Source organism: Chenopodium album, chromosome 4, assembly GCF_948465745.1.
Source record: "Chenopodium album chromosome 4, dcCheAlbu1.1, whole genome shotgun sequence".
Lineage (NCBI taxonomy): Eukaryota > Viridiplantae > Streptophyta > Magnoliopsida > Caryophyllales > Amaranthaceae > Chenopodium > Chenopodium album.
The window spans coordinates 70,037,093-70,107,560 of record NC_137837.1 but is presented as its reverse complement, the minus strand read 5'-3'; the positions used below and the strand labels follow the sequence as shown (position 1 = coordinate 70,107,560).

At 35.3% G+C, this 70,468-nt stretch overlaps 9 protein-coding genes and 1 long non-coding RNA gene across 12 annotated transcripts in view; 3 read left to right on the top strand and 7 right to left on the bottom strand.

Moving 5' to 3' along the window:
• Positions 1-12,575: 12,575 nt before the first annotated feature.
• LOC145627183 (L10-interacting MYB domain-containing protein-like) lies at positions 12,576-16,981 on the top strand. Of its 2 annotated transcripts, XM_081679577.1 has the most exons (4): positions 12,576-12,731; positions 14,569-14,769; positions 15,688-16,014; positions 16,118-16,981. In XM_081679577.1, exons 3-4 carry the CDS (start codon positions 15,688-15,690, stop codon positions 16,772-16,774), a joined length of 984 nt encoding a protein of 327 aa, XP_081535703.1. In that variant the 5' UTR covers positions 12,576-12,731; positions 14,569-14,769; the 3' UTR covers positions 16,775-16,981. The 2 variants fall into 2 exon arrangements, with proteins under 2 accessions (XP_081535703.1, XP_081535702.1); XM_081679576.1 differs by lacking the exon at positions 14,569-14,769 and having other exon boundaries at positions 12,584-12,731; positions 16,118-16,980.
• Positions 16,982-17,574: 593 nt separating this feature from the next.
• LOC145627182 (putative diphthine methyl ester synthase) lies at positions 17,575-20,828 on the bottom strand. Its single transcript, XM_081679575.1, has 7 exons — positions 20,667-20,828; positions 20,374-20,563; positions 20,135-20,259; positions 19,770-19,999; positions 18,497-18,536; positions 18,308-18,399; positions 17,575-18,129 (listed from the first exon to the last, which is right to left on the bottom strand). Exons 2-7 carry the CDS (start codon positions 20,521-20,523, stop codon positions 17,942-17,944), a joined length of 825 nt encoding a protein of 274 aa, XP_081535701.1. The 5' UTR covers positions 20,524-20,563; positions 20,667-20,828; the 3' UTR covers positions 17,575-17,941.
• A 3,141-nt stretch (positions 20,829-23,969) lies between these two features.
• On the top strand, positions 23,970-30,579 carry LOC145627181 (uncharacterized). Its single transcript, XM_081679574.1, has 7 exons — positions 23,970-24,292; positions 25,170-25,253; positions 26,029-26,166; positions 26,930-26,995; positions 27,271-27,438; positions 28,501-28,824; positions 30,122-30,579. The coding sequence occupies exons 1-7, from the start codon at positions 24,020-24,022 to the stop codon at positions 30,224-30,226; spliced, it is 1,158 nt and encodes a 385-aa protein (XP_081535700.1). The 5' UTR covers positions 23,970-24,019; the 3' UTR covers positions 30,227-30,579.
• Positions 30,580-30,729: 150 nt separating this feature from the next.
• On the bottom strand, positions 30,730-33,693 carry LOC145628080 (uncharacterized). Its single transcript, XM_081680406.1, has 2 exons — positions 33,679-33,693; positions 30,730-32,929 (listed from the first exon to the last, which is right to left on the bottom strand). The coding sequence occupies exons 1-2, from the start codon at positions 33,691-33,693 to the stop codon at positions 30,791-30,793; spliced, it is 2,154 nt and encodes a 717-aa protein (XP_081536532.1). The 3' UTR covers positions 30,730-30,790.
• A 278-nt stretch (positions 33,694-33,971) lies between these two features.
• On the bottom strand, positions 33,972-38,655 carry LOC145629255 (disease resistance protein RGA2-like). Its single transcript, XM_081681800.1, has one exon. The coding sequence runs from the start codon at positions 37,712-37,714 to the stop codon at positions 34,226-34,228; it is 3,489 nt and encodes a 1,162-aa protein (XP_081537926.1). The 5' UTR covers positions 37,715-38,655; the 3' UTR covers positions 33,972-34,225.
• Positions 38,656-38,783: 128 nt separating this feature from the next.
• Positions 38,784-41,011, bottom strand: LOC145629256 (uncharacterized). Its single transcript, XM_081681801.1, has 2 exons — positions 40,534-41,011; positions 38,784-39,054 (listed from the first exon to the last, which is right to left on the bottom strand). Exons 1-2 carry the CDS (start codon positions 40,834-40,836, stop codon positions 38,908-38,910), a joined length of 450 nt encoding a protein of 149 aa, XP_081537927.1. The 5' UTR covers positions 40,837-41,011; the 3' UTR covers positions 38,784-38,907.
• Positions 41,012-42,935: 1,924 nt separating this feature from the next.
• On the bottom strand, positions 42,936-45,581 carry LOC145627180 (protein PLANT CADMIUM RESISTANCE 2-like). Its single transcript, XM_081679573.1, has 4 exons — positions 45,274-45,581; positions 44,007-44,078; positions 43,558-43,770; positions 42,936-43,215 (listed from the first exon to the last, which is right to left on the bottom strand). Exons 1-4 carry the CDS (start codon positions 45,410-45,412, stop codon positions 43,136-43,138), a joined length of 504 nt encoding a protein of 167 aa, XP_081535699.1. The 5' UTR covers positions 45,413-45,581; the 3' UTR covers positions 42,936-43,135.
• Positions 45,582-55,034: 9,453 nt separating this feature from the next.
• On the bottom strand, positions 55,035-58,144 carry LOC145629254 (uncharacterized). The gene is made up of 3 exons (XM_081681799.1): positions 57,845-58,144; positions 55,653-57,548; positions 55,035-55,494 (listed from the first exon to the last, which is right to left on the bottom strand). The coding sequence occupies exons 1-3, from the start codon at positions 57,890-57,892 to the stop codon at positions 55,429-55,431; spliced, it is 2,010 nt and encodes a 669-aa protein (XP_081537925.1). The 5' UTR covers positions 57,893-58,144; the 3' UTR covers positions 55,035-55,428.
• Positions 58,145-62,991: 4,847 nt separating this feature from the next.
• On the bottom strand, positions 62,992-64,349 carry LOC145627179 (uncharacterized). Its single transcript, XR_014111341.1, has 3 exons — positions 64,230-64,349; positions 63,943-64,039; positions 62,992-63,095 (listed from the first exon to the last, which is right to left on the bottom strand). It is a non-coding gene; the product is annotated as an uncharacterized LOC145627179 (long non-coding RNA).
• A 3,979-nt stretch (positions 64,350-68,328) lies between these two features.
• The window catches only part of LOC145627178 (protein yippee-like At5g53940), a 4,053-nt gene continuing 1,913 nt past the window's right edge, over positions 68,329-70,468 (top strand). Inside the window, exons 1-2 of one of the 2 annotated variants that reach the window (XM_081679572.1) lie at positions 68,329-68,650; positions 69,502-69,545. In XM_081679572.1, the coding sequence (XP_081535698.1) occupies positions 68,555-68,650; positions 69,502-69,545 (140 nt within the window). In that variant the 5' untranslated portion in view covers positions 68,329-68,554. The remainder of the gene's footprint in view (positions 68,651-69,501; positions 69,546-70,468) is intronic. The other variant, XM_081679571.1, reaches the window with a different exon arrangement.

Here is a 70,468-nt window from a genome sequence, read left to right as displayed (position 1 = left end):
CGTAAATCGATGAAAAAGTTAAATCGAGCTGCAATTTACAATTTATAACGACTTTTATGCCGCAATTTGCAATTTTTTAAATGGCTAATATTTGCAAAATATAAACTTGGGAAATTCTCTTTGGTAGACCTGTATTATTCAAAATTCTCAGTGGTAAAATTAAAAAAACGTAAATATCCTTGGTAGACTATGTTTTAAAAAGTTAAGTCAACGGTAACCTTAATCCATGTAATAAGCCATTTTAAGCTTAACTGTGGTTAACTAAGCATCTAATGACTAACTTAACTCTAATGGCAGACCTGATTTCCCTCCAAATCGATTTCCCCCCTTTTTATATAAATGAAAATCGATTTCCCCCTTTTTGTAAGAACCCTAGAAATCGATTTCCCCAATTCAAATTCTGTCTAAGAGGCAATGAAGAACAGTCGTTCTTCTTCTTCCTTGAAGCCAATCACCATGGACGATAGGATTGCTTGGGTTAAGCATATGCGCTGCGACTGTTCTCCCCCTCAAGTGGCTGCTGTGAAGATTTCAGGAACCGTGAAGAACCCTAAAAGACTCTTTTTCAAGTGCAGAGGGTGCGATTATTTTGCGTGGTTGAAGGAGGAGGATATAATAAGGGTTGGTGATGAATTGGAAGTTGAACAAGATGGTGTTGCTGGTGTTACTTCAAGGTTGGATGATTTGATGAATTTCATCAAACTAATCGTGAAGATTGCTTTGATAATGTATTTTATTATGTTATTTGTTGTTTGTAAGTGATGACTTTGGTGTATTAGTATGAAGTAGAATTTTGATGTTGGATGTTATGTATTAGTTATGGAACTGATGTAATTTGGTTTGTTAAATGCATGATGATGAATGAAATTGGTACTACTTTTGTCAATTTTTGCAAGCATTTTTTACACATTTTTTACACAATTTTTGCAAGCATTTTTGACACATGAAATTGGTACTGCATTAAGAGTCAATAATGCTGATATTACATCAACCCATAATCTAAATGTCTTGTCAAAAAAAAAAACAGAATTTGACATCATGAACAGATCATCTTCAAGTTTGACACATACAGTCAACTAAGAAGCAAAAAAATAAGCACTTTTCTCATCTATCTACTCCTAGACAAACATCATGCAGGCTGTGAAGCTAAGACCCCTCCTTTAGCTCTCTTAGACCTAGGTGAGACTCTTAATGGCTGTGATGCTGAGATAGGACCCTTTGCTCTATGTTTCCTTGGTGAAACTCTTAATGGTTGTGATGCCACTGTTGTTGGTTCAGGTTGGCTCATAGATGCCCCTTTTCCCTTCCTGTTTGTTTGCTTTTTGTTGGTCTGACCTGCAGAGCTTTCACCTAGGGCCACCTTTTGTTTACCAGTCAAGCCACCTTGGCAGGTTTGTGCATTATGGCCAAACTGTTGGCATTTGCTGCACTTGACAGTTCTGGACCTCTTCCCTTTGGCTTGCTCACCCTCTTCCCTCCTCCTATTCCTTGCAGGTCTCCCTATTCCTCTTTTCATAGTTGGTGGGCCAATCTCTGGATAAGGACTGTCAGGCCACTGATCCACATCTGGTATGGCCTTGATAGAGTTGGCATAAGCCAACTTATACCTTGTGACAGAATACCACTCACTTATGTAGAACCTAGGGTCTTCATTTGAGTGCAAAATGGCTCTCATGGCATGTTTACAAGGCAATCCAGTAAGTTGCCAAGCATTACATACACATGTCTTCTCTCTTAGGTTCACTGGAAGCACAGATCTTCCATCAAGTATTTCAAATTCACCATCTCCAGACTTCAAACTCTTGCATGTCCTTGATTCATGGCTAATAACATGCATCCTTATCATGATATTAGGACACACATCATCCCTCCAATTCTCACATGCCTCCCTTCTGGTGGCCATTCTCACCATTGTCACTCTTCTAATACCTCAAACAGCAACAAGGATGAACAGATAAGCAATTATTGATATTGAATTCACTAAACATCAAATAAGTAAGGTAAGGTGAGAATACCTTCTAGCAGAGTCAGGACTGGTCTACATCTATCAATGCCTAGGGTAGAATTAAAGCTTTCTACAAAGTTTGACTTGTTTGTATCACACTTGACTTCTGGATTGAAAGCATGCTTTGACCATCTTGATTGTGGTCCAAGCTCTGCCAGCCAAACAAGTGCTAATGGATTTGCCTTCTGCAATGCTTTCATTGCCTTCTTAAAGGTGAATGGATTGAATGCTCCAGCAGCCTTCCAAAATAATTGGAACATCAGCAAACCAGGAAATTTCTTCTTGAAGTTCTTGACCAAGTGCTTGCAGCAGTATCTTCTGCCTACTTTTGGCCATATGTCACTAATGGCAGGATCAATACCCTTTAAAGACAAACAAAGTAATTAGTGTTCACATTATATACCAAGTATAGAGCAATTACAGCCAAACAAGGGGATTAGGATGAAAACCTTTTGTCTGTCACTGATTATGCACCAATTATCACCTCTGCCACTTGGTTCCAGAGCACTCTTCAAGTGATATAGAAAGAACTTCCAGCTGTCAGCATCTTCAGCTCCCACTATTGCCCATGCTACAGGAAATAACTCATTATTTCCATCAATGGCAATTGCAGACAATAACACCCCACCATAATTGCCCTTGAGATGAGCTCCATCCACTCCAATTAAGCTTCTACAGCCAGCATTCAACCTATCTATTGAAGCCTTAAAGGCAATGAATATACTACTGAACACCATTGGCCTATCAGGACCTACACTCTTCCATGCACAGTTTGCTAAAGAACCTTGATTAAGCTGCTTGATCACATCACAGTACATAGGCAGTGCCTTGTAAGAGACATCATGCCCACCATGAATTTCAACTAAGGCCTTTGTCCTCACCCTATATAGTGTGCTTTGTGCCATTGTCACTCCATACCTTTTCCACAGCAACTCATTCAAAGCCTTGGCAGGAACATCATTGTTTGCCCTTATATCTTCAAGTAAAACTCTCATAGCCCACTTGACATTCACCATACCGTTCCTTGTCTCCAGTCCTGCACATGTATGTTCTGGGTTTTGTATACTCTTGATTGCCCAAGTGCACCCATCTGGAAGGACAGAAGCAGCTAATCTCCAGCCACAGTTCACATCAGAGCATCTACAACAATATCTCTTGTTGCTAGCCCACTCAACAACAACTGCAAATCCACACTGGATGCAGTAATCCCTCACAACATCCCTTAGGTGTTGCTTGTCCATGAACAGCTGCCATTCCTTGAGAACTATTTTCCCAAATCCCTCATCCTTATACACCTCTCCATTATTATATAGCTTTGTTAAATAGTTGTCCTGTTCATTCTCACACTCAAATTCTTCATCCTCAAAGGGATCATAACTGTCTTCAATCATTGGCCCATATTCATCCCTAGGCAAGTCATCTTCATCATCTAGGCTAACATTCTCTAAGTCATCACTCATGTCTTCACCAGAATCCCCTCTACTAGGATTGTACCCATCATCTTCACTGTCACCCTCCTCACCAACTAAAGCCAGACTAGTAGTATCATTGTCTTCACCTAAGCTAACAGTAACCTCCCTACTCCTATTATGATCCCCATTTTGTTGTTCACTATCCCCCCCACTTGTACTTGTGCTAATCACAATACCTTTTCTCTTAGCAGTTGTTCTAGGAACTCTTTTTTGAAAAAAGGCAGACACTCTAGATGAATTTGATGATTGATTCTCACCTGAGTTACCCCTAGGTCCAAACTCACCAATGTTTTGCAAAGGAGCTATCAGGGGCTGTGTAGATGGTTGGGATTGGGTATTTTGTGTGATGATATCATGAGGCAGTTGGTATTGATCTTCATTTGGTTCATAAGTTTGGTCATTTTGTTGGGGTTGAATTTCTTGCTCAGTTGGCCATGGTGTAGGGGAAATATTGAACCAATCCTCAATGGCATTACCTCTCCCTCTCCCTCTACTCCTCCCTCTGCCTCTCCCTCTCTCAGATGCTCTCCCTCTCCCTCTGTCATTCCCTTTCCCCCTCCCTCTACCCTTAGGTTTAGGGTTTGCTTCCAATTCAGCTTCTAACTCAGGCCAAGTTTGATCTGGGTCATAATTTAAAGTCACAGGTTCACTCACAAGTTTACTCACAGGTTCACTCACCTTCTTTGACTGTCCTAGAATCTTTACATGTCTATCAAAGTCATCCTTGCTTACTACTACAGCTTCCACAGTCTCAGGTTGCTTATTCTTACTAGGTTTGAGTTTTTTCCTAGGATCAGCTACTACTTTAGCTACTGGATCAACTACTAGGTTATCTTTAGGTTCAACTACTGGATTAGCAACAGGTTCACTCACTTTTTGCTTTCCACTCATTAAAGCTCTTGCAGCTGCAACAACTTTACAGTCTTTAGCACCACACCCAACCCATATGTATATCTCAGTTTTTTCAGGTAAATTACTAAACATCTTCATCAAATCAGCATCACTAAGTAGAGATACATGCTTCATTTTGAACACATACTGAAAGGTGGGGTGGTCTGGTGTTTCTATATTTTTCTCCTTAGCAATTTCCCAGTACTCTACAATGAGGTCTATCAAATTAACCTTATCTACATCATCAACCACAACAGACACATCAATACCTCTGTACTGAAATTGTAGTACAATTTTATCAACCATTCTGCATCATCAAACCAAACAACATCCAAAAAACAATTGTATAAGAATCTGACCTAAATCACATACCAATACAACATATTACCACATAATTTAACCCTAAACGAACAAAAAAGTTCACTTTAACCCTAGGCAAACAAATTAAACCAATACCATCAACCACATTTCATATATAACCCCATTAACCAAAAAAATAGAGCATGAACAAACCTTATATGCAAAAAAAAAACACATACCTTGCTTCAATTAAGGACAAATGGTGAGATTCTCTGAAAAAATTCGAACTTTGATGCAGATCGTCTTGCACAAACCAAATTTCACTCCACGTAATTCACGAACAAAAACCCTCAAACCTTCCTCAATTTTCCCTCAAAATGTGTTTAATCCCAACAACTAATTACATAAAATACCCAGAACAATTGTTTTATAAAGCCTAAACTTTTAAAGCTCGAAAAAATTGAGACTCAACCTTCGATTTTCTTCAGAACGTTCATCAATGTCGCGCAAGTAATGAAGAATGAAGGCTGATCGTTTCAAGTCAAGGAAACAAAATGATTTGACATTTGTGGTTGGGGGTAATTAAATGGGGGTATTTTAGGAACTTCCAGGTTTTTTTTATTAGAATGATTAACCATGGTTAACCAATGGCTTATTACATGGATTAAGGTTACCATTGACTTAACTTTTTAAAACATAGTCTACCAAGGATATTTACATTTTTTTAATTTTACCACTGAGAAATTTGAATAATACAAGTCTACCAAAGAGAATTTCCCTATAAACTTTAAATGGCTGCAATTTGCAAGTTTTCCTTTCTTAGATAAATTGAATAATTTTAAATTGCTAAACAAATCCAAATGATTGATAGTTTTCTCCATATTTGAAAACGATTTAGCGCTAATTGCTACTCCATATATAGTTCTAAAAGTTTGAGCTACAAATATTGCAATTATTATAGAAGTGTTAAATATGGAAGAGAAAATATAGAGAGATGAGGGAAGATTGTTACGTTATATTTCATATTCCATCTAGTACGGGATATATATACATGTACATTACCTAGGATTCCATCAACTGATAAGACCAAATACCCAACTCTAGAGTATTCTAGATAGCACATGGGATAATAGTCATCCATATTTAGATATCTTCATAACACTCCCCCTTAGATGACTATATATTGAATAAAACAATAACTAACATTTACTATAAAACCCGTACAAAATAATACACTATAATGCGCATATGATGCTGCCTCGTTAAAAACCTTACCAGGAAAACCCAATAGGAAAAAACCATGGTTAAGAAAAAAAAGTGCAGCGCGCATTAACTCCCCCTTATGACTACATCACTTGTGATCTTTAAGACGACGCAATCCAATGCCGTAAGCTAACGTTTTGAATGTTTCTGTCGGAAGAGCCTTAGTAAATAAGTTTGCTAAATTCTCACTTGAACGAATCTGCAATACATTTATGTCTCCATTCTTCTGAAGATCATGAGTGAAGAAAATTTTGAGTAAGATGTGCTTTATTCTGTCGCCTTTGATGTATCCTTCCTTAAGTTGAGCAATATAATCTGCGTTATCCTCATATAAAGTTGTTGGTGCCTCTTTCCCAGATGATAAACCACAAACTTCTTTTATATGTAGAACTACCGACCTTAACCATACACATTCACGACTAACCTCGTGAATTGCTAAAATCTCAGTTGGAAGAAGTAGCTGCAATGGTTTGTTTCATGGAATGCCAAGAAATGGCGGTACCACCATATGTGAACACATATCCAGTTTGTGACCGACCATTATGAGGATCAGATAAATAACTTGCATCTGCAAAACCAATCAAATTTTCTTTGGGCAACTTTGGGAAAAATAAATCCATATCCTTTGTACCTTGAAGGTAACGAAGTAAATGTTTAATCCCATTCCAATGCCTTCGGGTTGGACATGAACTAAACCTTGCTAATAAATTAACTGAAAATGATATGTTGGGTCGTGTATGGCTTGCAAGGTACATTAGTGCTCCAATTGCACTAAGATATGGTACTTCAAAACCAAGAATTTCTTCATCAATTTCCCGAGGTCGGAATGGATCTTTCTCCACTTCAAGTGATCTTACAACCATAGGGCTGCTCAATGGATGTGTTGTATCCATAGAAAATCTTGTAAGAACCTTTTCTATGTATGTTGATTGATGCACAAGGATTCCATTCTCTAGGTGCTCTATTTATAACCCCAAGCATAATTTTATCTTTCCTAGATCTTTCATTTCGAACTCTTTCTTAAAATAATTGACAGTCACTAAAATCTCTTCAGGAGTTCCAATGATATTCAAATCATCAACATACACTGCAATTATAACAAATCCCGATCCAAATATCTTTATAAAAATACATGGGTGTAGACACCCATTTGTGTCTCCCCAAAACCAAACCCGGTGATGAGTGCCTTTCACGTCGAATCATAATCGAATGAAACGAAAGTGTGGAAAGGTCTAGTGTTGCGGAAAGTTTTATTTCTTTTCTCTTCTCCCTGATTTTGAAAACTTTATTTTAATAAAACAGACAATCCAGTTTGGTTGGTCCATGATATGGGTCCAATAGTGGTGTAGTTGGATGGGGCTTGCAAGACCTTTCCAACGATATATTATAAGCCCAATTCCGATGAATATTGAGGAAGTTATGGCCAATTTACTAAACTGGGCCCGGTTTGAGCTTTAAGTACGGCCTAATGATCTAGGGGAGGGCCTAATATAATTTATCATTCCTAATGTAATTAGGAATGGTTTTAGTCTTCTAGAACATTCTAGAAGGTCTTTATCATTCCTAATTTAATTGGGACTCTTCAGAGTTTTAATCAAGATCAAATAGCATTTTCGATGGAAATTATATTATTTTATCTTCTAGTACGGTAAATTTATCAGATTTTCGAAAACGCGTTGAAAACCGCTTTGGCGTCCAACCCCAGGCCTTGGCGCCTGGAACCAGGATTGGCGCCAGACGCTAGCCACTGGTGCTGGCGCCAACTAGTCAGGGCTGGCGCCAAGGTTGTTTTTCGATCTTTAAACTCTGTTTTGTTAAATTATCTTTTTTGGATGATTTTCTCTATAAATATCGTATCAAAAAATCCGTTTTCATTCATCATCTACATCTATTAATCACCAATTCTCTTTATTCTTAAGTTTTAATAAAACTCTCTTCATTCACCAATTATCAATATTCATTCATCAACCGTCACCAAGATTCATCAACTCTCTTCATTCATTCATCATTCATTCTCTTCGTCTACAATTTATTCATTCATCATTCTTTCATTAATTCTCAATAATATTAATTCATTGGTATTCTTTTCTTTTCTAAACTTTGCTTTTTAATAAATAATTCCGCATTCGCAAGATCTAGATACACCTAGCCATATTCGAAGTTGTCTTCGCCCTAGACGTGAAAGGTTTAATTTCTGAGGGTTTGGTCCCAAATCTCTTTTTCAATTATTTAATTTAATTGTTTTGATTATTATTTTCCTTGAAGTTACTAACGTGTGTATTTTGTTATTAGAAAGAGGTACGAGGCATCCAAGTAAGTACTTTAATTGATTAATTGATTTACGATGTAGATATCATGTTTACATTGTTATTATGATATTCCTAGTATCATGTCTAGGTTAACTTTAATATTAAATATGATTGCTATGATGCCTTTTATTCTCTTCCTAATATTTACTCGTGTTAGTATCATGTTAGGGTTAAAGCTTTGATTTTTATTGCTTAGTGACATGCTAGGGTTTGTTATTAATCTTGTTAGTATCATGCCTAGGATCTTGCTATTATTATTATGCTTTAATATTAACATGAACATGATTATGATTATAATTGTTATAATTTATGATGATTATGAATATTATTATTATTATTATTTTGATAACGATTGTAATTATTGTTATGATTATTTATTATGTTGCTTGATATGCATATTATTTTATTCTTTATTGCTTGATCACCTTTATTGTATGTTAAAGGGAATTTGTACTTGCAATCACGCTTAATAAGATAATTAATAATCTTGTTAGGGTTAACTTTGATTATAATTCAAGTGATCGCCAATAATAGTTTATTTGTGCATTAATATTCAACCAACATAGATTAAACAGGTTTAGGGTTAATCCTATTGATTGCATGTTAATCAGAAACCGCACATGAATACGAGCAGAATAAAGTAGAGGCCTATTATTAGGGCAGGTTCAATCTCTTTTAGGTTGGATTTGTACCATCATCCCCGAACCCTTATTTGGTTCATGACCTTATGGAGTTGACGATCTCTTGGATCGTTAAGGGGTGTAACCTTCACCTCGTGAACGGTTTACAAGTTCCTTAAAAACTTGTTGGCGACTCTTTTGCTCTATCTTCTTCCCTTTTGGACGCCACCGTACTTTAGTGTATGATCACAGTGGGGTTCAAGCTAGTGGGATTTTAAAGGCTTGAAACTATTCCCTACAGTTTTTGGCGACTCCACTGGGGAGGATTTCTATTTTAATTCCTGAATTTGTTTCGGCAATGATTTAGAATGAGTGGATGAGACTCGAAAAGTTCTAAGTATTTCATGTGCGTAATTTTGATTAACATTATTGTCATATGCATAAAAAGGTTCTCATTGGAAAGACCATCCGTAATGAGTCAAAAATATAGGATTTTACACGTAGGAAATTTGAGAAATGTCTTTCACAACTAGGACTGAAATAACACCGCACGAAACAGGATGATTTTATTGAGCACAGAAAGCTGCTGAGGCATGTGGGAAGTAGCGTCAGGGGCCAGAGCTTGGCTCCAAACTTTTAGCCGTAGCGCCAGACGCCAGTATTGGCGCCAGGCGCTACAGTTAAAAGTTGGCGCCAGTCTCTGTTTGCTGGCGCCAATTTCCCCCAATACCGAGCCAGAAATATGCGTTCTAATTTTGACCGGTTTTTCGTATTGTTTGCTCGATCCTACTTCCTGATTGAATTTTTTCTCACTTTTCTGAAACCCATATGTGTTCTACATATGGACATAGCCCTCTGGGAATTCATGCTCTATCTACCCGATTGAACGCTCCGAGCAACAAAGGGTACATCTGAGAGGTTGAATTCACCAAACCATGGAAGTGAGTTTTTTTCTAAAAACTCGCGGTGTCCTATCCACACGCGTTAACCCTTCACGGTTAGGCTTCTACGCGGTGCATCTGGACAATTAACCATGGACCCTATTTGACTAAACCATATCCCGAACTTTAGAGAACTAGAGCCATGGTTAGGTTGCGAACTCATTGCATCATATTGTGCCTACTTGACTAATTGTGCATTATTTGTTGTGCATATATATTCTCGAGAACTAGATTTTGCTGCTTCTGGCAGTTTGAATCCTTCTGGGAGCTTCATGTAAATGTCATTATCCAGTGGGCCATATAAATAAGCTGTGACTACATCCATCAAACGTAAGTCAAGTCCTTCTCTTATTGTCAGACTAATAAAAAATCTAAAAGTAGTTGCATCCACCACAAGAGAATATGTCTCCTCATAATCAATACCAGGTCTTTGTGAGAATCCTTGTGTAACTAAGCGTGCCTTATATCTTACAACTTCACCCTTTTCATTTCTCTTTCGCACAAAGACCCATTTATATCCCACTGGCTTTACACCTTCAGGTGTACGGACTACAGGTCCGAATACTTCTGTTTTTCCATGAGATTTTAATTCTGCTTCAATTGCTTCTTTCCATTTTGGCCAATCATTTCTTTGTCTACATTCTTCAATGGATTTTGGTTCATGATCCTCATTATTATCTATAACATCTAATGCTACATTGCATGCAAAAACATCATCGACGTCGATTTGATTTCGGTTCCATGTAATTCCAGACATGATATAATTTGTTGAAATTTCTTTATTATCAGGTACCTGAATTTCTTCTTGTATCATATCTAAAGTCTCTTCTGGAGATCCTTCGGAAATTGTTTCTTCAATTTGACCATCATCAATCAATGCTCCTTTTCTTTTCCAAGGATTCTTATCTTTGGAACTTATTGGTCTTCCACGTTTCTGACGTGGTTTAGACTCATTAGCAAATTTATTTTGTCCTTCCGGGACATCTATTTTAAATGGAGCATTTACAGCTGGAATATGTGACTTGGTCACTCTTTTTGGGTCAGCAAACGAGTCTGGCAATTGATTCGCTAAACTTTGTAAATGAATTATCTTTTGAACTTCCAGTTCACATTGTTTAGTTCGAGGATAAAGATAGGATAATGATAATCCATTCCATTTAATTTCCTTTTCCAGCTCTCTCTTTTCTCCCCCTAATGTTGGGAAAAGTGACTCGTTAAAATGACAATCTGCAAAACGAGCCGTAAATAAATCCCCTGTTATAGGTTTAAGATATTTAATTATTGACGGGGATCAAACCCAACATAAATCCCCAACTTCCTTTGAGGACCCATCTTAGAGCGTTGTGGTGGAGCTATTAGAACATAAACCGCACATCCAAAAATTCTTAGATGGGAAATATTTGGTTCCTGACCATAAACCAATTGTAATGGGGAGAACTTGTGATAACTTGTTAGCCTAATGCGAATTAGTGCTTCTGCATGTAATATAGCATGTCCCCAAGCAGAAATTGGGAGACCAAAAGAAAGTTGCTAAGTTTAGATACTCAACTTCTTTTGATAAAAAATGTGGGTCCCTTGTCAATATTCTAATATATTTTGTAATTTATTTAAGTTTTTACCTTTTTTCACATTTTTTAATCTTATAATATTTGATATTAAAAAAGAAATGGATTTGGTGGGCCATAAATTGAAAGTAATATTTGTATACTTTAAAGAGTCTCATTATTGGAAAATTAGACTTTACATAAGTTGCTAAATTGAGAAGTGGGTATAGTATCACCATTGGAGGTAAAAGACAACTCATTTTGTATTCAATACCTAAATGAGTTTCACCATTGGAGGTGGTCGTAATCTCAACTTTGGAGTATTTATTTATTAATCCAAACTTTATATCCCTTTCGCCAAAAACACTCCCAACTAATCATCCAACCTAATATTACAGGGTTCAAGACACGTGTCAACATATAATTGGAGTAAAATAAATAAATAAAAGAAAAAAAAAACCAACACAACCACCTACGCCCAGCGCCCAGCCACCAACGGCCAACCCAACCATCTTCAACCTAAGCGTCACCCGCTGCCCTTCTCCTCTTCCGCGGCGCTGCTTAACCACCCTCCCCTTTCCCTTTAGCCGTTCACTTGACATATGCGTACCTCACGATCAATCGCAGCGACCGGCTCCCTAGGTCTCAATAACGCGACCCCTCTAGATTTATTGCCAACTAACCGTTCAATTGACATGATTTTCAACAGATTACTCAACTTCCTTTTGGTTTAGTAAGTGCTCCTTAATCGATGTTTGCTTCGCGATAAATTCTGTTAAGCAATTCTCTCTCTAAAGCAACTCCAATGGTTGGGAAAAGGGACTAGCTTGCAAATATTAAAAAGCTTAAGCTAGTAGCTACACCATTGTTTCACATCTTGTTGATTAGCTTTGGCAAGCAAATTAGCTTTGTAGAGCTAATTAGCTTGGCAAATATTTATTAGATTAAAATTATTATTAATTTAAAAATAAATTAATTTACAATTAGCTTAACCATTGGAGCAACACATAGCTTGAATTGTTGTAGCTTAAGAAGATGATTTAATTAGAGCGGGTGGAGCGGATTACAGTTGCTCAATAATCTTAGAGTTTCGTTTAGCTTCCTTCTTGAACACCGTAAGTTAAACTTTTGACTCGCGTCCAATGGTTGGTTACTGCAAAATATTAAAATATTGTAAATGACAATTATAACCCCCGAGATAAACAAAATCCGTTTCTCAACAAGATCAACTTGTATTTACTCTTCTTTTTCCTACCTTCGTAAAACAAAGTATCAGTTTTCCCTCCTTCCTAATCTAATAAGAAGATCAGACCCCAATTCGCCGCCGTTCGTCGGAGCTTCTGTCGGAGGTTGAAAGCGCAAGTTTCTGTCGGAGTTTTCCTTCAGGTATATATTTCAGTTGTTCATTGGTATGTTTTCAAAAATTAAGATTTTATTTGCAGAATTAATTGTGATTATATATTAAAAAAAAAATTACACACTTGTTTAACTACTTTTTTTATTATTTAGAAATTTTATGCATTTCTCTTGTTCAAATACCATTTATCTCAATTAATTTCATCTGCATTTGTTTGATCAATATATTTCTGGTGTAATTTTGGAAAGAGGGATTATCTTTGCTCACTTTACCGTATTTTTGAATTTAGGTCAATTGATATTCATAAAAGTGATTACGTTTAGTTTATAAATAATTTTACGGTTTGTTTGGTATGCCGTAATAAACGAAAAATATAAATTTCAATGTCCATGGTTATGAAATTTCAATGTAAATTGTGTTAAGTTTCCACTGCTATTAGTTGTACATGAATGTGTTGTTGCATTGGTTGTTTTTATTGTTTCCTAAATCAATATAAAATTTCGCCGGAATTTTATCATGATTGTCAATATTGCATTGGTAATATAATGAGACAGGCATTATGTAAAGGGTATAATGCATAATAATATGAATGGTGGAATTTGTTTACTAATTATTTTCAATTCTACTTTGAGTTTTAGTACAAAAACGATCGTGTCATGGAAATGTAGTTAATATTCAGCATATATCTTTTGTTTATACGCATGGTATGTATGCTCCTAAGACAGTGAAGCTAGAGTGCTTGTATGAGTTACCTTATCCTAGTCTGCAAGCCTTAGACTTCATGTTTGTTTGTGTAATATATTGATTTAGTGTGTTTATTAGATGTGGTATATCTTGATTTTCTTAGTTGCCAATCTGGATGTCTTTTGGCAAATGATGTTTCAGTATTTTGATCAATACATGATTGAGGAAGTCTGTTCTAGATTGCAACTTATAAGTTTGAGGAATGGATGTCTGGATCAGGATTAATCAACCATCTAAAGTATGATTAGCAGTCAAAAGTCGTTGAGAACGATTGTTTGAAATATGAAGGTATAAAATAGTCCAGCCGTTGAGAAATTTATGTTTTTTCATTGGAAATTTGAGTGATTCCTTTCTGTACATCTAATATTCAACAGCTACTTAGGATGTACTTGGCTAGTGACCGTAATGTCATTATCCCTCTCAACCAATTGCCATTATAAAATATAATTTTTCATTGTTGCGTGATATAGGCACTTTTCCGTCCATCAATTAAAGGTATATGGGTTTAAGCCTGATCATGCACAATCAAAATATTGTACCCCTGAGAAGGCCAACTGAATTCCCTCTTTTTGTTTAGGGTGGACTAGCAGCAAAGTAATTACTGCACTCTATAGCTGTTGAATAGCAGAGTTTTGCAAACTTATTTAGTGATTTTACATAGTCCACAACAGGATATAAAAAACTATGGTTGAAAAGGTTTGGTGAGTTTTCCAGTAATACCTTTTGGTTCACGCCTTATTCTAGCGGATCTTATGGGGAGGGAGTGGTTCTTGTTAGCCACTTACCGTGTCCATCTGAATAGCATCATGGTTGACTTTAGTACAGGTTCTAAAAGTAGAAATAGAATGTGTATGAGATAATGGATGGAGAGAGGAAAAAACAAGCGCAAGAAGTGCTGTGAAAGAGGGAGAATTGTTGATGTGATGGACAGAGAAAATGACATAATAACTTTCAACTCGTGTCTTAAGCTGGAAGGAAAGGAGGATTTTTCTTTCTGGAGCATCTAAATGTTGTAAGATTTTTGTTTCTTTGAAGGGAATAGTTGTTACCTGTTTTCTACTACCCAGGAGGGAGAATGAGCTAGATATATGAAATGCTGATATAATTTTTTGTGGAAAGCAGGTCATAGATGGAAGAAAGAAAGCTTGAACCCATCCATAAAAGTTGTTTCTCAGGCTCACAATGATGCTTGTATCTCCATCGGCCACCTACAAATGATACATTAATAGAAAGAACTTTTTCTTAGAACTATCCAGTACTACTGTGTATTACAACTTTGCAAGTGCTTTTGACCTTCTCCAAATCAGTCTTAAAATATTAAAGGTATAGGTATTTTTATATAAATAAGCATATTGCATGGCTTACAGTAAATGAAATAAAAGCTGTATTTCTTGTGAACAAGCTTTGATTACCTGATCTGAATCGACTGAATGTTGTGTAAGCATAGGCTGTCTTCTACACAAGATCTTTCCTGGTTGTTTGCCTGTGGAGCCATAGCAAATGTCTGATAAAAAACTAGGAACCACATTTGTATGATCTTCAGCTTACACCTCTATGCTGGAGTCAATCACATCCATGTCAAAGGTTATCTAGTTAGCAGGTTCTTTTTAATGAAAATCATTATCGACGCCTTCTCTGATTACTGTTCACGGGTCCGTACACTCGTGCAATAGGGTCACTATCTTACAAGTTATCCACTTTATAGTTGAAGTCAATGTTTTAATGCTTTGAGTTACTCTTTCTTAAATTGTCACTTGTATAACATAAAAGAATATAAAAAGCATGGCACACTATAACTGTTATTGTGCACCAGATACACGAATGTGCAGGGCACATATCAGTTCCCATTTAATTTGTAACTTCTACTGGTCTTGGTACGGTATTACTCATAGTAGTGTTCTTTTTGTGGACTCTTTGGCAGAGCTTTCACAGACACTTAAAGTTTTTGACCATTGGAAATGATATGCTCCTATATCAGTTAAGCTGCATATTTTGGGATGTGTGTTGACCCTTTGAAGGTTTTGAGCATAGATCAATTCATGTGCAGTTATGGCTTTGCTGCAATTATATACTTCAATAGTTAGACATACAAGTCCAAGATAATCTTTTCTATATATTTTTATGTTTGTAGAGGATCATTGTTATATTCTAGGTGATTTTTTGTCATCAGTAGTTTACATTGAGCAGCTCTCCCTTAAGCACAAGGTATTAGCTTACAAAGGTGGTGATGTGAACTTGCAGATGGACAGGGAAGTGTCAGAACGTCAAGTAAAAGAACGTTCGAGGACAAGGTGGACAGCTGCCCTTGATAAAATCTTTGCAGACTTGGTTGTGGAGCAGATACAATTGGGAAATAGGCCAAATAACGTTTTTGACAAGAAGGCGTGGGGCTACATACGTGATGAATTTAATAAGCGAACGGCTCTAAACTTCAATAACAACCAATTGAGAAAACACCTAGATGTTCTTCGTGCTCGGTATAACCAGGTTAAGTCTGCTTTAGTTCAAAATGATCTCATCATGGAAGATTCATGCTGTGGTGGATTTGATTTATGGGAAGGCATAGAGGTATATCCTCCCTAGTTGTTTCTGCGTTCTTTCTCATCTTTGAGGTTGCTATTTCCATTGTTGTTGAATCGGCAGTAATCTGCTTATGCTACTGGACTTTCAGGTTAATCCTAAACCAGAGCCAGCTAAAATCAGGGACTGCCCCATTTATGAGCAATTGTGCACTATATTCGCTGACAATGGTGCTGATGGGAGATATGCCCAGTCAAGCCATTATGAAGAAGTGGAGCATAAATCTAGTGCTAATAATGCTAATCCTCTAGGCTCAACCTGTGGTATAAAAATTGAGCCACCAACTCCTGAAGCTCCGTTGTTAATGAAATCCATGGATGTCAATACTACTTCCTTTTTGAAGGGAGGTAAGACTGATTGTGAGAAAAAGAGAAAGCATACATCGGATGTGGATCAAAATGATCAACAACGTAGGAACCATAAGATACTTGATTCTATGGCAGAAGCAATGCTAGGTATGATTGACTCCTTTAAGCTGAGGACAATTACAAAGACGGAAAGTAAGGAGAGGTTTTCTATCACAAATTGCATCAAGGCATTGGATGAAATTGAAAACATGGGAGAGTCGTTATACTTTGCGGCTTTGGATCTGTTTGATGACCCTAACATCAGAGAAACCTTCATATCTCTTAAAGGTGTTGACAGAAGATTGAGTTGGTTACAGGTGAAGTGCAGTACTATTAATTGCTTTGAAGTACAAGGGCAAACCAGAGATCATTTTTGGACACATTCGGTACAGATAAACTAATATTGGAGTGAATTTGTTTGTAAGTATCAAGACAAACTAGGGGTAATTCAATGGAAGTAGATAAAGTGATAACAAACATATGTACTATTTTACTGCATCAGCATTACTAAATGAATGGAGTAATGTAAATAGTGCACCTCATTCTTGCACCATGCTATTGTTTCAATAAGGTTAATTAAGGTTGCGTAGAGAAAGTAGAAATATTATGTCGATAATAATGTGATTAATGTCCATGTTTAGCTCAGGAAAACATTTCATGCAGCTCATTACTGCTGATGGTGCTGATTAGTGATCATCATCACAAGTCACAACCATGCATCCCCAGTTGACAATGTATCAATCTTTGCTATAGGTTGTCATACTATTTGTTGACTAAAGTGTCCTCTAGCTCTAAGCTGAATAGCTGATGGTAATTCTTATGAACCTATAGCAAAGATGACATTCTACTGCAAGATTTGTTGCATATGGCAGATTAGCAACAATGTGAGTGCAGTTATAAACGTTTATTAGGTCTATGAAACTCTTCTCGTTTTTTCTAAGCATGTTCCAAGATAGTCTTTCCATTTAATTTCATCACATCAGATACATTTTCTGGCTGATTCCTGAAAGGCAGAGACAGAAGTTATGGTTATATAGGAACTAGGATCAAAGTTTGGATGTAAACACAAGTATGTCTTGTTTTTCTTCGCGAATCTTTCGGAAAAGATAGATTTAGAGCCCCTTGTGTTCTTATAGGGTTTCTTAAAATTGTTTCTCTGGATGAGGGGAAAAAAAAAAAAAAAAAAAAAAAAAACACGAGATTCAAAATCTAAAATATCTGCTGAATTCATCAGCACGCTGCATTTGACAAATAATGTTACTTTACAAGAGAGAGAAAAAAACTAGCAATGACTATTGCAGCACGCTACAATTGACTAATGTTTAACAAAATTGTTACAATTAAACAAGCTAGTAAAAAACGTAAGTATAACAAAATTATGGCTTGGTGCCACTCAATCGTCCGCCGATGGTTTAAGAAGATTCTCAACCCTCAAAGGAAAACTATGGGCTATGGAGCATCATTTAGCAACATACAGTGCTGCTAGGAGTTTGTAGGACCTTTGACATGTCAACAAAACAGTACTGGGTTCTTTAATCCCCATTGAAGATGAATATTCGAATACTCTTTTATTCGTTGACTGCGTAAAATTGCAACATTTCTGCCTCCACGGGGTGAGTTTCGCCAACAATGACAAGGCAATGCAGTGGATCTCCAAAATCAACAGTTTGCAGTTTCTTCATTGTACCCGCAACAATGATTTGATCCTCACTTCCTAACCGGGCAAAACCCACACAAAGAGTGTCTTCACTGTAAGCTGCAATCCACATGATATACACTCAATCGCAGGTCATCAAAGTAGTAAAATTACATACTAACAAAATAAAATGTTCCAGTTAAGAATAAAACATCAGTTAAGAATAAACATAAAAAAGAATATATTCTTCTGAAGCACAACAAAGGGGTAGATAATCGTGTGAGGAGAAACAACCTACCTGATTGACCACACTTCTGCTCAACCTCAAGGAGCTGTTCTATTGCAGTTCCAATGGACATGAACCTTGGAGGTTCATAAATCTTTTTTCCCCTGAAAGTAGTTGTAAGTACTGGCATGTTATAATGCAAGTTTAAGAAAGCAACAAATAAAAAGACAAGATTACATTCAATTGAAACCAGATGTTAACCTGCAGAGAGATTCCAGTGAGGGTTCCTTCACTTTTATATCTGCAATTAACAGAAGACAACTATCTCAGGCGTGAATGCAGTAGATCCAAAGAGACGTATATATGGTCTATATATCAGGTATAGATCCAAGAACATGGCCTGAAGATTATTAATCTAAAGATACAATCATGGTTAAATAGTGTCCATATATAGAACATGGACTCCGGCACAGGGAGAAGTTATGCTAAATGCCTTTATGATACTTAGTAATAATCAATCTAACCATAATAATTGACAATAATTTTATTAGAAAGACATTAAAGGGGGTGCTGCCGGCTTAAAAAGTATGAGCCGGGGACAAGAACAAGCCTCAACTTTAAAGGGGAAGCAAAAAATACAAGTAATAATAATGCTTTCAAGCTATAGGGCGATCTTTTACACAACATCAAATTAAGTTGAACAATGCTCCAAATGTGTCTGGCCCTAATAACACAAAAAATATGTCACTAAGGCTCAACATTTCAACACAAGCATTTGTGTAGGGTTCTTAACAAGTCGACATACAAAGGAGCAACTTACATACACATCAAAAGGAGCAACTACATACACATCAAAAGGAGCAACTACATGCACACCTAAAGGAGAAAATTACATACAAAGTCTCCTAAAGACCAATGCCCAAGGGACAAATACAACAAACCGGAGTTATACAGATTAGTAATCACAAGGAGAAGCCACAAGTTGAATAAATCCACGGTGTTTGTGCAACTCTTTCTTGGTTCAATAGAGGGTCAAGGTCCATCTATACACCTATAATAATCACTTAGCAGCCTTATTCGTTCAATGCTCCCCCATAACCATAGAAGGTCAGGCTCATAGGACCACATACATATTGACACGATGGACTATATGGTTAAAGCATTTTTACTGTGACATGAGACACTTGAACAGCATTCATGACGCTAGAAGCCATTATTAACCACTCTTGTATTCTACATCACACGCAAAACCAAAAATCCATTGCAAGCTATGGCTTTGGACCCACTATGTTTCTAGAAATACAAGAGTGCTAGAAATGTAGAATATGGATCAACAACATATGCACTATGCATGGAGCAGATGGTCTGGTAAAAAAAAATTCATGAATAGAAACACAATTCCAATTCACAGTACATTATTCCAAAGTTCAACATACAATTCATAATTGCAATAAGAACAGCAACTCCAAGGGCAAGGGAAGTTCAAGGTTGAACAATGACAAGCTTAAGCGAAAGGGAAGAGTGAAAACCACACCTAACAAACACAGAGTATGCAGACCAAGATCACGGTTTCTTTTAATCTTTTCATAGAAGCTATCAGGTCTCCATGTCTCGGTAAAGAAAGGAATTGAAATTGTCTCTCCATAACGATACAATTGCAATCCACATACTCCAATGGCATTCATCACTGATGCATTGTGCACCACCTTGACCTCAACTCCAATTTCCTTTGCCCGAACAACAAGGTCCGTGTGCGTAGTTGCTCTACATTCCAAATATGATTTAGACAATAGCAATAATCACATATATACATACCCAAAAGCAAATACAACCATCACAATACTTTAAAAGACCAATGCCATTATTCATAGTAGTAGTTAAAACAAGTAACATACACACCCAAAAGGATCCCCAACAACAAGGAAAGCAACATCAGAATCACGAGCTTGCGAAAGCATAGAATCCGCCTTTTCCTCCACCATTTCTCTATCAGCCACAATCACAGGTTTCCCATACAATTTTTCCTACAAAAACCAACTCCAAATTACAAATTACAAATTACAAAATTTAAATACTTAATGAAGGGTTTTAAGAAATACCCACAAAATTAAACTGAAATTTAAAGGGGTTATTCTTACCAAATTAGAGAGACCATCAGAAGAAATACCAAAAGAAAGGAGTGAAGTATAAGCTTCAATGTAAACATTTTCACATTTCTTGACAGCTTCTAAACCTCTCAATGTTATGTCTTTCTCATCTCCCAACCCCAATCCTATAATGTATAGCATCTTTACTTTGCTCTATTAAAAAATCTTAACACTGCAAAATCTGGAAAAATGCAGGTCGAATAATTCAGGGTTTAATTAAAAATTTGAAATTTGTTCGAAAGAGTTAAGCAAGGGAAGAGATTGAAAAAACCCAGTTGATTTACCTGAGAGCAGAATTCGAATTCTGGGAATTATCAATCACAAGGCTTTAGTTTGAATGTGATTGCTGCTGATCTGGGTTCTAAGATTTTGCGGCTAGTAGTTTGTAAGAATAGGCCGAGCCACCGAGGAGAAACACTACTGGGAACTTAAAGTCCAAAACTAAATACGAAGTACCTCCTTGCTTTCTCAACAAACACTCAATAATTTTTTTGGAAAAATATATTTTAATAATCTTAATTATTACTGTTTTATTTTTAATAAGTTTATTTTTTAATAATACTAAGGTGTTGTTTGATTCACCTTAATTTTTACTGAACTAAACTTAATTTTACTGAATTGAACTTAATTTTACTAAACTGAAATTATTTTTACTAAACTTAAATTATTTTTACTGAACTGAAATTATTTTTACTGATTTTCTATTATAATTCTTCTTTAAGAAAACTGAATTTTACTGAACTGAACTTATTTTTACTGAACTGAAATTATTTTTACTGAACTGAAATTAATTTTATTGAACTAAACTTATTTTTACTGAACTGAAATTATTTTTACTTAATATTATTTTTTTAAGGTGAAAAGAACCGGGCCTAAGTGCCTTTTCTCATACGTTTATTTTCAGTTCAGTTCAGCTATGTTCAGTTCAATTCAGTTCAGCTCCTAATTTCCTTCTCTTATAAAATTTTCATTTCAGTTCAATTCAGCTCAGCTCAGATCATTTCAGTTCAGTCTATCAGAACATGCCCTAACTATACCATAACTTTGCCAAATCTCCAATAGACCCAACCGGTCAACATCAAGTTGTAATAGGTAACTAATACATGTGTCAGCACGTGATTGGTCTATAATTCAAAAAAAAAAAATACTCCATCCATTTTTAAATACTTGCTCCATTTCTCTATGCATGGAGTTTTAGGAAAAATTGGAGAAAATAATAAAATATAGAGGTAGTAGACTAGTAGGGTAGGTAGAAGAATAAAAAATTGTAAAAAGAAAAAGTAGTGGAGAAAATTGAAAGAGAGAAAACATGAAATTAATAAAATATGATTAAAGGTGGGTACACTAAGGGCCTGTTCTCATTGACTGAACTCAGCTGAACTGAACTAAATTGAACTTAACTAAACTGAATTGAGCTGAACTGAACTGAACTGAGCTGAGCTAAGCTGAACTGAACTGAACTGAAATGAATATTTTATAAGAGAAGGAAATTAGGAGCTGAGCTGAACTGAACTGAACTTAGCTGAGCTGAGCTGAACTTAACTGAACTGAACTGAATTTCAACGTAAGAGAACAGACCCTAAGTGAGAGAAATTAATTAAATATTGTTAAAAAGAATTCTAAATTAGGAAATGGAGCAAGTACTTCCTCCGTTTCTTTTTAGTTGACAAGTTTCTTTAGTCACATTTGCGAATGCACTTATTCAATCATTGATATCTTTAATTATTGATAAGTAACAATTACGAATAGTTGATATTTTGAAATTATATAAAGTGACGAATCTAACAAGATCCCTTATGAATATATTTTTCATTACGTATAAAGCACAAAACACGGTCAAAGGAAGGTGTGTGAATAATGCTAAAGTCAAAACATGTCAACTAAATAAAAATGTAGGTAGTATTTAAAAACGGCCGGAAAAAGAAAGTAGAGCATGTATTTAAAAATGGAAGGAGTAAAAAAGTAAAATAAAACTAAAAACCCTAACAGCCACCACCTCCTCCCTTCCAACCACCGCAAAACGCCACGCCCAACCCCAATCTCGTCGGAAACAATCGATCGTCCCATCCCAACCCCAAAAACACCCTAACCGGCCTAAACCCACCCCCAAACCACCCATCCTTCCTCGAAAACAACAGCAACCACCGTTATGGGGGCAACCAAAGCAGCGGCAGCCACCACAATGGGGCAACTATAGCAGCAGCCGCCACTGCAATGGCGCAACCTAAGCAACGGCAGCCACAAGCGATTCCAGCGATAGCTGCAACCCCTACTAATGATTTCATTGTGTTTGCAATTGAGACCCCAGTTCGCACCAAATTCGCAACAGTTTCAGCCTCAATTCGCACTAATTTGCACAACAACCACCGTAAATTAAAACCCATAATTGTTCCGGCCATTTTCGGGGGGCTAGGGAGGTGGCCGGTGGTTTTCGGTTGGCTGTGGGTGGCTGAAATTTTCATGGTGGGGTTGACTGGGATAAGGTTCTTTTTTAAAAAATTTTATTTTTTATACTATTAGGCCAATCATGTGCTGACATGTGACATTTAAAAAAAAAAAAGTTTACCATTTCAACAGGTAATCGATTTTTAGGTCTATTGGAGGCAAAGTTAGGTCATTGTTAGGATTATTAAAAAATAAACCTCATTTGGGATTATTAGAAGTAAATCAGTAATAGTTGGGATTATTAAAAGTAAATCGGCAACAATTAGGGTTATTAAAGTGTATTTCCTAAATAATGTTTGTTCAACATAAATTATTTTTATGGTATACTCTCTCAATTTTTAAATATCTATTTTTCAGTTTCGGTCCTTTTTGAATAATACCGTGAAAAAAAACAAACAAGAAATATATTATGGGACAGAAGAAGTATTTCTTAAATGCCGTAAAAAACACAAAAAGGAACTATTTTATGGGACAGATGAAGTATTTTATTAATTTCTGATTCTCTCTCCACCAATTCTCTCAAATACTTTTTTTTTTTTTTTTGTACAATTTTTCATTCTTCTACCTACTGCACTACTTCTATATTAAAACTCCGCATATGGAGAAATTGAGCAAGTATTTAAAAACATAGGAAGCAGAAAACAAAGAAATTTGGTGGTTGAATATAATTACAAGTAAATTGTATTATGATTAAAAAATTAATTTAAAGGTAAAATCACTAAAACAGTTATGGCTTTACCTTTAAAACTGCTAATGTTTTACCCTTGAAACCAGTTGTTAACAATATACCCTTTTATGTCAAAATAAGAATGATGAAATGCGAGAATGGGGGATAACTCGCGTGTTAAGACAATTAAATCTTCTCTCCCGTTTCTATGATATGGTGGATCGATTAACGCTTTCACAATATTGTACTTTCTCGGTTTATTTTATTTAATTTGCATCAATTTGACCGGCACATTTGTCGAGACGCAACTTTGACCCTTAATATTTTAATTGTCTATTAGTAAAAATTGTAACAAAATTATATTATGAAAGTAAACATTATAACTAATCTAATGATATATTATACATTTATACGTATTATAATAATATTTATAGAGGTGAAAAAATTAAGTCATGGTATAAAAGATTAAGGCTAAGGGGATTTGAACTGTTGAAGAGCTTTAGCAGACCAAAGAAAATACAGAAAATGGCGGCAGCTTCACTTAGTCATTTCTTCAAACACCTTTCCTGCACAGTGCGCCTACAATTTCCAAGACGCTCACACCGTCTTCTTCATCGTCCCTTACCTTCCCACTTCTCTGAACACACCTCTTCATCCACGAAGCTCAACCTCAATCATCAATGGCGGCCCTGTTCTTTCTCTGCTGCTGCTTCTCTCTCTTCTTCTCCAACGACCTCCAAGGATTCCAGTGCACCCCTTTATCATTCTGTCCTCATAAAATGCCGTAAAGATGTCGTTGTAAGTTGCTTTATGCATTAATTTACATTTTAGAAAGTGGGGTTCCATTAGAAGTTGAGACAACATTTGAATTTATATGGGTTTTGATTGGTAAATGACTAAATGTTGGAGGAGAATTATTTCTGAAGAATTTAGTCCGTATCACTGAAAGATTGTCACTTGGGATTTTGTTGTTAAGCTTGTTTGATATATTTATGCGTTAATTGTGGTCTAAACCGTTGGAATTGTGGTTTATTGAGGAATGAATTGGTGAATTTTGTCTGAAAATCAGTCCATCTATTACCAAAGAAAGATACTTCAATGTCGAATTTTGCGCCACTGAATGATTATTTTGGGAATATGCTGCACGAATTATCTTCAGTTTGTATGATAAATTTGTGTTTAGTATGTGTAACTGTGTATGTAATGATTGATAAGTTAAAAGGATGAATTCAACATAACAATTGATTGTTATAAAATTATTTGAAAAAGGGGAATTCTCTTTTGGGAGAATTATATGCCTGGTTTTGGGTATTGATTTTGGATTACTTAGACATGATTGGTATGGATATATACAAAATTACAAAGTAAAAGTATATTGAGTATTAGAATAATATTCAATTATACAAACAGAAGCTGACTTGAGGGTAGCTAGTTTTGAGTGGTTTAACCATTTCTATGATGGGGTGTGTGGATTTGGCTACTGGGTGGTTTTACTTGTAGGATCCTGTTGGAGAACTATCTAGTCTCAATAGTAGAATTGTAGCAAATCGGGAACAAATTTAGTAAAATTTTACAAGTTGGATAGATGAGTGTTATGTATTAATGCAAAAGTTGCCCAGAGATGGTCGGTTATATTTTTCAAAAAGTTGTTGAACCTTTTGTTGTTGATATTTAGGACTCATTTACGGAAGCTCTTATGAGCTTCGGTGCAAATTCTGTCAGTATGGATGAGCATGATGACTACGAGGACTCCGATGAGGTAAATTGAATATAAACCTTGACATGAGTAATTATTTTTCCTTATGTCTCATTCACCATGCTTTCCTTTGACTATTTTCATTGTGGTTCCACTATGAACTATGATACCCTATATACATAATGTTGTTACACATTAGTCTCATAATTGATTTACGCTATTCCTTACACATTGTTTAAGTGCTGATAGCATTGTAGTGAATGGTTCCATTGAAGTATGGAAGAGCTAAACTAATATTTTCAGTTGAATATTGATTACAAATTGATTTTGATAAGAGAAGGAAAACTTTAAACTTGTTAATGGCTCTGGCTCTGACTTTGACCTGAAAAACAAGACAAGAACCAAAGTCAGTTTCTAGCTTTATACCGTCTGATTATCTTGTTTGGAGGAAACTTCCAGATTTTATCAAGAATAAGTTTCCTTGTGGATCGTCCAGGTAAATGTTTGAATTTTTTTATTTTTTGATTTTTGATACAATCATGCGGTCATGCCTTACTCTCATATCAGTCGTATGTTGCTAAATTGATGCTCAATTGAAGGGAAGTTTTCCTCATTTGCTATAGACATGCAAGCACCCATATGATATAAAAAGCAAATGCATTGATGATGGTGAACTGGTGATGTTATCTATTCACTACTCTTACTACCCCCTTACCAGATTTACTTGGTCTGTTGCTTATATTTCCAATTCTAAGATACACTTTGCTATGGATGTCACTCAAAGATGACGGGATATTGAAATTTCCGATTTGATGCCTTGCTACAAACTTCCATGCAGGTCAGCATTTGTTCAATATTCAGTGGATGTGGAGATGTGACTTCATCCATATCATATGCTGCTGATTCCATTGGCATAGAAATGCCAGACTTTGAACTCCTAAAATATGATCCCTATGACTGGATAAAAAGAACTCAGGTTAAAATGCTCACTTCCTTGTCCACTGCATTTTAAATTTTTATATTCCGCTGTTCCTATCGTATCATGTTTTCATTTTGTCAGAAATTATTTATGTACTCTTTTATTAATTATTATGACAGTGAATTTGACAGTGAGATCTCAATGGTAATACCATACTGCACCACATTATTTTCCCAGTGCATCAAGATTCTAATGGTTATACAGCTTATACCTATACAATGTTATACTTCGTATAAGTTGTTGACTTTCTGTTTAGTGTTTGTTCAGAATCATCACTTTCAAGTGATCTTTTTACAAAGAAATTGACATTTGTTATTATTCAAAGTAATGTCAATTTCTTTGTAAAAAGATCACTTGAAAGTGATGATTCTTTTAACTAAAATGGAATCCTGAATAGGCGTGAAATCAAATAGCAAGGGAATTAGACATGGCATTCCTAGAAACATCTTTTTGGTAAAAGATTGTTAAATCAAATGTATCAATTCGCGTGGAAATGAGAAATGCATATAGTCTTTGAACTAGATTCTGACAATATTCATTTCAGAAAAGAAAAACTTCTCCCTAAAAATATTTGAAGCACCTAGAATCCATTCAGGATTTTGATTGCTACAGCCTGCATGTCTGCATATGTGAAATATGATTAGTAGATTGACCTGAGAGAAGTGCTAAATGCTGTTTTGCTGATTTGTTTGATTTTTCCTTTCCTTTGTGAATAGTTTTTCTTAGTTCCTGATGTAGATCTTCATTACGTTTTATGCAGGAATCATTTGATCCATTGGAAATAACCAAGGGCCTCTGGATTGTGCCCGAGTGGAAAACTGCTCCAGTATGTTCATTGTTGTCTTTGTTTTCTTATTGGAAATAATCAGCTGTTTGCTTGGTTTTTAAAATTAAAGTGGCCTTGTTTTTGTAATCAGATGGTCAATTACTAAAGGCTTCTCTGCCTTTCTCAAAATAAACAAATAAAATAGTTGTCACTTGTCATCTGCCAGCTTTTCTTCCCACATATATTCTATATAGATAAATTTAGAAGCTTATAAGGATATAGTGCTTAGTTCTGCTGTCATTTATCTTTATTGGAAGTTATCTTCCTTGATGCAGGATGCCCGAGCAACAAATATAATTGTAAATCCTGGTTTAGCTTTTGGAACTGGAGAGCATGCTACAACCAAGATGTGTCTACTGTTGCTACACCAAACTATAAAAGGAGGTGAACACTTCCTGGACTACGGCACAGGGTCTGGAATTCTCTCCATTGCGGCACTGAAGGTATAAAGCATCGACTCAAGAGAAAAAATTTATTGTTTGAAACCCGTTTGTATAGGACCTCTATCTTCATTCTGTAAAAAGATATACTCCATTTCAATATAATTGAGCCGTATTCCTTTATTAAAAATGTTACTCACTCCGTGTTTTTTTAGGTGTTACACTTACCAAATCCGGCCGTGTTTTAATAAGTGTTACACTTCCATTTTTGGCAAAAAGCTACATTAAAATATTATATCTCTCTCCATTCATGATCCCCACCCAAATCCACTACTACTTTTTTTTTTTTATTATTATTTTATCCCTCCTCTCACATTTATTACTTTTCAATAAACTATTAACTCCACTATCTTTCTTTTACAATTTTTTAATACTCCAATTACCCCACTTACCTCTTATTTTATTTAAGTCAATTAAATTGCCTAAAACTATGTGCCGGTCAAACTGTAACACTTAAAAAAACACGGAGGGAGTATAATAATTTCACCATTTCCTTTTTTGGTAGGTATATTATGACAAAAATTATGGACTTTCAAATTTCCCTTTAATGACCCCACTCCCATCTCTCTCCTCATCCTTAGTAAGGGTAGTGTTGTCCTTTTAACATTCATTTCCCCCTTTCTTGCTGCTAAATGGTCTATGTAGTTGAAGATCTTATTCCTTTGTTCAAAACTTTCAAAAACTATTGTAGGGTAATCTTCACTGAAATACGTCTTAATGCATAGGAGTTAATCCATTCTCACAAGAAACTGCATTTACACAATTTTAAAAGAGAAGACGAATACTTGATCCGAGAGAAGAGCATAGTAATTAGAGAGGGAAAGGGCATTAAAAAAATGGACCTTCTATTTGACTCTTATCTTGAGCTACTTGTAGATTGTCTCTCAGTATCTTGCTTACAAACAAGCTTGACATTGAATTTTTGGGAAGGGCTAGTGCTGAGTGATATTCTTAAAATTATTAGTGTAGAAATTGTAAATGTATGATCGACTTATTGTTGATATTGATTTTGTTGATTCATAATGTCTATAGCTCTGAACAATGTCTTTCTGTTGTTGATTGCAGTTGGGGGGTACTTTGTCAGTAGGAGTTGATATTGACCCTCAAGCAATAACAGCTGCTCGTCAGAATGCTGAACTGAACAATATAGAACCTGAGCAATTGAAGTTGTGTCTAGTTCCCTCAGAAGACAGTGCTTCTTTGGTGGATGAAAAGGTGCATGAAGATCTCTGTGCTAAGGGATTGCCTGTAGATCAAATAGACACGTATAAATATGACATAGTCATTGCAAATATATTGTTAAATCCACTGCTGGCATTGGCAGATGAGATTGTTTCACATGCTACAGTAGGAGCAACTGTTGGTCTCTCTGGTATAATACATGAACAGGTAACTTACCAACTTACCAATCTCAAGCCTTTTGAACTTACTGCGGAGAACATAAATGGAGTTTATTGTTTTTCCTTTCCCATCTTTGGTTTAATTTGTGGTAGACTAGAAGAAGATGCTGCTAGATATCTGTTACTCCACATATCTTTGTCCTTGAGACTATAGCAGTATTAAAATTGTGACCCAGTGTTGTGCCAGATGGTCAAATCTGCAATGTTTAGCAGGGAAAATAAAAGGTCTACTAAACACATAAAGAACGATATCAGTAGTGAAGTACTGGTTAAGATCAAGGTTTTGTGTTTTTGTAAAAGTGTGATGAACCAACAATGAGAGACAATTTGTTGACTCAGAAAAGAAGGGGACAGCTATTCACTAGGAGACAAATGCAATTAACATTCCACTAGGAGAGGAGGCAACATGAAATAGAAGACCTGAGATACTCCAATATAATGGGGCCAAAATACATTAATGTTAGGATTATGGTAGTGCTTGAGTATATAAGAGAATAGGGTAGCAGTAGGAAGTTAGGCAGAAATTGAGTGATATTTTGAATGTGAGATTAGTAGCCTCAAGCTACCATTGAGAGTTATAGCCTAAAGTTATATTTATCTTTGTAACCTTTTGCTAGTTTCAATTAAAAAGACTCAAGCTTTCTTGTTAATCTTACAATCAAATTATAATATTTACAGCAGCTAACCTAGTCTTAGTAGTCTATAACAAAAAGGCCAAGTTTACCTCTCATTAACGCTTTGTTAGGATAGCAAAGAAGGAAGGAATGGAAGGGGAGGGAAAAAGGAGGAATGGAAGGGAAAAGAAAGGGAGAGGGGAGGTGAGCTCCATTTTCCCTCCAAATCTCTCCAAATTTGGAGGGATTATGCTTATTAAAGAGAGAGGGAAAATGGACCCCTCCCTCTCCTTCCCCCAGTCCTTTACCCAAACAAGAGAATTTGTCCCCCCCCCCCTCCTTTCTCTTCTCTTCTCTTCTCTTCTTTTCCTTCCATTTCTTTCTATCCAAACAAAGTGTAAAGGTTAAACAAAAGTTAAATAACTATGTTAAAAATGCTTCTAATTACAAACATGGCCCACTGCCAGTTAAATTATAGCCATTATAATTTAAGAGTTAATGGCAGCAGCCAGCAAGTAATAATTACTTGAGAAAAATTTGATAATTGATTTGTTTGTAATTATTTAAATGATTTCAGTGCAGTTTTCCTGTGAATGGCTACAAACCAGTTGTAAAAGAGCATTTTGGAGATCTTTAAAAGTTACAACTTCTGGTTTGCTGAATTTGATGCAGGTTCCATCAGTCATACAGCGATACTCTCCGTTCTTGGAAGACATTTCAGTCTCAGAAATGGAAGATTGGGCTTGCATACAGGGAAGAAAGAAGGCTGGGATTTGATTGCAGAATGTAGCCGCTAAAAATATGAATAGAAGTGAAAGATTGGTTGTAGCAAGAGTTTTGCAACGAGGAAGAAACCATTACAAGAGCAGTGATTCTGTATGTTTCATTGAGATATAATGAAGCGTTGCATGTTATATGGCAGGGATTATAATTCTAAGTTTTGACACCCATAACTGAAGGAGGTATTAGTGAGAACTAACTCTTGTTTTTTGTAGTCAGGCAGTGTTATTAATTACTCTAGAATTCTTATGTATATTAGGTAAACTCAAAATGTAATATTTGTTTGAGAGGAAAAAAAAACCTCTACTTGTAACTTGTTTAACAATAATACAAGCTTGTAAGTTAACCTATGCATGTTTGTCGTTCACAGGGATAGTTGGCTATCAATCATTAGATTATGGTTACGGCCAAGCAATTCATGGTTTCCTGCAATTGTTAAAGCTTCAAATTCAAAACATTACTCAATACACTGCAACAATGTCATATAAATAGTACTATGCTCTGCCTTTAAGAGCTTCTAGATATCACAACTCAAAATTAGAGTAATACATAAAGCAACTGCTAAGTGCTACATAAAAGCAAGCAGATATAAGTACCTGCTGTGCTTAACATCCAAAAGATGCAACTTAGACAAAATTTATTGTTCGATCCAGAAGAAACATCTTGGCCACCACTTACATTGTCTGTAATGGTGCACGGAGGAGCTTGAGTTGATCCACATAGACCTAAATTGTCCTCAAAACTTGAGTTCGGAAAACTTTGAAACTGCACACTTACAGGTATTTCCCCCTGTAAATGATTATGTGCCACACTAAATTTCGAAAGAAATGTGAGACTATTAAGTGATGAAGGTATTGATCCATGCAAATCATTGAAGGACAAATCCAATACTTCAAGGCTCTGCAAACCTGATAGTGTATCAGGGATATTTCCGGTGATGTCATTCCCGCTCAAATCTAACACATGGAGTTGTTTTAACCTTCCGATCACTAACGGTATAGTACCATTAAACCTGTTGTTGCTCAAATATATGGATGGTGGAAAACCAGAAATTTTATTGTACTGCAACCCGCTAGGACTATGGTCCCTTTTTACATATAATGGAATAGTGTTGAATGTAAAAGGATTGGATGAGATGTCACTTGAAGAGATCAAGCTTTTTAGCTGCATCAAGGTCTTCGGAATTTCGCCTGAGAGAGAATTATTTGATAAATCCAGGTAAAACAAATGCTCCAGTTTTTCAATCCATAATGGCAAATTGCCACTTAAGCGGTTCCATGACAAATCAAGCACTTCTAACTTTCCACAATTCAGCAACCAAGTAGGAATCTCACCATGCAGAGCTGAATTTCCAAGTGCCATAACCTTCAAGTTATCAAATCCAGACAAATTTGTTGGAATTTCTTCACCATGAAAGTTCCTCGAAAGAATAAGAATCGAAAGATTATTGCAAAGTTGCAGGGTGTTTAAAGCTCCTGACAAGTTCACCAAGCTGATGTTTGACAAAGAAAGGATTGCAAGAGATGAAAGATTTCTGAAACCACAAGGTAGTTCACCAGTTAACTCGTTCTTAGAAAGTCCTAATATTTTCAGCTTATTACAGCTTGAAAGTAATGTTGGTATGGTACCATTGAGATTATTTGATGCAAGATGAAGCTCATTGAGATTTGTTAGTCCAGTGAAATCAAGGTTAATATTGCCTTCGAAAGAATTGTTTTTCAGATCAAGCACCTGAAGCATGGAGCATTGAGACAAGCTTGCAGGCAATAACCCAGTGAAAGAATTTGAATGTGCAACTAATTGCTCCAGTTTTGTAAGGTTATGCAGAACATCAGGAAAAGGGCCTGAAAAACGGTTGTTTGAAATCATTAAGGTTCTAAGGTTAGAGAGCTGACCAACTGCCTCACTTACCTTGCCAGATAAATTATTAGCAGAGATTGAGAGCTGTTCCAATGAAGTTATGGTATAGATAAAGCTCGGAAGATCACCATTTAGTAAGTTGTAATCAGCATGCAACTGCTGAAGCGATGTGCAGTTCTCCAAGCTGTCAAGCACGCCAGTAAAATAATTCATTGATATGTCAATTACCCTGATTTTGCTTGAACTGCAAATATGGGGATTAATTTGTTCGGTAAACAAATTATTGCTAACATTAAACACAACCATGTTATCGAAGAGGATCCCAAAATCAAGAGCTGGTCCATTGAAAAGATTGCTGGAAATGTTTAGTGATTGTATATTTCTCAAACCAGAAAATGCCACCAGAGGTGATCCTGAGAGCTTGTTCTGACTAATATCAAGAAAAACCAGATGCTGCAAATAGGAAAACTCGATAGGCAATTCACCTTCTAGGTGATTTCCAGAAAGATCAAGAACCTCCAGCCCGTCCAATTGACCAATGGAGTGCGATATTGCTCCTCTAAGACCCTTATTCCGCAAAATCAACTTACTCACTCTACCTGCAGCTGGTGCATTATTGTCAGTTTTACAGGTTACACCATCCCACTTACAGCAATTAAGGGTGTCAGCCCAAGCTAAAATTAATTTCTCATTTGTGTAATTACTGAATAGTTGCTTCGGCGCGACAAAATCGTTATGATCACATGCCTCAAATCTAGGAACAGAACAGGCAAACCAAACCAAGAAAACCCATATCAGAAATGTTGTAAGAGAACTCATTATCACTATTAATCGGAGAATCTGCAACAAAATATCAGAGAGATCAAAGCTATGAACACTTGTTCAGCAACCTAATCAAGAATTCATGCACTGAATTACACATGAGATCTAAAGAACACTAGCAGATAAAGAACTCTGCTGGGTCAACACTGACAGTGAGAGGTGAAAACTAGGGAAAAGAAAGCAATTTGAAGCAACTAGTTTCAATCAAAATCATCAAATATATGCTTGAACAACACAGCTCGAAGGCCAAAGCTCACAATTCCACTTTAAAGGAAAATGAAATTTAAGATGTGATTAGCCAAAGTGCAAAATGTTATAATTCAATACAATATGATAAGAACTTCCCAATCAAAAAAAAAAAAAAATAAGACAGAAGGGAAATTCATACACTATGAAGGCATGAAGAAAGCGATTTTTTGGGTAACTAGCACATTTTACTTTGACCATTAAGTATGAAGATATCAAGAGAAGATCCCAGTCTAAATACAGCTCAATGTTATATAAACAATAGGTTAATTCCCCATATGAAGATTAATCTTTAATCATCAGGAAGATTACTCAATGAAAACCCCAAACTATCTACAACTTGCATTATTTTTTAATCTCCTTATCTTAATTTAGTAAAATTCAACTTGAATTTGAAAACCAAGCAACTTGCTAACTTGCTATTAATGAATGCTTCATAAATACTAAAACAAAACAGATCTTAAAATGTAGCCGACTTTAAGTTGTGTAAAATTTATACATTTCTAAACACAGCAAAAGACTGTAGAAAACCCCATTTGACTAAATTTAAAATGTTTTAGCAACTTTATACATGACATTAGATACTAAAATAACCAAGGTACAAGTTAAACAAGTAAAAAATTAAGGTATATAGTATATATTGTAACCTCTCAAATTAATTATCTTTCATGATATTTGAAATACATGAACATGCTAAAAAAAAAGTACTCCTATTTGACTTTGCCTATGGTGATAGGTAAAACATCATGATGACATACTGATGAAGATTCATTTTTAAAATTTACTTCTTACAGTTTTATTCACATCTCTGAACACCAGGAAAAAAAAACCCAAACATATACAAAAATATCAATTCATACACAGATGCTACAGAACTAGCTTCTTATTGTTTCCATTTTTTTTTTCCTTTAAATCATACTTCTTGCAGATTGGATTACAAGCTAAGGAAATAGTAACAATGACTAAAATGAATAGATCCACCTGCACTACAGGCTACACTTGCCCGCTGCTGAGGATAGGGAGCGTGCCAATACTGCAAGCACAGGGCTTAATGAAATTATATCCTTCTTAAAGAAATACAACACAGGGGATGTGTTGAATGTTAGGCCAATCCTCCCCACTTGGGTCTTGGCATCTTTCTTTGAGGCATACTGAACAGTTATGAACATCAAGTTGAACAAGGGATGTGAGTTTGGGCATCCAATTCGGCAGTGACTCCAGACCTTTGCAACAGGAAATCTGAAGAGCTTGGAGGGCGGTCAAATACTGCAATCCCTCCGGCAAAGTTACCATCTGTGGAAGATCCCTCACTTGCAAGGAGCGAAGATTGTGAGGAAGGGAAAACCATGGCATGCCAGTGTCACTACCATCCTCTCTAACATCTGAAATATTCAAATTAGGAGTGCTGGATATATATAACTTTTTCAAGGCAGTGAGATGCTCTAATCCTCCAAAAATATTCTTCAATTTAGGACAATTTTCAATACACAAGGACTGCAGGGAAGATGAACAACTGTGAATCACCTCCTCAACTTCTTCCAAACTCTCAACCTCTTTGTCACAGTTAATGTCCAAATAGGTAAGACCCATAAAAGCCCCCATTGGTAATAAATTCAGCCATGCGACATTGTCTATTCTAATCACCCTTAATCTGGGAATGCAATGGCTTAAATTTCCAGGATCAAACTGCAAAGATGGATGATAATAAGGGAATGAGGGAGTACTAGTTGGCTCTCCATTATCCCTTTGGGCATCTATCACTCTCATTATTATTCGCAGTCCTTCATTAAAACCCATTAAATTTAAATCTTCCACCATAGGACACAGTGGGAAAGACGTCAAGCCAGGGCATCTGCGTATTACCAGTGTTTTCAATTGAGATAAACTCAGTAATGGACATTGCACCAGCCTGGTGCTACCAGCTAGAAGATGATCAGCTCCCACTTCCAACCACCATCCTTTCAACTTTGGCAAATCATACAATCGAAGTCTTTCAAGGGCGGGAAAGAATGAAAAGCCTTCTGCACTTGAAAACCCAACTGATGCTGAAACTGGTGGATTACAGCAAGCTACTGATGCTGTACTATTTTCAATGCAGTCCAAATTTAGCAGGTTTTCAAGATCAAGGACTTTTAAATGACGCAAGTTTCCCAAACAAGAAATGTTCTTCAACTCCTCACACTCTGAAAGTTCTATTCTGACAAGATTAGGGAGAAAGGTCATCCAACCTGGCATTCTAACACCTTTGCATCCTGAAACCTCTAATGCCATGAGATTAGGATGTGGTTGTAGCTCTTCCATTAATACTTCCTCGTAACCCGTTGTTCCATCAACCTCCTGGTTACTCATAAACCTAATGTTTATATGATTGAGATGCTTCTTGCTCCTCAAGTATCCGCCTTTGCTTCCACTACTTTCCATAGCTTTTGATCCATATTTAGGGAGCCAAACCTTAATTATTAGAGAACCTTTTAGTTTCTCAAGAGCTTTCAGGTCTTCTAGATGATCAGCCCACTGTTTCCAACTTGAGCTTGCTTCACCCAACACAAACTGAGGTAATGTGTGAAGATTTGTCAGCTTACCCATACCCCTAGGCATACAAGTCAGATAAGAGCAACCCTCTATATCCAGAACCCTGAGTTTGATCAGCTTGCTCAAATTTTTGGGCAACTCTTTCAATCTATAGCAACATTTTAGCTTTAAAGTCTCCAAATTATGCAATTTCACAATTGACTTAGCAAGCACATTCAAGAAAACATTATGTGAAAGATCTAAGTACCTTAAATGTAGCAACTCACCTATTGAGTCTGGCAGACATGTAATATTTGAATTACTAAGGTCCAATGCCCTTAAGCACAAGCAATTTGCCAGTAAGGCCCCCAAAGCAAACTGATCCATCGTGGTACAATGCCTGAAGCCAACTTGAAGACATGAACGAATGCGGGTCTTCATAAAAGAGTATTTTGCAGATTTATTTCTTATAAGAGTTAGATGTCGAATTCTGTTATCCACAATGCTAGTGGTGGAAATTGATCTGCAGATCTCCTTGCTAGCTACATTTTGAGCAACATCGTGCATAAGATCATGGATCTTACATGAGGTGATCTCACCATGTCCATCTTGTTGTATATCTTGGAAAAAACATCTACGCAACAAAATTGAAAAATATTCCTCAGCGGCATCTTCCATGCTTTGACCTTCATCTAATGGAACAATGTAGCCCTGTGCCATCCAAAGGCTAATTATCATCTCCTTCTGTATCTCGAAATCCTTGGGAAACAATGCACAATAGCTGAAGCAACTCTTTAATGGAGATTCAAGATGATGGTAACTAAGCTTCAGTATAGGCATGATATCATTATGGCTCTCTCTAACATTAGCAAATCCAATCTCCATAAATGATAGCCACTTACTCTTGTCTTGACCATACAAAAGACTTCCAACCACTCTTATAGCAAGAGGGACTCTGGCACATCTTTTGACAATTTCTCTCCCAACTTCAATCAAGTCATCTTTAGAGTTTGGCTGTTCTAATCCAAATGCCGTCTTTTGAAACAAACACCATGAACTCTTTTCAGACAAGCCTTGCAACTCATACTTTAGACCATCTCCTATAATTCTTGCTGTTTCCTGTGAACGTGTAGTAACCACTATCCAACTTCCTTTATGACCTCCAATCAAAAACTCTGCTAATTTAAGCCAGTGGCTCCGATTCTCAGTCCATACATCATCTAAAACAAGTAAGAATTTACTGCTAGCTAATTTTTCTCGAACTTGGCTTTGCACCCAATCCATGGTGGATCCTTCATCCTTCTGACCAGTAGCAGAAGCCAGAATTTTAACAAGAATTTCTGCTGTATCCAACTGTTTCTGATCATGATCAGAGATACAAGTCCACATCCTCAACGGAAATGAGTTTACAATCCTTTCATCATTAAAAACAAGCTGAGCAAGAGCTGTTTTGCCCAGCCCCCCAATCCCCACAATTGTAAGAAATGATACAGCCCCTTGGACATTACCTTGCAACATATGCACAATATTTTCGACATCATTCTCTCTCCCAATAATAGTACCTGCATACACGTAAGAACAAGTCTCCTCTCTTCTTTTCCTAATAGGCTGATGATCAACACAAAAACCAAACTGCCTGTGATTGCTGGCAACAGAATCCAACTTCTTCCTGACCTTCTTGACCCCACGAGACAAATTGTAAGCAACAACAAGAGGATTGAATCGAGAAAAGAAGAGGCGAGCCTTCTTGGAGACTTCCCCTCCCTTGAGATGTTGCTTCTGCTCAGCGAGAGTGACAAACTCATCAAGCAGATCATCAGCATCATACACCGCATCCTTGAGCTCCTGAATCCAGAGCTGTGCCTCATCAGACAGCTCTTGCTTGGCCTCTGCATCACGAAGCACAGCTCTGATAGTAGATATGGTGCGTTGGAGATCATCGAGTTCAGATTTGTATCCCAAGATGGAACAAATCTCTTTCAGCTCTGAACATTGGAGTGCAGAAAAAAGTGTTTGAACGACAGATAGTATTGCTCCCAATTCCATTTTTTCAGATTGAAGCTAAGTAATGTGTGTTTTCTTAGAAGATAATGTGTGATCAAAATGATATTAAGTATGCAGTCCTACAAGCCTCATACAGTGTATAATGGACAATGACTTGTACCTACTGAAAAGAATGATTAAATTATACAAAGAAGATTCTTTGCACCTTACAAAATGAAGATAAAATGAAAATAACCAATGAAATGAGACAATTATTAGCACTTTTCTACTTAAAAAGAGTTGCAAATCTAACAAAAGCATCCTAAACAAATCTTTAAAAACAGGTTTCATGAATACACTCATACACCCATTAAATGTGAGATGTGACATACAGATTATTATTTAGGGAGAGTATTGACCATTTGTACAAAAAATTTAAAAAAAAAAATAGAAAAAAAAAAAAAAAAAAAAAAAAAAAAGGGAAAAAAAAAATGCGATTAAAAATCTTCTTCAAATGAGTACTCACTAGTCACTACTCAGTCATAAAACCAACCCAAAAATACACCTTCCATTGGAAAGACAACATGTTTGTCAATTGTAAGAACACACCATTAGCCTTTTATATTACCCAGAAAAGCTTAACGCGTAAGCATAAGATACGGAGTACTAGACAACTACGATCGCGCATCCCAAGTACTCCCAATTCCATAATGCTATGATCGAGTTACAGGGATCAATTTAGTTAGAGAACCGTTGATGATATTCACAGTTCCCTCTCAAGCGACTAAATATTCAGACAAGTATCCCATTGCTAGTCATCTGCCTAAGACCGATATTTAGACTCTTTGAATACAAGAAAGTCAAGAAGGTGCTAGGAGAATAGTCATTAAAAGAAAAGTAGAGGGATTACAAATGCCAATGGCATTGGTGGTTCTTCTTAATGCCCAAAATGAATTGATTTTACCCGATTTTACGTGGACAGCATTTTGAGAATCACACATTTACAAGTACGGAGTATCTATTTTGAAAAGCAGGGTCGTTTTAAAACCCAGAATAATGTCAATTGCCTTTTCCTATAACTTATTAGAGAATCTGTTCTTGGATTGGGTTAGTCTTTATTTGTTCCTCTCCCTTTCGCTAGTGCAACTTTATCTTTTCATTTAACGAAAATGAAAGCCTTCACAATTGAGAAAGATCACTATAAATTCAAAAGACTAATAGAACACTGATAATGCAAAATTACAAAGAAAAAAAGACTAATCCTCAGCTGGAGCAGGAGCTGAAGCCGGAGGTTGATCTGAAGCTGGAGGTTGATCTCCACCAGATGAGCCCTTGTTTGCCTTCCTTTCCTGCCACTTTCCCCATGCCCACTTCAACACGATGAATCCACCAAGAGCATATATCTGTCAAAGAATTCAAAGGATCAACTTTGATCTCAAACTACTAATAAACATTTATTTTCCAAAGAGCTTAGAACTAAATATTAGACAACCAAATTGCAAATTCCAACAATCAGGATTCATGAGCAGGTCTGGGATGAGACAGTTTCGAACAAACTAATCATAACAAATTACCGTTAAAGAAAATGTTAAGAGTCATTCTAGTCTGTCTCACAAAAGTTATATAGATAGACTGCCGAAGACAATATATTGCCATACAGAATTAGACAAAGCTGTCAAGTCCGTAATACTTATGCTTTTCTTTTCACCTGGACAATTTAAGTTTCAGGATAGTATAGATACTGCTACCCATGTAAGCCAAATTCACAACTAACATAACTTGTGATAACTTTATGAAAACTATACATATAGTGAAAAGAACAAAGCATAAAAAGAGCACAAAGATTCTTAAAAACCAAGGGCATATACTAGAGTGATAGAACACTAATCCCCATCATTTAAGTCACGACGCATGACATCTAGAAAATAGGTGAGCATCATACCTCACCACCTTCCTTTTCTAGAACATAGATCACTTGCAGTTGATTCCATAAAAACTTCCCAAAAAGAAAGTTTACGTGGCAAGCAATTATCGTAATTCATAAACCAACATATTTATGGTCTAGATTACAGCTTCTATTGTGGACTTCATTTAATTGACAGCTCCCATAATGTACACCATACAAACTTCAGTCCATTGTCAAGCTTCAACACCAATACATATTACGAAATACTCCATATTCAACATGTTTTCTTGGTATAAAGTATCCTACATTTTAATTAACATGATGCATTAAAAACCATTGCAAATAGATTTCAAATTCCAAATCATCGTACATTTGGAGTAACCCCAAAGATTGTTATCAAGTAAACTAGATAGCATTTTGTCACGTGCTCGCACCCACTCAATTTGCATATCCATGAAGAAAAAGATACATTAGCTTCTTATTATTAACCTTTCAGTTTCTTCCACATTTGAATTTAGTTGTCACGTTACAAATTCAAATTACACTATCAACACGACTATTAGTGAATTCAACTACTGAACAAAGCAATCAATCCTCGAAAATACAAATCACCTAAGAATTTTCATCTCCAATTGAACCATATATATCCAATAGAAAATCAACAATCATTTTCATTAATTACACAGCTGACCATTAATTTTCAATGTAATCCAATCAAATTACACATGAAATTATCATCACATCAAAAAAGTGAACATTCTTACCTCTGTCTAATTGCAAACCTAAAATCAAAAATTTAATCGTTTCTACTCAAAACGCAAATTCAACAGTACCCTTGATCACAATTTCAGTCTAATTGCATAAACAAACAAAACCCAAATCCCAAAAATACAAATTAACCTAAACAAACAACCAAAAAATAACATGAGAAATAGATTAAATACAAATAAATCAACAACTACAGAAAAATTAATACCTGCCAAAGAATTAAGGGATTAGTATCTTCTTGAGCATCTTCACGTTCAACCTTCAATGGAGGAACTTCAGGTTTAGACCCAGGAAACCTAACAACATCTGGGGTTTTAGAATTACTTCCAGAACTTTCTTCACCATGAACCTTGTTCACAGATTTCCCATTTTTATCACCCTTATTTTCAAAGGGTTTTAACAAAAACTTAGGAATAAGAGACAAGAAGAAGAAGGGGTTGTTCTGTTGGTGTTGCGGCGGCGATTCGGAGTCTCCGGTGATTACGTCGGTGGTGTGTTGGCCTTCTGCCATCGCTTACGGCGGTTGATTGACGAGTATGATGAACGGCGTGGAAGGTTTTGGATTTTGGTGAGGGTTGGTTGATGATATAATATGAATGAATTTAAACCATAAAGTTTTATATTGGGGTATTTTTTTAATTTTGTTGGGCTCATATAGGTCTAGTTGGCTCTATCATATTCTACTCTTATCTTGGTGATTTGTGTAATGAGATCTCTTTCTATAGTGTTAATTCATATTTGTACTCTTGAGCTTGGTGACTGAAAATTCCTAAGTAGAAGTAGAAAATGGGTCGTTTAATTTAATTATCGAAAAAATAGGCAAATTTATCTTTAAGATTGTCAAATTTATGTTTTGTTATAATTTTTGGCATTATGAATCACTTACAACGATATGGAAAAGTTTTCAATATAAATAATTTTAACTATTGGAAACGGATAGAGTTTGGATTGACCCATGATGGATCATGTGTGTTCGGGTTGAGTATGCTCAGGTCAAGGTTACCCTTGTAACCCTTCTTAGCTCACTTTTGGATTGGGTCAAGGTTTGTCGAATCATGGTTGGGTCAACTTTAGATTATTTCATATTCGGTTCGGGTAGATTTGGATCAGGTCAAAACAATTTTGGCTGGGTTAATTTTGGATTGGATGACTTTCAGTTGGGTTGAGCCCGGTTGGGTTGATTCCAATTCGGTTGATTTTGGTTCGATTAAGTTTAGTTTAATCAAGATAAGGTTAATTTGGTATTGGGTCAATTCCGATTCAAATCATTTTTGTGTTAAGCTGAATTTTGGTCAGGTTGACCAAAATTGAGTATTCAAATAAGGTCATTTTTAAACTAAAAAAATTATTGAGTTATTACCTGATTATTGGGTCGATATTAGGTTATTCATGTGTCACCTTTCATATCGTGTCACTAATTATTACGTAGTATTAGCTTTCTCAATTAATCAATTCTAATGTCATTCTTATCTTAGGCCACATTACAAGCAAATTTACTATGACGTGTCATACCTAGTGAAACAATAAGTAATGAACTAGTGACAGATTGATAGACGATAACCACAAATGGTGATAAGTTGAGTTTAATATTATGGTTGGTTTGAAATCAAGGGTTGGGTTAAAGTTATGGCTAATTTGAAATAATGTTGAGTTAAAATTAGGCTAAATTAAAATTGGGTCAAGTTAATATTAGTTTTGGTAAACACAGATTAGATTGAATCGGTATTTGTCGAGTCAATTTTGGGTCCTTTGAGTTCAAGTGGGATCAAATTGGTTTCGGATTGAGTTCAAAGCAGATCAAATAGGTGCTGAGTTAAGTTCATATCTGGATTCAGGTTGAGCTTAGGTCAGTTACTGATTGGGTTTTGGATCTAGAAATTCTCATGTCAAATCAAATCTTTTACCGTTCGAAATGAATGGATTTTTTTTTTTGGGTTGGGTCGGTTTTAACACCTTTTTACTTCCAATGATATTTAAAAGGCAAAAGTTCTAATGAGCGCCCCCGGAGCGCTAGAAAAGAGAATAAAAAAGTGAAAATATTAGAGTAAAACTGACATTAATTACACCGAACAACGCGTGATTTTGTCATGCATTCCTAACTTAATACTATTTCAACTAATATAATTATTCCTTATCTAACGCCCCGGGGCGCTCGTTAGCAAAATCCTATTAAAAATGCTGGAAATGAACACAATCGCCTTGTTGTGGGTTTTCTACTTCGTACTTCTCAAAGTTATGTTCTCTAAACTTCAACTATTTGTCTTCCCTTATTAGAAACATTCAAGGGTCTTTTATTTTGTTCAGTTTTGTTCAATTATAATGAAAATAAAATTTAAAGATCATGCATTTGGTTTATTGATTTATGTGATGATGAATTTATATTTTTGAGTACTAAGCTCAACACTCTATAACAAGTTATCAATTCTGTTCTCTTACCCTGTATTTTCTTACAAAAATGCCATAAACTTGTATGAAAACGAATGGCTCAAATCCGAACGAACCCGTGCACAATACATATATGTTTGGACATAAATTAATGTGATGATTTTCTCAAAAAAAACAAAAAATAAATAAATAAATGTGATGGGAACAAGTAGAAATCATTAATCATGCAGTTGTAAAATTCTTAGCAATGTCATCATTGGAATAGTGTATGAAGTTATAATACACCTTAATCATGAATACATTACTATAATACTAAAAAGTTGCTTACTTATAGCATATTGCATGATTAAACATGTCTATAAATCTGTAATACATACGAAATCTCCCAACTTCACCTAGACCTTTCAATCTGGTAATGCAAATGCTTAGTACCGCGCCATTCCAGAAGGCACTTGTGGAGGCATCGCGATTCCAGGGTTTTGTCTTTCCATGTTGCCTTGCCATCCTAAATACGTTCACAAATATTTATTTTCAATCATCAAATTCATAAACTTAACATTATATATCAGCGCGCATTCAACCTTCTACTGTATAAGTGCATTTACTTTGTACTATTGTTCAGAAGAAACTTGTACAACAGAAGGATGTTGCAATTTTGTCTTAAAGAAAACCATGACACAAAAACATACTATTAGTATCATTCATCAAACATATTCCCAAGATCGTATTTTGACCTTAAATCAAACTCCCTTCCCTGATCGAGTATCACGTTGTCCACAACCTCATAATTATGGACTACACAAGCACAAATTAAGACGGTTATATAGGAGAAAGAAAGACCGGTTACCAAGTACAAGATTGTAGCCGCGGTGTTGAAGCTCACGGTACTCTTGACATAAGGCACAATACTCACAGCAGCAGTGGGAGCAGAGATCCGCACAGCAGTTATCTGGCATTCCAAGCTGTGCCTTCAACTTTGAGCGGTAGGTGCACGAGTATATCGATTGGCACCCAGTTAAGCATAAAAGTAGAGTGTATAAGGTTCCGCTCGTACAACATGCTGCATCACAGTACATCCATCAGAAAAATTGTCACATACATTGATATTTGATACTAATAATAACCATAACATGATAAGTATAAGATTGCATAGTATAACTAATTTCATCTGTCTGGAATCTGGATTTAGTTGTTACATTACTAGTTCAAATTCAATGTGTTAACTAATTCCCGATGGAGGGAGTACTAGAGTTAGCCATAGGTCTTGGTTAGGATTATATAATATTGTACACTTACATGTCGAGCCTCTGTCAACTATCTCTGCTATCCGTCCAAAGGTGATGCAAGGACACCAACACGTTAGGCAACCTGTAGAATTAGGAGTGTTAGGTGATAAAATTGAGCAGGCAACCTATAGTTTTTGAACTGATTTTTTGAATAAGGCAAATTCATAACTATGTATCAAAATCAGCTAACATCACATATGTTGTCAAAAATTAGAAATTACAAACAAAAGAAAGAAAGATAACATCAAATGGTGCACAAGCTAAGACATATACACTGGGAAAGCTAGAGATTTATGAACATATATGACTAAGGCGTTGCTTAAGTTCAGCAGGATTTTACTTATCTGATTTGAACTATTTTTTTTTTTATCTACACTTATTTTTTTCAATTTAATATAATCCGAATTTTTTTTAGTTTATAATACCAAATTTATTTTTTAATTTATATATATGCATTCAACTTGCTCTTGCCATTTATTTATTTTATTTTATTTTTATTTTTAACAGTTGGGTCTAAGTTTTTGATTTTCTGCCTATAGATAGCATAGTCAGAGGGGGACCTTCCCCGGGGCCATTAGGGGCCCGGCCCCCGATAAATTGTTAAAATAAATTAGTTAATGAACATTAAACAACCTTATTTTACTTATAAAATATTAGAACATAGTGATTATTTTTAGTGAAAGATAAAAGATTCAAATCCCGACCCCTTAATAATTTTGACCAAGATCCGCCACTGACCATAGTTGATAAGTTTGCACACGGGTTTCCATCCTATTTCAAGTACCCGTCTCAAAATTTAATCAAAATGATAATTTTATATTTTTTGGCTATTATGTTATTTAAAGAAAAATCATACTTCCTCTTTTTTTAAGTAGACATGCTTTTAAACATTATTTGTAAAATCTAATTTGAGCAACTTTTATGATTATATAGTTAACAAATACATGTAATAGTTTGGTGAAATTTTGTTAAATTTCCTTATATATAATTTCAATATGTCAACTTTTCATAATCTTTACTTATTGACTATGAGTGAGTGAGTGACTGGACTTTTGCATCAGAAACATAATAAAAGAATCGTGTTAACTATAGGTCGAGTTTAAAAAGAACGGAGTTTTTTTTTTTGGATGCTCAAACAGCTAGACAACTTAACACTATCGTTTGAATCACTTTTTTTTTTATGCTGCATAACACAAATAATAATGTACAGACGTAAGTATTGTTAAATATGATTCAAACCCAACTCTCTTAATTGCCTTGCATGATTAAATACTTACATGACGACATATCAGAGCAACAATCACAAAGACCAGTAGAAAAACTTCCGCTAGTACGTTGATGCTGGCCATACTGCGGCGGAGGCTGAGGAGCATAGGGCTGCTGGGGGATCGGAATCCCGGTTGTCACCTTCGACATGATCAATGAATAATATGTAACACAAAAGTTTTAATGGAATAACAAAATGATGTATTATGGAGCTAACTTATTAAGTGATTTTGAGAAGGACTAAACTAAAGAGTTGTATGCAAAAGACTGAAAATTATAAATCTATATATTATTGATTAAGTACTAGACAGCTGCCTAGATCGATGTAGTTGCATTGAATTTTCTAACCACTCAATGTATGTAGTTAAGGTTTTAACCACGACTTTGTCAAGAAGACTTGTATAAGTCACCCCAGTCAATACGAATGAGAGTGGTACTATCCAAGCAGCCAAGAAATTTCTTGTCTTTGGAAGAAAATCTTTGGTTCATGCCTTTCTTTTTACCTTTTTTATGACATAGGGTCTGTTCACATTTACTTAATTTCAGTTCAGTTCAGCTTCAATCAGTTCAGTTCAGTTCAGCTCCTAATTTCTTTCACTTATAAAATATTCATTTCAGCTCAATTCAGTTCAGTTCAGTTCCGCTCCGATCAATTCAGTTCAGTTCAGCTCCAATCGGTTCAGTTCAGTTCAGTTCAGCTCAGCTCAGTAAATGTGAACAGGCCCATAGTATACTCGTATTAATTAAGGAGCGAGCCCTTAGTGTTTCATTATATGTGTCATCTCGCTTAACTTATGAAAACATATAGCAATAAAATTGTATCTTTAACCCTAGAAAATTCAGTTTCAACTTCGGATCCACTAATGATGAGTTGATAACTTGGTATCAAAGGGGCATAGGATGCAAGAGGATACATAATTTACGATGAAGTGTGTATGATCTCAGTTCAAATTAAGACTTCATCCCTTGGTTGTTAGTGATGATGATACCTCATGTTGGGGAACAATATATTATCTGATGGTAGATTACGAAGTACTACCTCCATTACACATTATTTGCAACGATTTGATATAAAGTAGAGAGGAAAAATGTCTAATCGTTGCAAATAATATGTAACGGATGTAGTATAATGTAGTTGGAGCACCATGTTTATGGCTTCTTTCGGAGCAATCACAACAAGCGCGTCTTATAAGGCTGGTATGTGTGACATACATGTATAACACATGAGAGACATGCACCAACCTTAAGCGTGTGTGATGAACACCCAACCTCACTCAGCAGCGCTATATATAACTATATAAGCATTCTTTACTACGAGAAAATCAAAGAAAGATCGGTATTTAAGATTCTTTCAACTGACCAACCAATCTAGCTAGTTATAAAAGGCCATGCACCAGCTATCTAATTTTATAAATGAAGGTTCTTCAATTATTGCTTTTAAAATTAATCAACATTTCAAAATTATATATTGCAAAAGAATCTTTGAGGAAAAAAAAAACAGTAAATAAATTATCTGGATGTAATTGGTTGCAAATTTAGCTTCAAAAATACGGTCCCTTTTATCGATAATCAATTTTCTTATTTCAATTGTCAACTACTTTTTCTGTTTTTAAATACTTGCTCCATTTCTCCATACGGGGAATTTTATGAGAAATTGGAGAAAGTGAAAAAAATAGGGAGGTGATGGAGTAGGTGAATTTTTAAAAAAATTGTAAAAAGCAAAAGTAGTGGAGAAAATATGAAATTAATAAAATATGATTTATATTTGGTTCACTCGCTGTGAGAAATGAATTAAATATTGTAAAAACTTCCAAATAAGGAAATAGAACAAGTATTAAAAAAACGGCCGAAAAAATAAAGTGGAGCAAGTATTTAATAACGGAGGGAGATATAAATTGGTTGGTATGGTTGATCCAGTGCATCTTAAATACCCAGCGGATGGTTTAAGCCTTTAAGGATCATGGGGTCCAATAGTTTGGACTCGTGTTGAACGCCAACAAAATCATGTTGGCATGTATACCAATTGTTTTCGATGTAGTTCACATTTTGGCTTAATTTTATTTAAACAAGTTGTATTGATTGATAAGTTTCTTCACAAGGCACAATTGGTGTGACTATGAATACTTTTAAAAGTTTTCTCTCTAAAGTTTTCTCTCTATTATCTCTCTGCTTCCTTGTATCTTCTCTTTTGCATGGATGAGGGACTGCCTCCTCCAGGAGGTACTCTCCCTCCTCCTCTTTCCTCTTCTCAATGGTTTGATCAGGCTAGAAAAATCGTTGCTTCAGCTTTAGAATGGGATGATTCTGAAGACATGGCGCCGGATGGAAATCTCTCTGTGCAATTCAATAAAGATGCTTTAGCTAAATTAAGACAACCTTGGAATCTAACTCTTATGGGTAAAACTGTAGGAATTAATGTTAGACCTGGGTTTATGGCGAAACGAGCTCAGATTATGTGGAAAATTAAAGGATCAATTGAAACAATTTATTTGGGGAAAAATATATTTCTTTTTCGATTTTCTCTTCAGGATGATTATGAAAGGGCCTTATTTGGAGGTCCGTGGTTTATCTTTGATCATTATCTGATGATCTCGAAATGGAAGCCAAATTTCAGACCAAATCAATTAGTCTTTGAAAGTATGGCGGTTTGGATCAGATTTCCGGAATTACCGGTGGAGTATTATGAGAAAAATGCTCTGTTCGAAATTGCAAAGGTTGTAGCAAAGCCGATTCGTGTTGATTATGCTACAGATCGTCTTACTAGGGGGCGTTATGCTCATGTTTGTGTGGAAATCGACCTCAATCAGCCTCTTATCACCAAGGTGTGGGTGGGAGGCGCCTGGCAGCAGGTGGTGTATGAAAATCTCGACTGTCTCTGTTTTGCATGTGGCAGGGTAGGTCATGAGAAGAAGAATTGCAATGTTGCTGATGCTCTGAATTCGGATATGGTTTTGTCGGGTTCTCAAAGTGCTATCCACATTCCTAATTCTGGTAGTAACCCGCATGGAAAGGAGTCTGCTCTGGTGGAGAAACAGGCCTCACCTTCTGTTATTCCTGGTATCAATATGGATATTCCCTCTCATGTTGGATCTAAAGCTCCAGTTCTAAATGTTACACGTGATCCATCTTTGGATCCAGATTTGGAGTTGGGCTCAAATTATGGGCCATGGACCTTGGTCTCCAATAAAAGAAAACAGAGAAGAAATAATAATAAAAAAGGTATTGATAATAACAATACTAAAATTGCCATTAATAACATTGATAATAACAATGTTGGCAAAAAGAAATTTAATGACACTGATAATAACAGTGTTAAGAGTGTCTCTAAGGATAACATTGATAATAACAATGTTGTTAATAATGCTAATCTTTCTTCTGTGATGAAAAAGGCCACGAGTGACTCTTTGAAAAATCAGGCTAAGAAGGGTGTTTTAGTTCAAGCTTGGAAACAGAAGAATTATAAAGAGTCTTCTGAGGATATGCAAGTTGATTTAAATAATCAAATTCAAGCCTCCACTTCGATTTCCGAGAATAGCAATGATAGCCTTCGATTAAGTGTGTCTCAAGAAAAAGATCCTTTGCCTTCCCCTTCCATATCTCAGCATGCAATTGATCCTGTTTGCCAAATGGACGATATGATGGTCGATTTACCTCCTACTACCGCTAATAAAATCACTTCTGCATGTCCCTCTTCTCTTGCTCTTTCAAATTCTCTTAACACTGATATTATTCCTTCTTCAATTTCTTCCCTGTCTTCCATTTCTTTGTGAAAATGAGCAACCAAGCTCCCAAAAATCCCTCATCTCCAACCAAGAAATCAGTAATCAGATCAATGCTGGAATCAGCTTCAACCCCCCCTCCTAACTTACAAGAGGAGGCAACCTTCAATGTCATCCCCCCCATTATTGACAAAGGAACCTCTTGCTCCTTCTCCGAAACTTCCAGCTGTAACATTAGGTCTCCCCAATTACGGAGCAATTTGCTCTCCCCTTATGAAATATGCGAGACAACAAATGTTGGATTGCAATGCTCAAACTCTTCCCTTGTTTCCGGACAAGCCCCTGGTTTCTCCAGCTCTTCCATCATCAATTGCTCCCCCTCCCCCGACGGAGGTGAGACAGTTTCGATCAGCAGCGGAAGAATTCCCAAATGCTCTGGTCTTGCTGGATGCACTCAAGAGGAAGGAGGAGGAATGGAGCCTTCCCAAGCGTGTGATCCACGAATCGTTACCTCTACCAAGAAGAATGCTAGTCACTTCCTTGCAATTCGCAACTCGAGGCTTCGACATGGGGGTTCCAAATCGCCGTATAGCTCTGTTTTACTCCAAGGAAGAGGTGGTGGGAACTCAAGTCCAAGTGACTTACTTCAATCCCCCAAATTGCTTTCGACAAGTGCATGCACTCCTGACGCCAATCAAGCTAGAGGATTTGGGTCCGATGAATCTGATGGAGCATTGGAGGGAGTGGGAGAGTTTCTTCCTTCCTCTGAATGCAGGTCCGGATGATGTTCCTAAGGTTTCTTTGCAGAGACCACTTCCGAATTTAAACATGAAAATCATCTTATGGAATGTTCGTGGGGTTGTTAATGATGAGTTTGTTCCTCATGCAAAGCATATTGTAGATGTGTATAAACCTAATGTTTTCATTTTTCTTGAGTCTAAAGCAAGCTCCATGCGTGCTAGACAAGTTATGATTCAACTGTTTTTCTCTGATTTTAGGGCTATTGAGCCTAATGGTACTAGAGGTGGCATCTGGTTTTTCTAGAAAAACAATGTTGATCTGCTTCTCTCTAGTTCAACTGAGAACACCTTTCATGCTCTCTTAAAATTCAGAAATGATAAGCCGGAGGTTCTTCTTACTAGCATGCATGCTCCCTCTATCCCTAATGCAAGACATGCAATCTGGAAAAAAATGAGAGATAATATCCCTCCCAAGGATATTCCTTGGCTTTTTCTTGGTGATCTTAATGAGGTCACTAAGCAAAGTGAAAAATCTGGTGGTCGGGATTTCAAGCAAGGTCAATGCAAAGAATTTATTGAATTCACTGAAGATGCTGGATTAGTGGATATAGGGTTTAATGGAAACCCCTTCACTTGGTCCAATTGCAGGGAAGCTGCTGATAACATTCAACAAAGGCTGGATCGTGCTCTTGGCAATGTTACTTGGTTGGATGTTTTCCCGCACACTAAGGTACATCACTTGCCTAGAGTTTTTTCTGATCATTGCCCTGTATTTATTGATGTTACTAATCCTAGGGTGGCTGGTCCTTTTCCTCTTCGTTGCAAAGAGGTTTGGCTTGAACATCCTCTCTTCAAAGATTTTTTCTTGAATAGTTGGGCTTCTCCTAATAATGATTTAATTCCTGGTATAAATGCTTTCCAAAATAATGTTAAATCATGGAATCATAATGTGTTTGGAAATCTTAAAAAAGAGAAAAAAAATAATTCTTGCTCGTATTGATGGTATTCAGATTTATTTAGCTAAGAATTATTCGACTTTTTTGGTTAATTTAGAGAAGGAGCTTATTAAGGATTTAGAGGGCATTTATAAAAAGGAAAGAATCGTGTGGGCTCATAAATCAGGATTTAATTGGAGAAAATTTAGTGATCTTAACACCAAATATTTTCACATTATAGCTAAGGTTAAGAAAACTAAGGGTAAGATTTTAGCTCTAAAGGATAATAATGATAATTGGGTAACTAATGAGTTGGAATTAAAAGATATAGCTGCTGCTTATTTCAAGGATATTTTTACTTCCAGGTTAAGTGATACTTTTCAGCAGGATAGTTTTATTCCTAATTATCGTTTAACTAGGGAGGACTCTTTAACTCTTAGTAAAATTCCCTTATTTGATGAGGTTAAAGAGTGTCTTTTTCGTATTGAGCCTATGAAATGCCCTGGACCTGATGGAATTCAAGCTAAATTTTTTCAATATTTTTGGGATGATCTAGGTCAGCAGATTTTTGATTTTGTGAAAAGCTGTTTTCAACAAAGTTGTATTCCTCCCCAAATTAATCAGTCTTATATTTCTTTGATCCCTAAAGTTGATGCCCCTTCTCATATCTCTGACTTTAGGCCAATAGGGCTGTGCAACACTGTTTATAAGCTTATCACTAAGCTTATTTCTGAGAAACTAAAACCCTTTTTGAACAAGCTTATCAGTCCCCTTCAGTCTAGCTTTATCAAGGGTCGAGGAATTGAGGACAATATTATAGTAATTAAGGAGATTGCTCATCTTTTTAACAAGGCTAAAAAAGGAAAAAATATTGCTGCTCTTAAACTTGATCTTTCCAAGGCTCATGACAGCTTGGAATGGAGTTTCATCAAATCCACTCTTCTGGATTTTAATTTTCCTGGTAGTTTGGTTGATCTCATTATGTGCTGCATTACTACTCCTAAAATCTCAGTTTTGTGGAATGGTGAAATTACTAGTGATTTTAATCCTTCTCGAGGCATTAGGCAGGGAGATCCCTTATCCTCATATATTTTTGTTCTATGTCTTGAGAGATTGTCTTCTCTTATTGACAAAAGTGTCATTGCTAAAGATTGGAAGCCTCTCAAGCTGACTCATTCTATTAGCATCTCTCATATATTCTATGCAGATGATGTTTTTCTGTTTGGACAGGCTTCTTCTAGTAACATTAAGGAAATGATGGATATTTTAAAACACTTTGGAGACATGTCTGGTTTGAGAATCAATCTGAATAAGTCCTCTATCATTTTTCCTAATAAAATGTGTTATAACATAAGAAAGGATCTAGGGCAGCAGTTTAACCTCAGATTTTCTTCTTCTTTTGGGAAATATTTGGGTATTGAAATAAGTCCTAATAGACTTAAGGCCTCTCACTATCATTCCCTCCTGGACAAAACTATGAATAAAATTAGGGGATGGCAATCTAAAATGCTTAATCTGGCTGGTAGGAACACTCTTATTAAAGCTGTTCTTAATTCCTATCCTGTCTACCATATGCATACCAATATTTTGCCTGATTCTGTTATCTCCGCAATTGATAAAAGATGCAGGAAATTAAATTCCTTTGGAATAAGGTGGATAATATCCATTATTCTCCAAGAATTGCTTGGGCTCATATCACTAAACCTATTGCTATTGGGGGATTGGGTATTAGAAGACTTAGAGACTGGAATATTGCCTTTATGGCCAAGTTGGGTTGGACTATTTTGACTAAACCTGACAAGCTATGGGTAAGAATTCTCAATGATAAATATCTGAAATATTGTGGTCTCTTTGATTGCATTCCTAATAATTCTCAATCTCCAATTTGGAGAGATATTTTAAAAGGAAGACTCTTACTTGCTTCTGGCTTAAAGGTTGGTATAGGTAATGGGAAGACTACCTCCCTTTGGTTTCATCATTGGGTGGGAGAGAAACCCATTTATCTTTATCTTGACAGGGATGTGCCTAGCTCCAAAGCTCATTGGTATGTGTGTGATATTATTAGGGGAGGGAAATGGTGTCTTGATGGTATTTGTCATCTTCTTCCCAAGGATATTGTGGATCTAATTCTTGCTACCCCTATCTCTATTTCTTATCACACTGATGATTTCATTAACTGGACTTTAACTAAAAATGGTGTTTTCTCAATCAAATCTGCTTACCATTTTTTAATTAAAGATAGCTGCATTCAATCTACTTTCTGTAATTCTTGGAAAAATCTTTGGAAAGTTCAAGTGCCTGCTAAATATAGAATGCTTCTTTGGAACTGTATGCATTCCATCCTTCCTGTTGCTGAGAAACTCTCCATTTTCCTTCCCCTTATTGATCCTATTTGCTCTAGATGTGGTTTGTATTCTGAGTCTCATTGCATTTGTTTCGGGATTGTTTCTCATCTCATATTCTATGGAATGATATTTTCTCTAATATTCCCCTGCCTAATGGTTTTAATTTTGCTAGTTTTGTTTCTCTGGATTGGACTGATTGGATAAATTATAACCTCAGCTTAACCTCTCATTGGAAGATGGTTTTTGCTATTGCTTTATGGCATATCTGGAGAAACAGAAATATAGCTGTCTTTGAGCTCAAGATGTTTCATGCTCATGCCATTTTTGCTAGATTTTATTATGATTATCAGAGCTCTAACTCTTTGCTGCAAGATAAGGGCAAACAGATTGATACTGCTGCTCCTAGCTCCCTTGCTGCCATTGTCTTTGGTAATGCTCCTGTTGCTAGCAGCAGTACCTCTCTCAAGGATAAAGGAAAAGGAATTGCTCCTCCCCTCTCTATTTCTAGCCCTTCTACTGGCTGGAAAGCTCCTCCTCCAGGCTATAAGAGGATATGCACTTATGGTTCTTGGAGAAGCATAAATGTTGCAGCTGGTGGGGGGGTGATTAGGAATGAGGATGGCTCTTGCTATTATGGCTTTTCCTGCAAATATAATGTTGTTACTGCCCTCACTACTGAGCTTTACACTATCAGGGATGCTCTCATCAGAGCAGAAGCTTATGGTATCAAGAAAATTGATCTTCATACTGATGCTCTGTCTATCAAGGTCATGTTTGACAATATGCAGAACGAAGATCGTGTGCATCATGAACTTGCTGCAGTCATAAATGATGTTGCAGCTGCTATTGACAGGTTGGATGATGTGATCATCTCTCATATCAGAAGGGATCTGAATCTTATAGCCCATGAGCTTGCTGAGGAAGGAAATGAGATGCATGTTGGATTTAAAGAGTACTTTGAGTTGCCTGCTCGAGTCAAGTACTTATATGATAGGGATATGGCCTCTGCTGTGGCTGCTTGATATTATCTGCTATCTTTGCAATTCTAGTGTTGGATGTCAGAACAATGTGTTAAGTTGGGATAGTAGTATTTGTAGCTTTATTAGTAGTTGTAACAGTGCAGTAGCTATTGCTAGTAATTGCTGCTGTCTGTTATTAGCTTATGTGTTTTCTCTCCTTAGTTTCCCTTATTCCCTTATTTTGATGTTTTCTCTAAGGGCTGGATTACCTGCATCCAGTTTTCTTGTATCCATATTGATGTAAGGATAATCTTTATTTAATATATTTCCTCTTGCTTGTGTTAAAAAAAAGGTGTGACTATGAATGAATTACGCACGACTTTGATCATATGACTGAAATTTTGGCCTTGTATGATACTTTCAAAATTGACCGTGGTCAGGATGCCAATGCACAAGTTCATATCCCGAAAAATTTCTCAATATGACGTGTTAAAAATTAACTCATTGTAAAGTTGGTAAGATGATGAATAACATGCAGAGTACTCGTACAACATTGTTGGATTTCTCCTTAATTACCATATGGTTTTTGACTGAAGCCTTACTTGACTTGTATGTACATATTCTTTACTCTCGTAATAAGTTTTGACATTGAGCTCAAAAATTGGTGTAAAATCTAGGCTAAGTAGGGATGTTTATGAGGCGGGAAAGGGTGGGGGATTTTGGCTTTTCCACCCCCAACCCCATCCCCATCGTCACCTAACATTCTCTTTTCCCTCCATGTAACGGGTCCAAAATCTATCCCCATTTCCGCCGCGGCGGGTAAAAATCTAAAACCATCCCCTCCTCTTATTCAAGCCATATTCAATGAATTAGAGTGCAGCACACTCAATGAATTTTTAGAGTACTGCTTTCAACTAATTTTGATGAAAAATCAAAGTATTGATCAGGCCACACCATTTGCAAGTATAATTCTGTACTGAATTGGCAAAAAAAGACTCATTGTACAAACTGCAATTATTCACAAAAGGTCCAACCTTCAGTAGCCAAGATTGGACAAAAATATCTAAAAGACAGTAAAAGGAAATGGGGCGAAATATTATTGAATTAAAACACAATTCCATTATCTGTTTTACAAGATTGTACCAGTAGAGCATTTTTTTTCCTGCCAAATTCATATCGCTACCATGCAATTCAGAGAGCTTTCATAACTTCTAGTCTAGACACTAAAGTTACAACATCAGGTAACAACAAGAGAACAAAATCATCAGCAGTTCAAAATGAAGGGAGTGTTAGTAAGACAGCTAATGACCTTCATCATTCAACATGAAAAGAAAACGAAAAATATAAAGAGACCATTCAAAGATTTAACCTGTTTCTGTGTATCATCAGATTCTGTTCACGACTTGCCTGCTCAATTCCATATCAGCAAAGAGGAACCCAAACTACAGCAGCACTATGGATATTTGAATTAACGCTTCAGTTGCCTTCTGGCTAATGCGGGGGCTTTCTTTGGGATATAGACCTTGTAGCTTACCTACACAGATACACGCAAAACACTCAAAGGATAAGATAAAATACTCTTACATATCATGACAACATTCAAAACAATTGATCTATAATAAAAAAAATAATAATAATAATAAAATAAAAATAAAAAAAAATTTAAAAAAAAAAAAAAAAAAAAAAACCTACCTGCACCATTTCACCACCCCGCATGACAGACATTGTCTTCTGCTGAAACTGCGCATCCTCATCGGCTTTATTGGTACTATCATTTGTGCATTGTTCATCAGAAACTGAAGCTAAAGCTGAAGCTGAAGCCGAAGCCTCAGAAAGAGCAAAAGTATCAACTTTTATAGTACTATCTTCATTATCAAATAGATGAGACGCAGAGTCCCTAGTAGAATCCTTGCTAATAGTTTCTTGCGGTACAGAAAACTTAGGCAGAGAATTATCTAGTGACATCAGTTTCTCATTAGAATTCCTCACTATGGTTTCTTTAGGGGTTGACACAATTTCCTGAGAAGATTCTTGTGGGATTAGCTGTCGCTTCCAGGTATTCTTTGCTCCAAGAAAAACTTTCCTAGACATGGATAAGCCAACATTAGGTCTGCTATTGACAAAATCACCGGAGGCCTTACTCTTTTCTTCTGTATCAGCAGTTCCAACCTTTGCCCTCAATAGATCAGCATTATTATCTTTAGACAGACCAGTATCTTCCGAAGGACCAGGTAAATTAGTAGTATTACAAAAATATCTAACATCATTAACAATTTTCCCTACTTTTGGCACAAGTTTAATATTTCCCTCATCACGAGGTGTAGGTTGATCAATAGGTTGTGCCTTCACAATTGAAGACCTTTTCACTTCAACATCATGTTCATCTTTCTTATCAAAAGTAATTTTGGTTGATAATTTTCCTTGGCGGTTGAGTAGATTCTCCAAGGCCTTCTGTCTTAAAACTGCTTCAAGATCCACATGATTTGAACCTGCATTCGAAGTTAAATTCACACTCCTATTTTCCAGCAAGGGAACATTGTCCCTGGACCTGACATAACTTGGACTTAATCCACCACTTCCCTCAACAACCTGTCTTTGAATTCCCGGGATATCTGAAGTCCTGACACCAGAAGCAACAGAATCCTTATTTGGCTCATCCAAGGACCTTTTCTTAGAACTAACATCACGCATACATGAAACAGTTTCTCTTCCACTAACACCATCAATACTATCATTGCTCTTGCTAGGATAGTCATCATACTCAAACACAATTTCATCTTCATGCCTATCATACTTATTCGACTCTTGTTCTTCAGGAACCTCCTCTCTATCCTTCATAACAACTATAACAGATTTCAATCTATTAGGATTACTCTTCTCAAACACCCTCTCGTCGCTAAAATGACTACTACTCTCACTATGCACGCTACATGGAGAGCAGCTTCTTGACCTACGCGGGCTATGCCTACTCCTCTTACTCCCATTCTTTTTCCAATCCTTTTCTCTCCCCTTTCGTTCCTTTGATTCCACCTTCTCTTCCATCTTCCCCAATTCTCTCTCACTATCACCACTTGGTTCGCCCAAGGAGCAACTCCTAGACCGGCGCCTACTCCTCTTACTCCCAATCTTCTTCCTATCCTTTTCTCTCCCCTTTCGTTCCTTCGATTCAACCTTCTCTTCTTTCTTGCCAATCTCACTATCACCACTTGGTTTGCCCACAGAGCAACTCCTAGACCGGCTACTTGAAATACTAACACTACGATCCCTCTTTCGCCTCTTCACATGCCGCTTCTTCCTAGAATCAGAACCTCGCTTCCTCTTCAACTTCTTCGATTTCTTAATACAAGGAGAGTCATCTTCACTGCTCTCACTCAACAAAGTGCTTCTCTTACTCCTTTTCTTATCTTTCCTACGCCTTTTGTCCCTAGACCTACCTCTCTTCTTACTCCTAGAATCATCCCCTGGACTCGAACACGATACCGACTTATTAGTGATCGAATCCTCATCAGAAATCGAAACCGAATCATCCCGTTGTTTTAATTTCTTGGGTTTCTCCCTACTGCTCTTAGTTCTCTTCTTGCTATGTTTCTGCTCAGATTGCAATCGTTGCACATACATATATAAGCATCAAATTGAACCACCAATTCATAAACAATATCATCTATATTGCAAATTTGCAATAAACCAACAATACCCAATAATCGAATATTTAAATTATCAATAATTAGACATATGTACAGAATAATTAATTAAATATATATAGCAAGAAAACCTAAATCAAACAAATAAACAGCAGAAATTATAAATTCATAAAATTGATGTCTTTAATTCACAAATTAATCAATCCAAAAAAAAACATTAAAATAATCAATAAGATTGAGAACCTGAGATCGTTTTGTCTTGCTTTTGGATGAACGCGAACTACTTTTCATGGCGAAAATTTAGAGAAACAAACAAATTAGAAGAAAAAATAAACACAAATACACAAGCAAAAAAAAAGCAATAAATTAGGGTTAGTAAATTGGAATTACAATTAAGTAGTTTAGATTTAGAGGCGAAGATTGATAAAATTTATTTGCAAAATCAGGGAAAATTTAGAGGAAAATTGTAGTTGAGAAGTTGGAATCAAAGTAGGGGAAAATGAGAGCATCGAGTTTGGCTTGGACGTTGGTTAATCCATCATCGAAAATGTTTTATCCTTTAAATACTCCGCAAAATTTCGGGTTACTCACTTTAGATTAATTTCGGGTTGCTCACTCTAGATTTGGCGACAAATCCCTTGTTTCGAACGCGTTTAGTTCACTTTATTTTTACTACTCAAAATTTGGTCAATTTATTTTGAATAATTTCAATTATCGATTATTCTATAACTAGTGAATCCTACGCGCAGGACGCGCGCGATACAGCAAGCCATCGTAGGGGAGTTATAAATTCAAACCTCAAAATTTACGTACTTTGATTTGGTGTTGAATTATACTTGTCTTACGTCGATCAATAAGAGATTATATCTTAATTTATTTAATTGTAGAAACATGTTTTGTGTTATGATTATTTATTTTGAAAATGATCATATATATTATAACTCGTCAATGTATGTATTACTATATAAAAAGGCAATCAAAGCTATTGCATCATACTATAACTACAATAGGAGTGTTATGGAGAGGACAAAACCCTTATTGAACACCCTGGCACAAAGGCTATGTGAATTGGTATATTTAATTAGATAATCTTTGGACCATATAATGGAAGATATAATATTTATGAGCTACGAGTATTTAACTGATAATGTATGAGTACATCTAAACTCTTTCCTATAATCATAAACTATAAGTTTTTCCTATGATAAAAATTGAGACAATGACACAGTAACTAAAGCAAAATACATCTTCAAACAACCTTTTAATCAAAAGCATAAAACTATAATACCTCATATCTTAGACATAATTGCTACATTCCGTAGAAAACTCATCAAAAGAGTTGCTTCATTTGACTCCCCTATAAACACAATTAAAAGAGATTACATCAAAAGTATTAATCTTTTTTTTTTAATCAATTTAATGGTATCCAAGCAATTACACTCCACCACTACGAAGGTACCATTATTGCATTCATCCGTCAACTCCACCAATCTTGAGCTATCCCCAACTCAAACTGGATATGGGCGTCTCCGAATAGCATGCTTATTCACCTCTTCGTATAACATTAACAAATATATTGCACAAACTTTACATTTCCTTTAGTATAAAAAAACAACCAGCAGGATCATCATCCTTAAGAATTATCATGGCGGCGTGGGTGGTGACCGGGGGTACCGAAATGGAAACTGACATGTTAGCAGTATTTTTCAGCAACCAGAAAAGGAGTTCGTGATAAAAGAGGAAATTGATAAATGAGGAGTTTTGACCTTTTTGGTGGAATGATAAGAAGGAAGATAAAGAAAAAAAAAATAGAGGACAAAAGTACGAAAGGTTAAATACTTAAATGCATCAAAATTAATTTTAATTGGGGGTGAATATGTCAATTAACTTTTCTAAGGGTATAATAGTTTTCATACTATTCATAAGAGTATACTCCCACTTTTTATAAGGTAGGGAAATATATACGAAAGGTTAAACACTTATAAATTAATTTTAATTGAGGTAAATATGTCAATTAACTTTTTTTAAGGGTATAATAGTCTTCATACTATTCATAAGAGTATTCTTCCACTTTTTATAAGGTAGGGAAATAATCTCAACTTTTAACTACGGGTATGTTCAGTAAATGAAGTGAACTGATTGAAGCTGAACTGAACTGATTGGAGCTGAACTTAATAGAGCTGAAATGAATATTTTGTGAGAGAAGGAAATTAAGAGTTGAAGTGAACTGAACTAAACTGATTAGAGCTAAACTGAATTTTGAACTGAAAGCTAAAGTGAACAAGCCCTACGTTGAGATTATTTCCAAGTTACTTGTTGAAAAGGTTTTTTTTTTTAACTTCTTAATATGCCACATGTCACACATTAACTGGTTCAAAAAAAAAAACAAAAAACAAGTGGAAAAAAAAACCTTATTCCAATCCCGCCATCACCAATCCTAGCTCCCGCAACCGGAGTTCACTCCCTTTTTTCCAACCAACCAAGCCGAAAAATACTCCCCCTCTCAGACGCACCCCCGAAACTGGCCAAAACACCTCGGGGCGATTTTGGGTGGTGGGGGGGGGGGGGTTTCATGGGCAAGGGTTAAGTATTTTTTTTTTCGAATATGATTGTATGATTTGATTAAGAATAATAGACTATGGTCAAGTTTTCTAGATCACCTTATTTTTATTACTATACACTTATTTTCCTCTATTATATACCCAACATGTCCAAATTAACTCACAAAAGTAAAAGGCCCAAAACCTAATTAATTCCACATAGAATTACAATCACGAACGAACTCCTTAACAAACATTATCCAGAGTCATTTTCGACATGGCTAGCTAGAGAAGGGGGTGGTTTGGGGTTGTGGCAAGAGGTGGTGGTTGGGGCTGCCAATTTTTTTTTCTTTTTTTTTTAAAAAAAAATGAACTACTCACGCACTAACACATGTCAAAATTGTTGACCGGTTTGGGATAGAAGAAAGAAAACAGAGGTGAAAGTTGGGATTATTGTTGAAGAATCAATAGTTGGGCTTATTCGAAGTAAATTGGCCAAAGTTGGGATTATTAGAGTGTATTTTTCCTTTTACTGATCTAAGTTAATCTAAATTTATTTTTTTTCTAATATTATTGTAGGATTTGACTAAGAATAATAGACTATGGTCATGTTTTCTTGATCACCTTAATTTTATTACTTTACACATAATTTTTTCTATTACATACCTATAGACACCCATTTGTGTCTCCCCAAAACCAAACCCAGTGATGAGTACCTTTCACGTCGAATCATAATCGAATGAAACGAAAGTGTGGAAAGGTCTAGTGTTGCGGAAAGTTTTATTTCTTTTCTCTTCTCTCTGTTTTTGAAAACTTTATTTTAAGAAAACAGCCAATCCAGTTTGGTTGGTCCATGATATGGGTCCAATAATGGTGTAGTTGGATGGGGTTTGCAAAGACCTTTCCAACGATATATTATAAGCCCAATTCCGATGAATATAGGAAATTATACCCTACATCCTAGTGTAGGATGGTCTACCTACACCCCCTGATGCTATGTCGTTTTGTAGCTTGCGGGGAGTACTCACGAGCTACTTCATGCTTCAATTCTTTCCTTTTTTTTTTATTTTTTTTTAATTCCTTGTTTCTTATTATTCAAGCTATGTATATAAATGATTTTAAACCCAATATTTTCTCTCTCCTCAATTGATCAATTTCCATTTTTCTACCTACATTCTCTCTGGTTAATTCATCTTCTTCATTTGATTTTATACTAATTTTGCAGTTTATTTTTCCTACGATTTTGATAATTGTTGTTGATCATCAATGGCTGATTCTTCCTCTGCTAATTTCGATCGTGATTACGAAAGTGTGTTTCCGTCTTCTAGAGTTCGGTTGATTGATTCGTTTATTCATCAACAATGTGAGTAGTTACAATCATAATTTTGTAATTTTTATCATCAATACATTGTTGTGTTATAATGTTCTGTTTATTTCAACTTAATTTATGTATTATTATTCTTTTCGTTGCTTCAATTTTCAAATTTTGATTATGATTATGATGAACGTTTTTGGATTGTTCATACTTTGTTATGAATATTTCGCTGCTTCAATTTATTTCATTGCTCTATGTTTGAAAATTGCGTGATTTTGTTTGTATGCTTTTAATTTTTTTTATTTTTTTGGATCATTTTTATATTTTAAATTAATCAATTATGTGTTATCATTTGTACTTCTTAATTTTTTTATGTCATATATGATTATTTTTTTTTACCATTTTTTCTTGATAATATTATGTGTCAAAATTTTCCATATTGATCATGTGCAATTTTGCTATTGAACATTGTATTTGTTAATTATTGTTCATTTTTGAAACTTGTTATGTTCATTTATAATTGTATATTAAAACTTTGTGCAGTGAGAAAAAAAACTGATATTTCATATCTTGCTAAGGTTTTGATCTTATCTGTTTATTTAAGTGTTTGAAATTGAACATTTATATATTTTAATATGATCATTTAACTTTTATTTGGAGGCGAAGGATTTAGTGTTTAAAGGATTTAATATGATCATTTTTTGAAACTTGTTATGTTCATTTATAATTGTATATCAAAACTTTGTGCACTGGGAAAAAAAGCTGATATTTCATATCTTGCTAAAGTTTTGTTTTTCTTATCTGTTTATTTAAGTGTTTGTAATTGAACATTTATATATTTTAATATGATCATTTAATTTGTTTTGCAGTCGAAGGATTTAAATATTCCTATAAATAAAAGTGTTGCTGGTGTTTCTGCTGCTCAAGCTCAATGTAATGTTCCTATAAATAAAGGTGGTGTTGGTGTTAAAAATGATGATCAAGTTAATCCAAGAGTACTAGTGCGTCTACAAAATCTCAAACTAGATATTTTGTTCCACCCGTAGTTCTTGGCTTTGTTCCAACTTCAACTCAGGATTGTTCAAACTTCAATCCAGAAATGTTTAAACCCCATTCCAGAAATGTTCAATCGACAAATGTTTAATTTATTCCTCCCACGATTCCAATAAATGATCAAGGTGCTCTTATTCAAAGTTCTTCAAGTGTTAAAGACATAAGAATTTGTTTCTATATAGTACCTTTTTTAGTATATTGTTTTTTTAAAATTCAACATATGTAAATGATTATTTATCAATTTGAAAATGAACAAAAGTAAAGAACCAACAACCAATTTATAAAACCTAAAAATTATATATTTTTTTCATACAAATAAAGATTAAAATGAAATATCAATTACAATAATTTTTTTAACAAATAAAATCTATAAGTCTATTTTCCTCCAAAAAAAAACATCTATAAAACTATATATAAGATATGATCATATACACATTCATTAATGAACATATACACTTTCATAAATGAACATATAACATGTACTATTCCTTTGCAAACTTCTTTGCTTATCTTCTATTTAACCTATATTTAGTGTTTTTCTTCAAATAGCATCAGTTCCGCATCCTTGCTTCCTAATTTGGTCCACCTGTTGAACAAAATGAATTAACGAATGTTAATTATTATATACACTACTTTATAAATGAACAATATATCTTACATTATTGAACATTTATCACTTTTACACTATTTGGTTTCAAATCACAAATCTAACTCTCATTAAGTTTAGTAGTGAATGTTTCTATATGCTTCATAATGTATACTCCGCAGTTTGTATAATCAGCGTTGTTAAGCCATTTTATCTTCTCCAAAACAACTACATATTCTTCAATTCCATGTGCAAATTTATATCAAATGTGTAACTTTGGACATCACTACAATATAGCTAGATTGGTTGTAAGATATTAGTTTAAATGCATACAAATGAACATTATCAATATTATACATGAGCATAATGTATAAAAGAAATGAACATTCGTTATTTAGGCATATAAATATATATATGTAAACTGAAATGAACCAATATTAACATATATTTTAAAATGAACATTACTTTATATGTAAATGAACATTATGAATTTCATAAATGATCAAAAGATTTGATAGAATAAATAAGTCAGTTTCTCAACTCAAATGAATGATTATTTATGCATTTCATATATGTGCATAACGTATCATAAAAATGAACATTATTTATTTAGGCATATAAAGTCAAATATAAACTCAAATAAATTCAAATATACAAATGAACATTTATAATTCTATATATGTTCATATATTAACTCGGAATCGTAGAAATATTAACATCTATACCATAAGACTTTTTAATATCTTTTAAAAGTTCTAGATCTACAACTTGAGACTTTTGTTCGCTGTTTTTTTTTTTTTTTTTTTTTTCTACTCTTGTTTAAATAGGTTTTTGAAATAATACTTACGCTTCTTCAGACTATACCTTGTTGTGTTCAACGAACAGGATTCTTCTCTGAATCATCATTCTCTTTATCTCTCTACTTCGAAATATATTTTTCGGTTCTGTAAAAAAAAAAAAAAAAAAAAAAAAAAAAAAAAAAAACAAAACAAAACAAAACATAGTAGATTTTAATGATTTTTGCATAAAATAGTTCTAATCAAGTTAGATTATGTTTCTGAACATGTAATTTCAAAATGAAATACGTAGTAGAAAAAATAGGTTCATACAAAAAATTTTAGTAAAATTACTTACTCTTTCTGTGAATGTTGTTGCGATTGTTGAATTTCTTCGCAAATGTAGACATTTGAAGGAATTTAGCAATATTTTGAAGCAATTTCGTAGTATTTTGAAGCAATTTTGGTTCATATTTTCTGGTTTTGATGAGAGAGAAAGTCTAGAGAAATGAAGAAGAAGGTTTTAGAGAGAATGGTGGGTAGTTACAATAGGTTAGTGGGTTATGGGATGTGGGTAACATGATAAACGCATCGTTTAGAGGGGGGTGTAGGTATCCCTAAGCTACCTACACTAGGGTCTAGTGTATACCAATTAGATGAATATTGAGGAAATTATGGCCAATTTACTAAACTGGGCCCGATTTGAGCTTTAAGTACGGCCCTATGATATAGGGGAGGGCCTAATATAATTTATCATTCCTAATGTAATTAGGAATGGTTTTAGTCTTCTATAATATTCTAGAAGGTTCTTTTCATTCCTAATTCAATTAGGACTCTTCAGAGTTTTAATCAAGATCAAATAGCATTTTCGATGGAAATTATATTATTTTATCTTCCAGTACGGGAAATTTATCAGATTTTCGAAAACGCGTTGAAAACCAGTTTGGCGTCCAACCCCAGGCCTTGGCGCCTGGAACCAGGATTGGCGCCAGACGCCAGCATTGGCGCCTGGCGCTAGCCACTGGTCCTGGCGCCAATGTTGATTTTCGATTTTCAGACTCTGTTTTGTTAAATTATCTTTTTTGGATGATTTTCTCCATAAATATCGTATCAAAAACTCCGTTTTCATTCACCAACTATCTTCATCATTCATCAACAGGCATCATCGATCATCAACTCTCTTCATTCACAAATTATTCATCAATTAGCAGTCAAATAATCCTTTTCATTCATCTCTTTTCATCAACTTTCATTAACCTTCATTCTTTCTTTTCTAAACTTTGCTTTTTAATACAAAATTCCGCATTCGCAAGATCTAGAAACACCTAGCCATATTCGAAGTTGCCTTCGCCCTAGACGTGAAAGGTTTTGATTTCTGAGGGTTTGGTCCCAAATCTCTCTTTCAATTATTTAATTTAATTGCTTTGATTATTATTTTTCCTTGAAGTTACTAACGCGTGTATTTTGTTATTAGAAAGAGGTACGAGGCATCCAAGTAAGTGCTTTAATTGATTAATTGATGTTATGATGTAGAAATCATGTTTATATTATTATTATGATATTCCTAGTATCATGTCTAGGGTAACTTTAATATTAAGTATGATTAAAAGTACGATGCTTCCTATATTCTTCCTAATATTTATGATTGTTAGTATCATGTTAGGGTTAAAGATTTGATTTTTATTGTTTAGTGACATGCTAGGGTTTGTTATTAATCTTGTTAGTATCATGCCTAGGATCTTGCTATTATTATGCTTTAATATTAACATGAACATGATTATGATTATAATTGTTATAATTTATTATTATTTTGATGATTATTTTATTTATGATGATTATGATTATTATTATGATATGATTATTATTATGATATGATTATTATTGATTATGTTGCTTGATTTTTATTCTTTATTGCTTGATCACACCTTTTATTGCATGTTTAAAGGGAAATTGTACTTGCAATCACGCTTAATAAGATAATTAATAATCTTGTTAGGGTTAATTGTGATTATAATTCAAGTGATCGCCAATAATAGTTTATTTGTGCATTATATTCAACCAACATAGATTAAACAGGTTTAGGGTTAATCCTAATTATTGCATGTTAATCAAAAAGCGCACATGAATACGAGCAGAATAAAGTAGAGGCCTATTATTAGGGCAGGTTCAATCTCTTTTAGGTTGGATTTGTACCATCATCCCCGAACCCTTATTTGGTTCATGACCTTATGGAGTTGACGATCTCTTGGATCGTTAAGGGGTGTAGCCTTCACCTCGTGAATGGTTTACAAGTTCCTTAAAAGCTTGTTGGCGACTCTTTTGCTCTATCTTCTTCCCTTTTGGACGCCACCGTACTTTAGTGTATGATCACAGTGGGGTTCAAGCTAGTGGGATTTTAAAGGCTTGAAATTATTCCCTACAATACCCAACATGTCCAAATCAACTCACAAAAAGCCCCAAAACCCCATATAATAATTCCACATAGAATTACAATCACGAATGAACTCCTAAACAAACATTATCCGGAATACTTTAAATAAACATCAAATATAAAAAAAATTGTAAAAATCATGTATTGATAATAGAAAATTTTAGAAAACTAAGCTCAAAACAATTTAAAGCAACTAGTATATGTAGGCTAACGGAAAAGGTTAGATACACGTTGGAAAGAAGGTGACATATCTTGCAAAGGTCGTATCTCGTATTATATAACTCTGAATTGGGTGTTCTTGAGCCTAACCTCAAGAATTTTTCGAGAGAAATAATTTTTCTCACACGGGTAGAAGGCTAAAAATGATTAAAAGTGAGTGAAAAATGACTTGGAACATAAATGGGTTGAAATATTACGAAACAGAGAACAGAAAAGAAGATCTTTGGCAAAGTTGCAGTTGCAGTGGCAATGGTGCTGCAAGTGGCAACAGAGGTGGTTGTGCTGGTGGTGTTCAAAGAGTCATAGCCAAGGAAAAGGGAAACAAGAAATGGAGCTTGGAACCTATGTAGGAAGAAGAGACTTTTGAGCATGAAGATGGATGAAATCTTGGGTTTTATATCGACATCATGCATGAGGAGTTTAACATACTAGTATATTGGATCGATTATAATGTATTTTTTCATAATATCAATATCTCATAATTTATTCTAATAAAAAAAAGGAAAAATTAACAACAAAGGTCCCAACTATGACCGGTCTTCTTAAAAAGATCTCATCTTTCAAATAATCAAGGCCAGACTGTCAGTCCCAACTATGTACATTTTTTCTTCCAATGGTCCGTAACCTTTAACTTACCTGCTAAACCGGTTAAATTAACCACGTGGCATTGTATCATCATTTTTTTTTTGCTGCGTGCTCCTCCTCTCTAAGCTTTCCAATCAACCCTTTGCTAGAACAACCACCAGAAGTAGCTACCCCACCACAAATCACCACCTTCTAACCTACCTAAATCACAAAAGCACCACCCAAGCCACCCCCACAAATCCACCAAGTCAGGCTGCCCATACGAGCCACACCACAAAACCACCCATCGACGCACACCAAGAAGACATGAAGCCACCGTGCTGTCTAGCCCATCCTCATCCCAAAATTACCACCTACTAACCCACCCACACTACATAATCATCACCATAAATCCCGCCAATATACTACGCCAATTATGCAAAAATCAAAAGATCTTATCATCCAAAATCAGGGAAAGTAACTAATTGGTTGTTGGTGTATTAGTGATTGGGACTACACTTGGTAAGGAGGACACATGTTCAATCCCCACAACAACAATTGGGAGGGGACTAGAACCTAATCATCCAGAACTGATCCCCGAATCCGGATTAGCCCAAAGGGTGAACCGGGTGAAATATAAAAAAATCAGGGAAAGTACCAACAGCTTTGGAGGAGAATCATGGCCGCGGCTCGGGCTTCATGGTGAGTGAGCTTGAGGGATTAGGGTGAGACGGATCAAGGCCGAGAATCGCCACCATTGTAGCGTGTGCTATAACTGAGTGAACTCAAATGTCATTAGAGGAGATAATTGGAGGTAAAACGGAATGATGGTGGTGACAATTGGGGTGGTGGAATGGTGGTTTAAGTGTGGAGGGTGGAGACTAAGAGCAGTTGTGGTGGTTATACCGTGAAAGGAGAGAGATTGAGAATAAATTATTGTAATTAAAACATATTACCGACTTAACACGTAACAAGTTATATTAGACTGTTTTGAGAAGAAATAATCAAAGATATTAATGATCAAAATTATTGTTATAACTGGGACTGCCCTTGACGAGACCTTTTAAAATAGATCTGATATATTTAAAACCTTTGTTATTAATTTTTTCCTAAAATAATCAAAGATATTAATAATCAAAATTATTATTCCCAAAAAGAAAATTCCCAATAAATCATCAAAAGACTAGAAGTTATGTCTACTTCATACCTCTTACCATTATAAAAAAATGATGTCTTAATCACAATAATAATAACAGCTAACCGTACAAAACTCTGCTGAGCTGCTGTCGCATGATTCCTGCAACCTCTTTCTCTCTCTTCATACATCTATATCTTTCTTTCTATCTATCTATCCTTTTAGGGTTTTTATCCTTACTAATCTAATCTCTCATTAATTTACTTCACTTCAACTTTCTATTTATATATTTATTTACCAACTATATTCAATTATACAAATTATCAAATTATAAATGGGAAGAATATTCGTGATTGAGCTTGAAGGCAGAACTTACAAATGCAAATTCTGTAAAACCCATCTTGCTCTTGCCGACGACCTTGTTTCCCGGGTATTTTTTCTTCAAGCTCGTGTATTTTTCTCAATTCATCTTTTTATTTTGTGTAATTTTAATTTTAATTTTTCATCTCCCCTGTTTTCAAAATTTGTTTGTTTCCTTATTAAGTGATTTAATTTTTCTGGGTTTTTAATAATTAGATCAATTTATGAATTTGGGGTGTTTTATTTTTACATTTTCTTTTCTGGGTATAAATCAGTTTTTCCAAATGTTATGTTATTACTGGGTTCTGTGATCCTTCAAATATAATCTATAATTTTGTATATATTTCTGTGCTTGTAGTAGTAATCTGAATCAGGGAAAGACTTGGGATTGGAGGTTTTGTATGTTTCGATATATTATGGACTTCCTTCGGTTAGAACTAGTGATCACGTTGATAGTGTAATTTGAACTAAATCCGGACTGATGTCGTCTGTTACAATTTTTGTTGTTGTGCTACAACAAAAGGTGTCATGGTACAACCAATGCTATTTTTTTGAGAAAAAAGAAGTTTAATTAGGTCGTGTTATCCGGTTGTACCATGGACATTCTTGTGAGTATGTTTAAATCTGTAAACAATAACTAAATAAGGTAGCTATTCATGCAAAGGTGTATGTTATTTCACCATGTAAGATTCAAATGCAATGGTGTTATTTTCAATTTCCAGTAAAATAAGAAGGATTGTTTAGTTTTTGATTGGTAATTTATGCACATCTTTATACATCATCTGTCTCTAAATGTCAAAACCGTCAAAGTAGAACAACAATTAGTTACTAAGGGAGAAACTAAAAAGGAACAGAGGGAGTAGTACTTTGTGTTGCTGGTGGTGACTATTCTAACTTACCTTACTCTCACGACTTTTCTAGACTTTTCACTGTCGCAGAGGGAAAGCATATCTGTTCAAAAATACGTGAGTTTCTTTCCTTTTCTCACTCATCATGAACTCCAAATTTCAATTTATCTTAATTTGTAGTCGAGAATTCAATTTATTGTTCAATATTTATATGCATAATGGTTGCTCATTATCTCCAAAATTTAGATTTTTTTTTTTTTTGGACCGAAGAGTGTATTGTTGGACAACAATCTCATCACTATACCATACTACCATGCAACCAAGACTCCTCATGGTACACTCGAAAATATTGTGGACATTAGCGAATTTGCACTTGAGCCTTTATGAGAAGCAATATCTTTATATTGCGTTCCTTAAGTCTAGGTTGCGGCTTATGACTGTGTTTTATTACCACCACTTCCCTAGCCTTGAATATTATCACAAGGAATCAGCCAGGTTTTTTGTACTTTGATCCAGTAGGACATCTTCCAACTATTGTTTTGAAGTTGATGGCTTACCAAGTTACGTGATTTATTTTTGTTCTTGTTTATGTGACTATATAATCTTAATTAAATTCTGGTCTTTTTAAAACCTTTACCACAAACATGAGCTTTGAATTTGTAGCACTACACTTGCTTATTAAAATGTCAAATTATTTGTAAAAAATACAAGCCCTAATAAAATGATTGCGTCAAAAGAAAAAATTAATATTGCCTCTGTTTCATATTATTTGCAACGATTTGACATTAAGTAGAGACGAAAAATGTCTAATCGTTGCAAATAATATGAAACGGAGGTAGTATTTGATATTTTTATGTAGTAAAACTATTTTATGGATTAACTAGGTGATTTTCTATCTTAAGTTTATCACTAGGAACCCATGATTTGGACCACAAAGTTGTCTTTTCTTGTTCTATGCAAAAAGGAAGAAATGGTATTAATATTAAAAGAGTACAAAATTATCTTTAGCTATCATAGTCCTCTATTGGCTTAGAGATACA

Bases quoted from the DNA above. Each gene is read 5' to 3' on its own strand.
- LOC145627183 (XM_081679577.1), top strand. From the start codon at position 15,688: ATGGACAGGGAAGTGTCAGAACGTCAAGTAAAAGAACGTTCGAGGACA. The intron at 16,015-16,117 runs GTATATCCTCCC...CTGGACTTTCAG, and splicing joins ATTTATGGGAAGGCATAGAG to GTTAATCCTAAACCAGAGCC.
- LOC145627182 (XM_081679575.1), bottom strand. From the start codon at position 20,523: ATGCTATACATTATAGGATTGGGGTTGGGAGATGAGAAAGACATAACA. The intron at 20,000-20,134 runs GTGTGTATGTTA...TTTGGAATGTAG, and splicing joins GTTGTTGGGGATCCTTTTGG to AGCAACTACGCACACGGACC. The intron at 18,130-18,307 runs GTAGGTTGTTTC...TGTGGATTGCAG, and splicing joins GCAGAAGTGTGGTCAATCAG to CTTACAGTGAAGACACTCTT.
- LOC145627181 (XM_081679574.1), top strand. From the start codon at position 24,020: ATGGCGGCAGCTTCACTTAGTCATTTCTTCAAACACCTTTCCTGCACA. The intron at 24,293-25,169 runs GTAAGTTGCTTT...GTTGATATTTAG, and splicing joins AATGCCGTAAAGATGTCGTT to GACTCATTTACGGAAGCTCT. The intron at 25,254-26,028 runs GTAAATTGAATA...ACTTCCATGCAG, and splicing joins ACTACGAGGACTCCGATGAG to GTCAGCATTTGTTCAATATT.
- LOC145629255 (XM_081681800.1), bottom strand. From the start codon at position 37,714: ATGGAATTGGGAGCAATACTATCTGTCGTTCAAACACTTTTTTCTGCA.
- LOC145629256 (XM_081681801.1), bottom strand. From the start codon at position 40,836: ATGGCAGAAGGCCAACACACCACCGACGTAATCACCGGAGACTCCGAA. The intron at 39,055-40,533 runs GTATTAATTTTT...ATTCTTTGACAG, and splicing joins ATCCCTTAATTCTTTGGCAG to ATATATGCTCTTGGTGGATT.
- LOC145627180 (XM_081679573.1), bottom strand. From the start codon at position 45,412: ATGTCGAAGGTGACAACCGGGATTCCGATCCCCCAGCAGCCCTATGCT. The intron at 44,079-45,273 runs GTAAGTATTTAA...CTAATTCTACAG, and splicing joins TTGCTCTGATATGTCGTCAT to GTTGCCTAACGTGTTGGTGT. The intron at 43,771-44,006 runs GTAAGTGTACAA...ACTGTGATGCAG, and splicing joins AGTTGACAGAGGCTCGACAT to CATGTTGTACGAGCGGAACC.
- LOC145629254 (XM_081681799.1), bottom strand. From the start codon at position 57,892: ATGAAAAGTAGTTCGCGTTCATCCAAAAGCAAGACAAAACGATCTCAG. The intron at 57,549-57,844 runs GTTCTCAATCTT...CAATCTGAGCAG, and splicing joins GCAAGACAAAACGATCTCAG to AAACATAGCAAGAAGAGAAC. The intron at 55,495-55,652 runs GTAGGTTTTTTT...GTATCTGTGTAG, and splicing joins GGGGTGGTGAAATGGTGCAG to GTAAGCTACAAGGTCTATAT.